The sequence below is a fragment of the Struthio camelus genome, chromosome Z (assembly GCF_040807025.1).
Source record: "Struthio camelus isolate bStrCam1 chromosome Z, bStrCam1.hap1, whole genome shotgun sequence".
In the NCBI taxonomy this organism is placed as follows: Eukaryota; Metazoa; Chordata; class Aves; order Struthioniformes; family Struthionidae; genus Struthio; species Struthio camelus.
The window spans coordinates 16,066,469-16,137,180 of NC_090982.1; positions in this window are offsets into that span (position 1 = coordinate 16,066,469).

Sequence of the window (70,712 nt, forward strand, 5' to 3'; positions counted from 1 at the left end):
GATATTTTGCTTTCAAACCTGAGCTTATAGCCAGCTGTAGCTTTGACAAGTAAGTTAGATTTAGTCCAAAGTACGGGCAAACAGATTTTCTACTATGCACCTAAGGATATGACTGCTACAAGAAGCATGTGAATCATAGCATGGGGTTCTGCAATAGATTTGCTGCCAGCTTGGTTAATGCTGTTAAATGTTGTTAAAGAATTCTTTGTGAACTGGACAAATGTTCAGTAGGAGAATATTTACTCTGAACATGAAGCTACACTTCATGTTCTACCTCTGTGTGGAAATATATATGGTTACGTACCTCATCCAGGTAATCTATAGCTTCAAGCTTTCCAGGCTCCCCTGCCCCAGTTGGGCTCAAACGCATCATCTTGAAAAGATACTGGCAGCATATTTATTGCGGTCTCTAAAGGTTTAGTTGGGATACAATGAGTTTGGAAACATTTTGATACCTGTATGATACAGATCAATTTTGCACGACTGTTTGCACAGCGCTAGCCTGTGCAAATGAGATAGACATTATCAGCAAAATCAGCAAAATCAGGTTTCTCTACAAGAAATTAATCCTTTCAATGAATTTTAAACAGAAATCTGATACTGAGGATGAAAAAATTGAAAAGAAACTAAGGCAATAGTCATGGGCAGATATTGCTCCCTCTGTCAAGGAACTGACACGTTGAGGTAACCTAAGCTCTGTTGGTCCAGACACTCTCCAGAATTTCTCTGTTGTTGTTGGAGTAATTAAAAAACAACTGACTTTTAATGCCTAGGGTATGACTCGGTTCTCCAAGGCTTTCTTTCAAGAAAATATTGTGGTCCAGAAAGCTGTATTTTTACCCATATGTAAATATTTGGATTAGTCCATGGAGATGCAGACCTTTTTCTCCCCACAGCTCCTGTTTCATAGTGACTCTAGACATTTGCAGGTTTCATGATATTGTTATTGAGGCCAGCCTTTGTCTAGGGAGATCTTCCTTCTTTTTCTTCCTCGCCCCCTCCCTAAAGTAGCAATTGCATTGGTAGAACAGATATATCGTTTTTGTTCTTTTAGACTGTAGAAGTAGATTTACTCCCAGGTGCTTCTGGTTATGGTGTCTGGCTGTAACTTCTACACAGATGAATGTTTTTGGCCTTGGCTACTAGGGCCTGGTTCAGTGCCCATTAAATTCATCGTCTGTGTTCCCCCTTACTTTAGAGTGCACCTGATGGGCAATCTTTACTAAACTGCCCTTTCTCACTTTTCCAGTGGTAACTATTGAATTTATTCTGATAAACACCAAGAGATGGATATGTTTCAGAGACTTTTTTTCTCTGTTTGAAAAAAAATAACCTACCATTTGTATACATGAATAACAGATCGTTCGGAGGAAAAGTGATCTGTTACAGACACATTGTTAAAAATATGCCAAGTACTGTAGCTCCACAGTCAAAAGGGAATTATTGCCAAAGTTGTCACATATAGTGATGCCTTTTATTATCAATTTTTATTTTTCTTGTGATTTTACTATAACATTGATTTTCTTTTTAACTTTTGTATAACCTGCTAAACGACGCTTCTTCCCTTGGGAGGAGTTTATTTTTAAATGCTTTCAAGCTTTTTTAAAAAGTTTGGTTTGTGTGTAGTTTATTCTGCTCATTGACCTTTGTTTTCTCCTGCTCCAGAATTCTTACTAACTTTGTGTCATGTCAGAACAAAAAATTATTGCACATATTGGAGGAGAATGAGAATGTATGAGATAAATGATATAGCTTAGCTGTTTGCTCAACTCAAGCGACTGTATTAATTGTTAGTTTTGTTGTTCACAGTGGGAGTGGCATTCTGTAATACCTGGAACAGGTATAACCTGAAAAGAGATTGAAAATATTTTATTTTTATTCCACAAAAAGGTCTATGAGGGAAAGGGCAAGAAGGAGAGGAGGGAAACTCTTCTGATGTATGTAATTTTGAGTTGCTTTCTGTCTTTGCTTGCTCTGCAATAATATTATCATTTGTGATAGCCGGCTCACTAGATAGTTTAAATTGTTCTCAGCTTTTTCTTGATTTCTCTCCCTTCCATTTCCCTAGAGGGAGTTCACTTCACAGTTCTTTCATGAAAACTCAGATTCTCTCCTGATGTTTTGATCATTTCATTCTCAGCTGGCGGTTTTGGAAATTGAGCCTTCCATGGCAGCAGCCTCTGCATTAGAGCTGTCCTTCCAGTGTGAAACCTCTGCATTGTCACCACTGTCCTTTATTAACCCTTGAAGGTAGGGCAACCCGTTTCCAGTCTGTCAAAATGTGTTTGTGAGGAAAAGTTCATTGCCCAAAGGTAGCCCTCCTCGCTTCTCTCCTCACTTCAGCATGGTCCTGTGACATCCCTAACAATCAAACTGCTTAAGCTCCCTTCCGTCTTCTTTGAAATCGGTAAGAAGTTTTATTTTGCCTGTTTCCACCGAGGGAAGCAAAACAATTTTTTGTGCTCAGGATGTCTGAACAACTGAGGGATGGCTTCAGGTTACAGCAGGTCTTCTGCTATTCCAATCCACTCTGCTTTCATGAGGAGACATTTTTTTTCTTTTAGAAAAATTGTAGTTACTTAGTTTTTGTAGCTGTATAAAAGAAGAATGACATCTGGAGACATAAAAAAGGACCTGATCACATTTTCCCGTTTTTGTCTCCGTTTTATACTGAGGTAGTTTTGAAGAGTATCTCTTTGGCCTGATAGTTCACTTGCAACCCCTGGGGCAGATACAGGCTACTAACTCACTAATCAGCTCTTAACCTAGTATGCTCTTTCCCCTTCCTTTACATGAATTAGCATGAGCACGCATTTATTGTGCCCTTGCCAGGTGAATTGCTGTGCAATGTGTAGTTTGAAGTAATACAACACTTACAACCGCACTGAAATGTTTTGCTGTTTCTGTCCTTTCCGTGTCGCTCTGCATGACAGCACAGAACGAATTTGCCCAGTTACACAGCCCATCAAATTATCAGACAATTAACTCGCTTCAAAGTTGCTAGTTTGTTACCTCCTGCCTTCCTGTATTATCTCATCCCCTCTGGTGTGGTAATGACTTAATAACACCCATTCTTAGTGCTGTAGTAATTTGTGAATGGCCCTCATGTAAAGTACAGCATTCCCACAAAGGCTTCTCCCTCGCCTTCGACTGAGACTGTTGAGTTCATAAGTTTATAATCAATTCTTGTCGTCTTCCTCAAAATCAATCACTACCTCTAGACAAATCCCTCTTAAACCATCTCTTCTGCTTTCCCAGGTCTCTGGTGACTTGAGACAGTCTGCGGCACAGTGACGTGTTCATCTCCTCTTCGCTGCAGCCAGCTCTGACACGCTCTTGCATGTCTCTCAGGGCAAAAAAGTGTTTCCGTTCAGTGTTGTGAAGCACTGGAATTTGGCAGGAATCTTGACTTCCAATAGAAGGGGAAAATGACATACGTGGTGGCTAGATTTAACTGTCCACATACAGGTGTGTAATGCCATTTGAGACACTTGGCCTGGGGCCACTGGCCTCCAGCTGCTGCTCCAAAGTGGTGTGTTATCACCTATCTGCCAGCCTCACATGGGAATCCTGGATGGCCTAGGGAGGCTGACATGTCAGTAGATGCCTAGCTTTAGGCAACTGAATCAAAACATTAAAACCTGGCAGCATGACTTGAGTGCAGTCCAGGGGTTCAGACATCAAAGGACAAGACTTGCTCCTCAACATTATCAAATGCTGCGATGTGGTTTTGCTCTTGAATCCTGCCTGACTTGCAGAGAGCTTCTCCAGCCTGGAAATGGTACAGGCATATGGGGGTGGGCATCCTCACACCACAGTCCTGGAAAAAGAAGTAAAAAACCCACAGCTGTCAAGAGAGTCTCTGGGTTTTACCCCCTGATTTCTCCCAGAGAAAAGACGTCTCCTTTTTTTATCTTCCCAGTCAGAAAAGTTTCACTAGGGAAGGACTCTCTGGCATTTTAGCCCATTTTTGCTAGAGGACATAACTGGAATATACAAGAAATGCCATGAAGTAATACCCAGGGACCTTCTTTCAGCCAGAGGGGGCCGTTTGTCTTCTATTATCCCTGCACAGAGGCACTCCAGAGAGAAACACTAGCATTTTTTCCCCTTTTGTGGCTAGGAATCTGGGTGACAGTTATTGACAGCAGTGGTAAGGAAGCCGTTGCTGCCTGTTAGCTTCCTGCTCTGTGTGGACAATGTGGTTCTGTAAGTGGGAGGATATTGATCATTTATTTTTTCACTTCTCAGTGAACGAGCTCTTCTATTTCCCTTTTCCAAGAAGGGAATCGTGCTGCCTTTTTGATCTCGAACTTATTTTCATCTGTTTCCTAATTCATCCAAGGAATCTAAGTAATCTACTTGCTGCCCTGACAGACAAAGAGTAGTTTATTACTGGATCTAACTGTGTAATTGCTCCCGAACTATTGTTTGATTTAGTTTTGTTGATAACATACCTGAGAGAGACCCAATTGAAATAAATAATCTTACTGGTTATTTTGAACACTTGTTTGTGACCTATGAATAGTCTTTCAAGATTAAATACTCTAAACTAAGAGTTTTCTGAGTATACTTAGTTGGAAGCAAACTCATTTGGTCTCATATCTAGTGATCTGAAAACCATAAATTTACTGCAAAACACTCACAGCTAGTGGTTGAAGACTCACTTTTTGTCATTTGTGGTAACAGCAGGTTTTAGGTGAATTTACTGTGCTTTATAGCTCATTCATAACGCTGTTTCCACAAAAAATACAAAAAAAAAGCTTCAGAATATGTAGTAGGTATACGTATAATAAGTTGAATTTCATGGAGGAAGAGAACATCCTTGCAAAAAAAAAAAAAAAGGAAGAAACAAAGTCCTTCTAACAACAAAACCCTTAAACGTTTAAAAGGAAAAAGTAATCTTCAGGTTTCAGGTGTAAGCAAATCTCTGTTACATGGGATTAGGAAAAACCTACAGGAACTCTTTTTTATAACTCCTCACTTCAAAGCTCGGGAACAATTTTTCTCATATTGCTACCTCTGGCTGCTGAAAGGCACCGCTCCTACTTCTGAACTGTATTCCTATATTCCTACGTATCACCACAGATCATATTACCACATATTACCACAGATCATACTACCACATATTACCACAGATTATTTTCAACCCTGTCCAAAGAACAATTTTTCTCTTCCTCTCACTCAAATTCTTCTTTTCAAGTTCAAGAATCCTTTCCGTAAATAGCTCCAAGGAGCCTAAGATAGTTACAGACACTCACAGACTCTGGTGCGTGACCTCACCAAATAAGAAATCTCAGAATGAATGTTGCATTAAAAAGGATGTTTGGACAGGCTTTGTTGCTGATTGATATATGTCATGAAAATAAACTGCATTTCATTCTTCTTACAGGGTTTTACTCTGAAGTTTATCAACTCTTGTTGATCATTGCTTTCTGCTACAAAGAACTATTCTGAGACAAAACTGCTGAAGTTGCACATTGCCTTTGTGGGTATTTCTATTAGCAGCATCTTTTTTATACTGTTCTTTCACATTAATTTATGCAGTCTGAACTTTTGCAGATGTAGTATATGTAGTTCCATACATACTGTTCCATACAGTATATGTAGTTCCAGTATATGCACTAGATTTATATTACCAGATGAACTCATTGGCTTGCCTTAAATTTCCATAGCTGTGGGTACTGCAAAAAGTGACAAAAACTGATGGGTACAGTACAAAAAAGGAACATAAAGGGTTAGCATTCCTTGGCTAAACTGTTGATGAGGACAGATAACTCGAATCTTGGAAGCCGGCTTTCTCACAGATACTCCCACACTTTGTGGGCAGAGCTGTCACAGGCAGATCTGACTGAAGACTTTTTTGAAAACGGTGTAAATTTCATTCCTTCCTTTTTCCGAGATTGTAAGTGTAACTAACATTGCTTGTCACATTCACTGACCTTGGAACTTATTGCCTCACTTCCACCAGAGGAATAGCAACATCAGCCTCAGATCTTTGCTACTTTGGAAGAACTATGATCCTAGGCACTTCCGTGTTTGTGTGGTACAAAAGTTGAAAAAAAAAAAAAAAAATCTGAGAGAACCATTCCTGGGCAACAAGAAAATGAAGGTGAGGGTTTTTAAAATTAAGAAACTTAGAGACCTGATTCATACTAATAGTGTTGGAGATTAGGTGACCAATCTCTTTCGCTTGAATTTTAAAGGCTGCTTATACTTTCATAGCATTTCAATATTAGTTTATCATAAATGTGGATAGATAGTTGGCATTTGTAAGCTTGTATTAATCGTCTAATGTGGTGGGTGGGATGACCACTAGTTGATACTAGGTTGGACAACAAAGAGTTGGTAGGTGAAAATATAACACATACATATCAGTATGTGAAAATATAATACACACACAGCAATGTTGCTGCTGAATGAGATGAGAAGAATATTAAGAAATTGACATGTTCTTTCGCTTTAGGTGGCCAAATCTGTTTCAACAGTTTCTCTTTGGAGATAACGTATGGATACAGGGCAAAGACTAACTAAACTAACAAGAACTGTAACTACGGATTTTTTTCATAAGTTAGGACAAATTGTTTCAAAAGCAGAGTGAAAGCTGGAGTACTTGATAAGCTATCTTCTATATTCTATATTATATCTTTGAAGGGTCTCCAAAACTCTTTGCAAGTATTTACTACCCTATATTATACATGAAACTGGAAAGAATTTTTTTTTCAGGTATGTCTGGGAAAACAGAGGGCTATGAACCATTCAGGATTGCCTAGAATTTATTTTTAAAGCCACAGAACATGCCCATACAAGCTCAGCAAAAGACCTCAGTGTGGTATCTTTTACAAGCAATGAATACAAATAAGAATTTTAATTTTTAAAATGTGTTTTTGCGGCAAGATGTATTTAGTTAAGCTGAGATCATGCTTCTGAAGTTTTCTGAACAATTCCAAATGCAGGATTTTTGTCATGCTTGATACATATTCTAAAAATAACTCCTATTGAACTAAAACAGACTGCAAAAAAGAGAAAAGAGGGACTTAGTTCAATAAAATTTTTGAAATCTATTACTGCAGAGCAACTACATGGAAATAAAAGGGAAGGTACTCTATTCAGTAGCTCACGCATCAGTGGAGTATTTTCTGCACTTTAATACATGCAATAGACCAGTAAAATGTTTCTTAGAATTCTTCAGATTTTGAAAGTGGACAAAGCACATGGGCTCACCTAATCCACCTCCAATTGCTCTTTAGCACAGTTTCCCCTTCCACCTGTGCCTCGTCCACTTCTTTATACAATACTGACCTATAAGCATTTGTCAAAAACAGAGTCTCACCTGTAAAATCACAGTAAATAATATGCAAAATATAGTGTTATGTTAGAAAACTTCTGTAGTTTCACCAAACCTGTTCCTTCAGAAAGAAATTTTCTAATTCAGCTTACTTTAGGCTAACAGTTTTGCTTCCCCTCCTCCTCTTTTAAATTGCCTGGTATTTGTCTTTTAATTTCTATGGACACACTACCCACTGCATCCTTTTTGATGTCCACATTGGCCAGTCTCTTTTAATTCTGTGTTCTTCCTCACCTCAGCAGAAAATCAAGCACGTTCTGTCAGTTGGAGTAAATAAAAGTGTGTTCTAAGAAAGATGCAGAGTAGAAAGACGAGCCCGGTTGGTTACAGTGACATATGTTGTGCCCTCTCCCTTCTCAGCTGTTAATTGCCCACCTCTCTGCTACTCAAGGAGGGGTTTGGTGTGTAGTCCTCAAAGGCACAGAGAAAAGTGAGGTGCTCAGATTCCATTATTTTAAGTTGTTGGGCCCTCTTATTTTTTTAAGTGTTTTTTAAATAGAAAATTTATATTATGTGGGTTTTTTTAATAGCTAACAAGGTATTTCACAGCCTTGTAGGCACCTGCACATTACCATGAATAGCAGTATGGCATCTGTTTACAAGCTGCACTGCGGACAACACAAAATAGATTACATAGAATTCTTATTTGTCTTTCACCAAAATAACCTCAAAATTCCAATTTTCCCTGTGAAAGCAGCAGCTATGGCAGTTGTCATTCTGTTTCTTCATCTTTTACTCCCACTGAAACCAACAGATGTCCTCAAAGTGCTCCTATCAGTAAAAACATTTTTATTAAGAACAAGGATATAACACTGCCACAGAAATGCCAAGCTAATAATAGTGCCTTGCCTGTAATACAGAAGTTTTCATGTGAAATTTAGATGACACCTTTTTTTTTCAAAAAGGAGAGCAATATACTTTGAAATAAAGTTGTTATTTTTATGAGTTACGTAGCGCTTTTCTCCTATACAAGAGGCTCTTGTGGTGTCGTTCCTCTTTTTGTAACATAGCAATTTTCTCTGTATTTTATATTGAAGAGTGATATTGCTCCAAATTAATACCTAGGACTGACCTAGAGATGCTGTGCTGTTTTACACTGTATACGACTTTGAAATAGAGAAGTAGTGGCTCAGAGAAGCAGATGTGCAGGGACGAGTAATATCTATTTTAATGAGGACAGCAGTCTTCCTTGTGTTCCTAATGGTTTTAGCTTTCTAATGATCAAGCACTATTGATTTTCCTTCCCTCCTTCCCTTGTGCTGAAACTGCTTTCTGTGATCCATGGTGGGATAAGTGCTAAGCCACAGCATCAGCAGAAATTGTTCCAGCACAGGCAAAGGGAAGCATTTGGTTTGCTATGGCTTCGCCTCCTTTTTCCTTCTTTTTTTTCCTTTTTTTTTTTAAATGTAAGTGACTTCAACAAAGTGGTTGTCTGCCAGCTGCAGCAAAGCAAAGCAAACTGTACATGCTAAGCGTTCATGCCCTCCCTAGGCTCAAAAAGAGCGCTGGGACTGTTGCAGCATTGCCCTGCATTATTCAATGTCAGACATGCTTAGATTCATACATATTAGTAATTCCTTTGGTCGGCCTCTCTTTGTGGTTTCTATGGCAACGGTTTCCACTGCCATTAGGATCTCTAGGGCCCAGCCTTGTTCACATGTGTCTCAGCTGCTCCTCTTCTAACACAACAATTAATAGCTGCAGCATAACTATATTTAGATGTCTTGTGACCTCTGTATTATTCATCTCTGAGACCAACGTCTTTGTGTTGCCCTCTTCTTTTGCTGTGTGCGTTAGCGCCGGATGCGTAACTGCCTTCTGTGGGTTCCTTTCCGGGAAACCACTGAGGATGGCCCATTTCAATCTCTCACGTTGCTGTGGACTGAGATACCTCTGGATTCTATTTATGGGCCTTTGCATTTGCACTGATTGCTTACAGCTCCATTTTTGCGTTTTCTTGCATGGATTTCCTTGGGTCTGTGCAGTCCTTCAGTGAGAGTGCATTCCCTTTGAAACTAGCGAGATCTAAGGATGTGTGGTGGGGAGGAAAGAAATGTAACTGCCAGAAGAGGGGACAAAGATAAGAATATCAGATAACTTGTCTGACTCCACAGAAACTGCCAGCGATAAGACGAAGGCCAGAAATTTAGTCTCCCAGTCCCAAGTTCACTGTCATAGACAATGCATGGTTTCATTTCTTCATATCCCCATCACGTGAAATATCCTTCAGGGTTATGATCATGAATACGTGAATATGAATTTTTTAAACCGTGAATACAAGAATCTCCTAATAACACCTCCTACCACACTTTCTTGTAAAGTGAAATTTTGAAAAGGAGTGCCAATGCAAAGAGAAATATAATATTTTGATATTCCAAATTTTACCTTCTTTTTGGGCAGAGTAGATAAATGTGTTAATGTATGAAAAATAAAGCTATTGCAAGATACCATGACATGTTTACTATTACTTACAAAGAATCACAAATTCTGAATTTGTCTCTGCCATTTGATCTTCAGTATAATATTCTGTTGGCATTCAACTGCAATGTTAAAGTAAAATGTAGTGCTGTCTTTTGTAAAGGAGAATCCAGTCCAAAGTGGTTTGGAAAGGTTTCTTTCTATCTTTTTTTTTCTCTCCTTTTTTTTTGAGGGGAGAGAGGGTAGTACTGACTAGATTTATTAGATCAATTCCAAATTTCAAGTTTGGCTTGAATTCATTCAGAATGTCCGCTGGACTGCAAAGTATATAGAGGAACGTTATGTTAGAAATAAATTAAAATGCATGCTTTTCATCATCTCATTCACTTTTTCAATCCTATGCTAAACAGTTAAGGAGTTGGATCACAGATCAACATTATTTGCATCTCTTAATATTTGGAAAAAAATATGTTTTTTGTTGCTTTTTTTCCCCCTCTTACTATTGTTACAGAACATCAATGCTATATCTCAAGAATGTAGCTTAAGTAGAAACGGATATGTCCCTCTAACTCCGTTTCAGAAACCTGCATGTACTTCTATTTCTTGTGAAAGCCTTCTCATACATTGTTGAAAAGGAAGATAAATAAATAAATAAATACATTCTGAAAAGGAAGAGAATAAATTCTGAAAAGCAAGAGAATTATCCTAATAACCCCACTCCCCCTTTATTTTTACCAGCTCTATAACAGCGCTCATAGAAGGTGGTGTTAATTTATGATTCTTAGTAAGGAAGACAGCAAAATGATAATGTGCCTTGGAGAAATGGATGGAAGGTGCCTTGGGCTCCCACAGACCACCAAATGCTATTGCAGCAGCTCAGCTCCACCAACATCCTTTGTATCAGTTCTCAGTCAAAAGTCAATGCGGTCTTTGGTCTCCTGGAGTGCTGATTGCTAAATGCTGCTGGGCCTGGTCAAACAGTTGTTTCAAAGAGGAAGAGGCAGTATCTTAAAATCAAACAACCAGGAGCCTTAAATTAACACCCAGGTGTAGAAACAAAACTGCTCCGCATAAGTGCATTTATTCTGCAGGGTAAGGTACATTTGAACGAACAGGATTGGACTGCAGAGGCAATCTAGCCACAGGAAATGAAAGGCAGGAAGAAAACGTCAGCTCAGGACTCCGTATAGCGCAGCCTGGCTTCCAGCGGTCCTCATGATAAAGCTATTTCTGGATGCTGTACTGAGGCCCCTGGTTACTTCTCAAGGAATTGCTATTGCATGACACTGTCATTTAGGCTGCACCTGACCAGCAAACTGAAAGCTGCTGGTCTGAGGCTATCTGCTTGCAATGGTTTCTTTCTGGGCCAGAAAACAATCTTCCTCTCCAAAACAAGCAGGTAGTACAGCGTTTGCCTAAGGGAAGGGGTTCTGGGCCACTCTCAGCCCGTACTGCTGGGCAGTGCTGCTTCTTGTAACAGGGCAGGTTTGCTCCAGGAAAGGTCCTGAACTTTCATCAGCTCTGTACGACTCCCCAGCATGTATCAGTGCACCAGCATAAAGAAAATCTCAAAGGGCACAGCAAGCTACCAAAATATATGTGATGCAGGAGGCATGACAGATTAGGGCTAGTCCCTGAACAAGAAAGGTGATAACCCCTCTCTCTCCTGACCCTGCGAGTTGCCTGACATTATCTATCAGAACAAGCAATACGGGGTCTGCTGCAATACAAATAATTAGCTCCTGCCTTAGCGTTTGAAATATATACTCATAACTCCTGGAAAGTGGTTTCTCTCAACATAAACTCCACTGATTTTCTGAAGTGATACTTTATTCCTACTTCTTCTGAAGTGATACTTTATTCCTACTTCTTCTGCTCTTCTTCCCACTAAAACTATTTATTAAGGACTGAGAAGTATTAGGAAAGTTTGTTTTTTATGGGATTTTTTTTTTTTTCCCTTAAGAAAAGAAAGCATCTAGAGGAAACTGTGGGCCTCAGCTTAGAGACTTAAAATTTGGGGGGGGGGGGGGGGGGGGAGGGGGAAGGGGGCAGAGATGTTGTTTAATTCTCTTACCAGACCTGAAACATAACATATATCTATTGTTCTGTTGTGTTACACATGGGCTTACATGGCAGAGTTTAAATCAGATTTAAACCTTCCCTATCTTATAGTGTGATTAGATCCAGTGGCTCAGTTCATTGCTTGTCTGCCTTGTAAATACAGATTAAATTATAATAAATGCCTAGTGGTGAAATGACTGACAGTTAACTGGTCAGATTCAATTAAGGTTGACTGAAGCAAAGAGAAATGGAAAAATTAGCTAGGCATTTTTTTCACCAATACTGCTTGCACAGCCTGGACAAAAGAAATGCAATTCTTTCCAGATTAACATGTTGTTAATTTAACAGCCTTATACCTTGCTCTTCATGCTGTCATAGCCTACTTTCTGTTACAGAAACGTACTATGTAACTAACACGAACGCTGTGCAAAGCTGATGCTTTTAAAGCAACTGAAGTTTTAGGTCACCTCAGCTTCTCTACAGGAGCAATAGGAGAAAACTGAGGCTGCAGTCAGTGGAGCTATGTCAACATGTACCTGCTATGTAGCTACTTTGGAAGGTAGTTATGCAGAACTATGACTGCTGACTGGATCCGTGTTTCCGTCCGTATTTGACTAGCATGCAGTAGTAGGGATTGCGAAAGAAAAAATCATCATATGAACTTGCTATTTTCCTTGAACATTTTTTTAAATATATGTACTAAACTATGTTTAAAAAAAAAAAAAGAGGAAAAAAAGAGCAAACAAACAAACAAAAAGCCCAAACCTTCTGTAAAACAGTTATAAGAATGTGTTGCAGAGTTCAGGTCTGTGTCTCATTCCTCCTAGTCTGGACTTGGGAGGTTGATTTGACCCCAGAAAGAGGTGTGATTCATCACTTTCTTTGGAAGACAAATACATGGATGAGAACGGTACAGACACAGAATGACCATGAAGTGAGCTGTTTAAATGCCTTTTTATCCCTCCAAATCCCCATTGTATCTGGCCATGATACAACTGCAAAATGTTTCCAGAATGAAAGAAAGACTAAAGTGAGGTTTAATGAAAAACAAACAAACAAACAAACCAACAAAAAACCTAGAATTCTGAGCCTTCTTCAGTTCCAAACAGCGAGCCTAGAAACAAGAGAATAAGTAGATACGGTACATTAGAAATCTTTGCGATTATGGATGAGAATACACTTTGTAAATCTTTCTTTTGTAAGGTTGAACTTCTTGCAGTTGCTTAGAAGTCAAGAATTTGGAATTCAGATCTCATAATTTCTGGAAAGATCATCCAAAAAAGCTCATCCACAAAATCAGACAATGTACTTTTTAAAGGAACCTCGCCAAAATAGGTCCAGTGGCACATGCATTGAGATCACACATTTCCAAATGAGCTGTGCTCCAAATGTATGCAGAAAAAAAGGTTTGTATGTGTTAGGAGCATCTCCAGTGACCAGGGACTAAGGTTAGATCCTCAGGCAAGTTAAATCCAGTGGGTAGCAAGTCTTGCTTGATCACACATCATGCATAATTTAGTTTCTAATTTAGTCTGAATTTACTACCACTTTCACATGCTGTTTTGTTTCACCTTTTTAATACCAAATCTCTTGTTTTAACATAGAACATTTTATTTCCTGTTATACAATGTTGTTTTGTTTTCTTGAACCCCTGTGTTCTATGTCTTACCTTCTCTTTTAGATCATTGCAGTCATAAACCACAATAAATTTACAGTAGGAGGAATGTAATTAAAAATAATAGCCATAGCAGCTGTATTGAAAAATGAGTCACTCCCTATACCAGTTAATGAAAGATCTTACATTAATCTGCATGTAAAACATACTCCTTTAAAGGCTTTTTCCAATATAAAAGAGAACGGAAGCCCATTTATAACTATTTTCTACTGCAAGGTTTTGAGAAATGAAGGAAGACTTCCCCCTCGTATCCTGGAAAATGCATCCCTGATCTCTCAGGATCTGCAAAATGCAGATGATTTATACTGCTGACAGTCTTTAGACTCCTGAGAAACAGCAATGGAAAGCTTCACAAGAAGGTCTCTAGGGATCCAGACACAAGTCATGTAGTGTGGAAGAACTGGACAGAGGATATTTACTGCACAGTATTTCTCAGACCTTGACAAATAGGAGGTTCAGGACTGAAAGGAAAGAAAGAACCAGTAAAAAAGGGGGAAAGATTGTCATTAAGATGAAATATCCTTATTATCCTTAAAATCCAGAATTGAGGATGACTGGGCAGCAGAAACAGTATTAGACAAAATACATTGAAAGCTATGAGGTTAAGAATAAGAAGTTCTGAAATGTTTCAGTGAATTAAAAAGTAGATCTCAATATTTCCAATTGAATGTTTTCCCTTTAGAAAATTCTTTCTTCTTCTACTTTTAGAAACTGAAGCTTCCTATAAGAATATGTGAATGTCAGTTAATGGGAACCAGCAAGAAATGCCTTCATGAAATGGAATATTTTGACATATTTATTCATAAAGAACTCCAAAGTTTATCGTTATGTGCAAAATCAAATTTGGAATGAAAATAATGATTATTTAAATTAACTAGAAACACTTCTTTTGAAAATTTGCTTTCCAGATGGAAAGAAAACATAGATGTTTCTGTGGTACTCCAGTTTTCCCTGTAGCTAATTGGAAAAAAAGAAAGAAATAGAAACAAATAATTGAGATAAAGCACACCATTAGTATTAACCCATTCCCCTAGGGTACTATTATGTTCATTTTGAATACTGCTTGGATCTGGAGTGTACTGATTCATGCCATCAGCAGTATCTTGGGTTCATCAGTAAGGATTTATGACAGGCTACTAAGGGCATTTTGGGGGGCCATTTTACTCAGTCATCTTTTAAGGGAAGATGGAGCTATACACACAATAGATTTGGCAGGCACTCATTCTAGGTGTAAAAAGCTAGCATATTACAATGTTAGACTGCTGTATTTGCTTTTCACCAGGCTAAAGGACAGTGTGCAATGAAATAAACCCCATGCTCCTTTTGTACATGTGCAGCCTGCCATGGAGCCTTTTTTAGTTGCTTCATAGATAATGTTCAGTTGAGATTATTTAAATAAAGGGAGAAGTCTTATACTGGACTATTCAGCTTAGTTTTTTAACCTGGTAAAATAAATATTTAAAGAAAAAATATTTTTCTAGACAATTTAGGGAGAGATAATTCCAGAATATTTCCTTTGGAGAACATAAACAAAACAAACAAACAAACAAACAAACAAAAAACTTCCTATCTGTAGGTGCTACAAATTGAGGGGCTCTCGAAAAAACAGGCTCACACTCATTCTTTCTATGTTCCTTCCATAAATTAACTCTTACATACCATCCATTCCTAAGCCTTTTTCTCAGCAACGTGGGATAGCATTAAAGTTATGCCAATAAACACCAAGTCCCACCTGCCACCTTCTGTGAAGAAAGCCCTTAGATGGCAGTTTGGGTAGCTGGATTTAGGGGAGGTAGGAAGGTGGGGTAGGGAAGCAGGGCCATGGTATCCTCAGGGAGGGCTGCATGGGTGAGAGAGACAAACTGGGGATGATAAGGGAGTGGTAGTGGAGGATGGTCCCTTGTGGCCCACATTGATCACCATAATTACTAGCATTTCAGCAGAGAACCAGCCTGCGCACTGGCACTGCCACCGCGCTCGCTGGCACGTCCACCTGCACTGCCTAGCACCGACTCCCCAGGAAGGTGTCTTTTGCTCCTTGAGACCTGCTCCTCAACAGCGTCTCTACACAGCCTCTACTGCCAGCACTTGAAGTCTTCCAGTGCCACTCATGCCTGCCTCCCCTCCCACCCTCCCATGTTGCCTTAGGTGGTTGCAGAGAGTCCCCATAGCATGCAAGGTCAGCCAAGCAGAGGGATGGCACAAGACAGACCAGTGATTTGATAGCGGTGGATATGAGGAGCAAGGGAGCTTTGAGCTGAAAATAGCAGGAAGTGGAGGAAAGTTTCAAATCACAGACGGAAACACTAGATTTTTTCTGTCCCATTTCTTTTCTCCTAGGAAATGCCTTATTCTCCCAAAAGCAGCAAACAAAGCCAGAAGGAGACTACAAAGAAAAGTCTAAACAATGATTTCCCTTCTGTTACGACATGGATGTCCTACTATTTCTATGGCCTGAGAGATGAAGCACAAATGATGTTTTTTCCACAAAGCATTTTATGGATCTACGCAGCGTGAAGGAGATGCTCTCTGTGCATTAGGCTAGCAGTCCCTTCCTAGTTCTGTGTCATCCAGTTTATCAGTCCTGCAGGAATCTCTCTCCTGCTGTGGCATTTAGTGCTTTATCTGTTCCTGTCCTAAAGAAGGTCGGAAATGAATCTCCCAGCTCTTTCCTCAACAAAATATATTAGTGAAATCTTGCCTAATTCTTTCAGCTGTAATATACCAGGCTCAGTTTTCTCCTATTGGTCATATTTTACCCCTTTTGCAGATCCTTTTTTTTTTACATCAAACTCCCCAAAGACTCTGGAGCAGACAAAACTTTTTAACTCCCTGTATAGGTTGCAGGGTGATCCCACGTATATTGACATGCTGCAGAATGGTAAATTCTTTCACTGATTTTTTTTAACCATGCCATTTATCACCCTTTTCAGCATGTTTTGAGCGTCTTTTAGTAGTTTGCTCCTATCACAGCCTCTCTCCCCAGGTACACCAGACACAGCTGGATGAGTGTGGAGAACTGGTTAACTTGACCATGTGAAAATTGTTGTGCCTTAATTATATTGCTTTAATAATATCAGTACCATCTGTCCAGCTCTAACAGAGTTATAATACTATATATTTATTTATATCTGTATAGTTTACTGACTGGGAAAGGGACCATATCAAACCGTATATCAAGACTTCATCCTAGTTGTTATATTGCTAATTACTTTTCTTTACAAAAAGATCTTTTCTCACACCAAAATAATTAACCTGGTACATCTCTGTGGCTAAGTCCCATTAAAAGCTTCTTAAGCCCCATTAAAAGCTTCTTAAGCAAATTAATGACTGAGATGATTGATTTAAGGAGAATACTTCAATCTAAAAAGGTTCTGCAGATCCATTTCCCGAATTTCCTTACTTTGACCTAAAAGACAAATAGAAATAGAAGACATTGGCAAGGCTGTTTCGTACTGCTGGAAATGGCTGAAAGCTCACCAGGCATTCCTGGCAACAGTGCAAAATGTGCACAGCCAAAGATGATGTTTCTTGCTGAAGTAAACAGTGATTAAAAAGCCCAGGCCATTAGCACTTCCAGCACCCTGTTGGTCTTTCATAGCAATGCCTGTTCCTGGTGATTCCTTGTGAACTGTATCTTAAATGGCCAAATGTGAGATCTTAAAACGTTGAGGAGATGGTAGATGGTCCTACAGGTGTCATTGTAGAGATGTGAGAAGTTTGAGGCCTGCAGTAATGCTGCAGATTGTGTAACTATGAGGTAGCAAAGCCACGTAGCAGGGACAGTCTGTCACTCACCAAATTCTCCAAGAAGGCTAAATTCCGTTCTGCTTTACCTCTTCAGTAGTTTTTTACCCCAGTGGAAAGTGGATGTGAAAAACTGCTCCTCTAACTCGGTAGTATTTTAGGTCTGATTTACTGTAGAACAGAAGAGAGTGAGAAATTATGTCCAAGTATCTCCCATAAGAATCAACAATATTAAAGGTGTAATATTTGAATGCTCGGAGGCCACAGTGATATATTTAGTTTACAAACCTGGATTAAGATTCAATAGCAGCCTCTGAACTCTATTTGGACAAAAAATGCAATCTTCAACTAACTTTATTAGCAACCAGATCTGCGGGTGACAGATATTATATCGGTGCATTGTTTTTGTCTTTTGCGGTTTTCCATGCACAAACCAAAGAAGAATACTCTTTGTTATTTATCTCCATTTTAACAGCAAAAAGCAGCTCTCACTATTCTGCCAGTTGTTTACAGCTTATACGCACACAGCTCTGTCAGTCACATGCCTTTTTAGGGTGGAGGGGAAAGCAGGAGGTAGAAAGAGGAGAAATATAATCAGACCTTTTCCAAAAAAACGTGAGTAGTCAAATACCTGTTCAACTGCCTGACTTTTTAAATGCAGCTGCTCTACCTCTCTCAAGTAAATGTCCATGCACATATGAACATAGCTTGACTTTCTAGAAACAGAATAAAAACAGAATAATTTATTTCCAATTCTCACAGAAATATCCTAAACAGCATTGCTTTTTTTTTTTTTTTTTTTTTTTTTTTGCAGTTGGCATCTCCAAGTGATCAGGGAAAATTCATTCAATAGAACTGCAGTTTGATTATTGTTAACCTTAGCTGTGTTGCTTATGCTATTAAAAGTCAGCTACCTGCTTATGCTGGACTAAATCTGGAACTTACATTAACAAAAAATGTTCTTTGGAAAGTTACAGGAGAACTTTTTTTCCCCAGTGTGACAACTATCACATAGGCCCATTCCTATTAAGAGAATTCCTATTAAAATTAATCATTTAAACATATTTTGTTTATGTGGGAACACTGAAATAAAATAAACCTGATTTGCCATGGATTTGTATCTTGTATTTAGTTGGTTTAGGTATCTAGGAAGGCTCAAGCTCCACATGAAGTTTTTCTTGTGTCTTAAGCTTTTAAAAGATGGATTGTCTCCCACGTGGTTGTCTTCACGGTTAACAACAGTCGGGCAACATCCCTTCTTCAAGTGCATTTTTCCTCTACCTGGATTCCTTTTTCACAGATCTGTATGAGTTTAATAGCACTGAGATTTTTCTCTCTCCACCAAATCTAATAACAGGGGAGGTACGAGGAATAGTGAGAAACATAGGCAGCATGATCCTGTACTTATGTTTCTGTAGCAAGCCTTGCTAAAAATGAAACTAAATCTGGCATCTGACAGCCTCCATATACCAACCTAATAAAACACTATTACATAAAAACGGACAGACACTAACTTTTGTGTCACATTCTCAAATTATGAACAGCAGAAGTAACTTGCACTCATGATTTCTTCTGGTAATTGTGACAAATACATGCTGTCTTACCCAAAACATACATTTTTGCACCCTGGGTACAGAGATGCTCAGGCTTGAGTTGGTGTTTCCTTTTGCTGCTACTTGGAATTAGGACATTCCTGAAGACTTTGATCAGAACCCACATGAAGGAATACAGCATCCTCTGCTTCATGCACCTTCCATTACACTTGAAGTTTAGGTTTTAATTTAAACTAGCATCAGAAATGGGGTGCTCTTCCTTATCTTGCTTCAGAAATTGTCCTTCACCGATTTTGAAAAGCAAGGAGAAGGTGATTAAGCAGGCAGGGTGAAAAATGAGGGAAATGGGTTTATATATACATACAAGTATATATACATATACTTGTAACTTCATTATTGACACATTGTGGGATCTTGGTGAAGTCATTTCATCAGCACATGTCTGCAATGGATTCCCGAATTTGCTGTGTTGTTTGTCCCTAGATCATAAGCATCAACACTCTCCTTGCATACCGGTATGTTGCTAGTGACAATCCAAGTGTCAAGTCTAGAAATATTGCTGTCTGAAGTCTAGAAGTCTATTCCTTGCTGTTGAGATGACTACTTGACCATAGACCTGTCACTGCATCTCTTAGTGGTTCAGTTCATATAGCTATAAAAGCTGGGAGTCGTAACTATTAGTCAGAAACAGGCCCTATCTCTGGATATAGGTCATATAATTCCAAGCAATGAGGCCTTCCTCTGTTGGAGCATCCTTCATCCTGTAAATAGTACAAACAATGAGTAGCAATTCTGATAACAAAAGGGAGTCACCTTCCATGAAAAGTGAAGTTGCAGTTAGTCCATCCACTTACAGCCATGGGTGTATCGAAAGGAAGCAGTCGCACTGACAGCAGTCAGCCACAGCTGATGCTTCGTTCAGCTCTGTCCATGCAGTAAATGCAGCTCAGTGAATGCTACAGTACAAGATACAAATTCTTGCACCTGTGATGCAGGGCGCACAGATTTTGCCTGAAATCTTGGAGGGGAGAATGCCTAGAGAGCCCCAGGGGTAACTTCAGTGCTCCCTCTCCATGTTGTGTCCTTGAAAACAAGAAATGATTATGAGTTCCTAATACAATCTTAAAAACTTACTTAAAAATTATTTTGCCTCTCCTGCTCTGTATGCAGTGCTAAATAAAGGTAGGCCAGTGAGCAAGCTGAAGCACCAGAGAGCTGGTTGTCCATGCTGTTTAGCTGTTAGTATACTCTCTTGCACAGTACTGGCCATTCCCAAATGGCCCTCTCTAAGACAATTCAGCCACAGTTCAGGGCAAAGGAAGTGTCTTGATCATTCCCAAACAGATAATGTGATCAGGAACGTACCAGGTTTGGCACTCTCCACCTTGTGCAGTCCTCCAACGCTGCCCCAGCAGGCTTTGTACCCTCAAACCCTCCGACATGCACTCATGCAATATATATAATGAAATATCATGCTTCAACAAAGCCCTCATATTTCAGATACTTGGTACTGAAAAAATAGAAATAAAAAAAAAAAGCTCCTAAAGAACAATATTTTTGCCATAGGTTTTCAGGCTATCCACAGAAGACTTGGAGCTGAATGTCTATGGCATGGGCACAGCCATTCATTGCCAATCTAGGTCAGGGATGAGCCAAACCATGTTCCTCTTTTATTTGGCAGTATAAACATAGCCTGTCAGAACAAATGTTTTTTACAACTCTTACACTAGTGAATCGGTCTATGAAATGTTAGCAATATCCCAAAGAAGTGCAGAGGAGTTCTTGGATAAATCTGAAAACTGCCAGCCTGGTAAAAATAATTCCCCTGTCTTCTGGTTCTAGCATTGCACAGCAGATGCTAGAGAATCCATTCCACTCTCAGGAAAATACATCAGTTTCAAGGAGTTATGTTCTTGTCACGGAACTAGCTTCTGTACATCCTGCAAAAGGAGTTTCTATCTGGTACTCAGAGGCTAGCAAGTGAAAATCAATCCAGTATTGTTCAATGGCAGACAAAGCCTTCCTCTCAGAAGCTGCAACGTTAAGCTGAATCCTATGCACAGATAATTTTCTTCCATTGCAGTGTGGTATCTGCTGTCAAATCACCTGAGCATGGCAGAATTCAAACTTCATTCAAAGATTACTGAAGCCGATAGCTGGATTTCCATTGGCCTTGCTCTGTTTTAGACAAAAGGCCTTACAAAGGGAACATAAGAGGCTTATAAGCTGAAGTTGCTTAGTGATGCAGTAGAGAAGGCACCAGATGGATGCGAGCATTCGTGATTCCTGTGATTCAGTGTAATTCACAGCAATCATATTCCCTTGTGTTTACTTTATTGATGTTTAAAACTAAGCTAATTGTAGGTAACAACAAACATTTGTTTTTGCAATGGCAGAAGCTGATAAAATGTGATGGCATTTTATTAAGATTTAAGCTGGCAATTTAGTTTTTGTTTGTCTTGTGAAATACATAAGAACATTAACTGAAAGGAAAGCTACTGTGTCTCACAGGTTCAGGAAGACTGTCACGATGTTCACATTTTTAGTGGATTTTTTTTTGATTATATTAATAAAAGTTACCGTGCAGATACCAGGAAAGGGAAGAGTTTACTTCTGTTGATATTGCTGCACAATATGCACTGGTAGAATGAACTCTCAGCGACTGCACTGCCATTTGTCTGTGAATGGTGAGTGTCTCAGTCATTTCACTTCAAAGTATCAATGTGATGACAATTATTTTGGAAGAATGTATGCAATCTCATCTATGTGTTACTGCAGCTGGGTGTCTGCAAGGGAACTGACTTGATTAACAGCCCTTCTAGGAACTCCCTTACCTGCGCCATACCTGTTCCATCTGTGAAGATGGGCCTGTGGCATTTATAAAGTTTTGGACTTTATTTAAGGGTATCGTGTGCCATGCAGTGCACTTTTCATTCCACCATCTTTATGAAAAGGGAGAGAATAACATTGAAATAAGGCCTGGAATGCATTTTGCTTTCTGAAATGAAAAATTCACGCTTCTGCATGCTCTTAAACAAAAGATATCTGCATGCCAGCACTTACTATATAAGCTTTGTGTATGGCAGAGTCATGAACTGAGTGTATAATAAGATTGTTGTAATTCTGTGCAATGACCTAAAAGTCAATTTTTAGTCCACTCCTGTTACAGGATTATCGGTTATGCAGACATAGGGGAACTAAGAGGGAGGAAAATCTCAAGTTAAGTCAGTGTGATGTCTCTCAAGGGCTACTTTACCATAGTGTCTGAGTGCCTGTATAGATTGTGCTTACACTGATTACAAGGCTCTGAGAACACAGGCAAACATTATGAAGTTCCTACAGCTGTTTTCTGAATCGTATTAAGTGACCACATTTTTTAATGAGGGACCTAGCAACTCACCTCAGCTACAAAATAAACAGATAGTAACTAGTTAAGCTGAAGTAACTTGATAGCCTTGATGTGTCTGTGTCCCAAAACTCAAACATCTTGACTTGCAAAATGTACAGAAACTCCCTGTGTGGAAATGTGAGTTTTATGAATATGGAGAAGAAAAGTTTAAAGAAACTATTCTAAAAACAGAAGCTATCTTATGAGGCTTTCTTATGTTAGGTACTACATGCAATTTATATACCCACTTACAGGCAGATGCCTTACAAAATTACTCCGCTAGTCAAGGTGAGCATAGGCTTTGTGTGCAAAAAAATTCACCATTTAAGCATTTTCCATTTAAACATCCCTTCCAGTGCAGAAATCCAAGGTATGCCTTTCTAGCAAAAAAGGGTATTCTTTACTCCACTTAAGTGCATGGGGATAAAAGAGCTCTGAAGATAATCTGGGCTAGCAGCTTGTGTTAGAGTTAAAAGGGAAGCCTCCAGATGACCTTAACCTGTTAACATGGCTCAAAACCTAAGGCGTCTTGTTGTCTCATTATTTCAGCAAAACTAACTTTTAAGTTTGGACATCGTAAAACTGGTTGACCTGCAGCAATTGCAGCAAATCTTCTTTCTATGAACATAGACCTGTAGCTGAATTTTGTTTCAAATGATCTGGAAAGAACTAGCACAGAAGTAACTGCATGCATGTCCCTTATTGGTTTCTACACTCGGACTTTAGCATTCAGAGAGAACTACTACAAGCTTACATGTTTGTAGGTACCTTTAACTGATCTGAATTTTATACAATTATGTGTAAGCATTGGTACTTGCACACAAAACTACCAAATATACACATGCATATGCACAAACGAACACTTTAGGCACTTAGCACTCATTTTGTCTCTGTGGTTACCTCTTAGTCTAGAAGAGATCTTAGGATTTCCTGTTCCAAACATAGAGTTGTCTCAGACACTAAGATGTAGTAAATGTAATGACTGGCGACTGGAAAAATTATATTTTATATAGAGTATGCAAATAGCTTCCTTGCTGGAATTGACAAAATATCTCTTTCCCTAGGGTCTCATTTCCAGATGGCACTTAAATAACGCAAAGCCACGTTTGGATTAGTGCAGTGACAACTTGGAGGTAACTCAGACAGAAAAATTGGTATTTCATGTCAAGTTAAACTTGGACAACGTATATTGGTGAGGTGTTGACATAGCATTAGTAACTGCTTTTTCACATTTATTGATGGTCTTTAAATGTTTCTAAGTCTTACAAAATACTTCTATTATTAAAAATGACTTGCCTCTGAAACACTGAAGTCATCTTCTTAGCTATTGTAAACTACTCTAGGTCTACAGATACTAGTTAAAACCCTTTGTCCTTCACCAGTATCCACGTAGGGAGAGGACACAGGTTGTGGGAGAACAAAAGGCATGCAATCAGGAAGAAGCTGCTGACAATCAAGTCAATATAATGCAGTCTGTTATTTTTTTCTCTCTGTGCAGCAATAACTTACTATGACAGTTTGTCACATTAGCTTTTCATTTACGTAAAAGGAACCAGCTGTTGTTTTATTTCTCTGAAGGAGCCCATAACGGAATTGCTGAAATATTTAAGGCATAATTACACAAAATGATATTTCTGTCCTTAATAATGATGTATATCTGTCATTGAAAATTCCAAGATGTTTCCCAAACAGAGAGTGAAGACTTATTAGGCCTGGGAAAGTAATTTTTGAAATATTCCCATTTTTCTTTGGATTTTTGTTGCAGGATAGTTATAACCTCTAGGGCTCCTAATATCTAATAGTAATTTTAGCTCTTGTCCATTTATTTCTAGCTATAAAATCCTCTGCATCTCAAATGCATTTTCCATGACTGCTCTAAATTATGTGTCTCAGCCTTAGCATATAATCACTTAAATGCCATGCTGTTTTTCCCCATGCATTTTATTAAAATATGAGTAAAGTGAGCTAGAAATAAACAAGCTAGTCTCTTGTTTTTAGAGGGGAAAAAACTGTGCAGCAAATAAGAGTGTTAAATCAGTGAGAAACCTCATTTCTCAAAATGCAATATGTGGAACTCATGCCTGAGATGTAGCCATTTATTGTTTTCATTGAGAGAAAATCACATTATTTGGCAATCTTTGTGCTATCGCAATATATTGCTAGAAGCAATGGCATGCATATCACTATGTGTTTTGTAAAATCAGTGTTTTGGGTGACTGCTCTACCCCCTTCCGATGAAAAAGAACCTTGTTAAAATATACCAGCATGCCAGACTGAATTGTGTTCTGCATGTGACCCCCAAAGGAAAGAAGGTCATGGGGCCGTTCAAGCCTCATTTCTGCACCTTTTAATGAGATTCTGAAAGGGTACAGGAGAGGGGAAAGACCATTTGTCACTTTGGAAACAAAAGAAGAGGCAGCAGAAACAGATTCTGAATGCAAATGAGACATTTTCCACCTGGGACAAGTTGATTTCCATATTAACTATTTTTTCTATATTTGTCTAAATGCATTTCCTTTGTTATTTTATATTTAGAAGCCAAATGCTGATAAGGAGTCAAACTGGCACATTTCCTAAAGGAATGCTGAGGAAGAGCCTAAGGAGATTAGTTATGTTGCACTGCATTTTAACAGTTATATCTTTAAACAATGCAGAAAACCATCAGACCCCTTGATCTGTGCTCAGTGTGTGCTTTGTCTCTTATTTTGTCATTATACAGTGAAGAAATAGAGAAAAGGTAGCGAGGAAATACAAATGTATTTATATAAATCCTTTTTTTAACACTGAAATTTTGCACATCAGTTTTCCAGAGTATAGATAATATACATTATTCACAAAAAGAACTTAAAGAATATGGAATTCTAAATACAACATTACAATTTCAGTTTCCTTTTAAAAGTAAAGTGCAAATGCAACTCTGAACTGCTCTGAGGAGTTTCCTGAGCATTGCTGATGGTCTCCAGTCTCTTCTTGATTGATTCCAAGTGAAAATGTTTAGCTTCCCATTGTCTCTCAAAGGCAAACTTTTAATAGCTGTATTAGCCCTTTAATTAATCAAGGATTGTTCTGAGGTGCAAAGTTTGGAGGCACATTTTGATTGGCATTGGACTTCCCCCAGAGTGTGACATTTTTTCAACCGTGGGGCTTAGGTAAGCCTACATCTATTGTTCACGGTATTGGACAGAAGAGGAAAGTAAGCAAAATAGTGTAGTTTTCTGTTCATTGTGGAACAGAGACATTAAAAATTTCAGGCTTCTAGGCCCTTCACACATCAATAAAGTATCTCCCCCTTCATTTAGTTTTACCAACAGCTCCACTATTCCCCATTTTAAATAAAGAACTATCAGACTTTCTAAGAGATGATGATTAACCAACAATAGAAATCACCATTCTGCTATCATTTTCCACTGTTTAGCTCTGTTGATATCTTAACCCATGTATACTAGGAATCATCTCAGGATGGGAAAGGGCAGAATCTGGCAGACGAGCACTGTGGGGAGCAGGTCATAATCATCTTCATTAATGACTTGGTTGATGGGACAGAGTGCAGCCCCAGCAAGTTGCTATGGAGGCTAGAGAGCGGGGAGGGCTGGCTGATGCAGCCGAGGGTGGTGCTGCCATTCCGAGGGCCCTGGCCAGGCTGGCCACATGGGCAGGCAGGCACCTCCCGGAGGGCAGCCACGGCAAGGGCCAAGTGCTGCACGTGGCCAGCCAGGAGCCCATGGCCCAGGACGTGCTGGGCACCAACGTGCGGGAGAAGAGTGCTGAGGACAAGGCCGCAGGGCTGCTGCTGCACCACAAATTGAACATGTGCCAGCAATGCGCTCTCGCAGCAAGGAACACCAGCAGCTTCCTGGGCTGCATGAGGAAAAGCCTTGCCAGTAAGCTGAGGGAAGTGATCCTTCCCTTCCAGTCAGCACTGGTGAGGCCACATCTGCAGTGCTTAGTCTGGTGGTGGGATCTGCAGGACAAGACAGATAGGGAATTACTGGCATGAGTCCAGCAAAAGGATACAAAGATGATCATGGGGTTAGAGCATCTTTCCTATGGGGAGATGTTGAGAGAGATGAGACTGTTCAGCCTGGAGAAAAGAAGACTCAGGAGGAATTTATTCATGTAAATAAATAGCTTATGAGAAGAGAGGTGGAGTAAAGCACATGGAGACAGACTCTTCTCTGTTGTGCCCAAGGAAGGGACCAGAAATAATGGGTTCAAATGCAAATGCAGGAAATTCCAGTTAAGCAGAGGAAAAAACTTTTTAGTATGAGTGATCAAACGCTGGAACAGGCTGGCAGAGATGCTGTGGAATTTTCATCTTGGAGATATTCAGAACTTGACTGGACACAATCCTGACCAACCTGCTACAGGTAACCCAGCTTTGAGCAGGGCATTTGACTAGATGATCTCTGAAAGTGTCTTCCAAACTCAGCAATTCTGTGTAATTCTGTGATCATCTCAAAGTACCCTTCAGGAGCCCTACCTTTAGAGCAGTTTTCATATAGGAAGCTTTCTGCCTGTTAATCGTATGGTTTTATCATGTTTTTCCTAGTCATCCTTGGGACTGTGCTCACCAAGTCACCAGGAAGACCCAGTCATTCCAGAGTGGATGTTGTTGTGTTATCCAAGCAAGACCCATGGCTGGCTGATGAGCTTGGAGAGTATCATCTGTAACTAAACAGTGCATGTAAATGCAGATTCATGCATCCCTTGTTAAATATTAGCTTCTTATAATCAAATGTTCTGTGTGGTCCTTGCTTTTCAGGCAGGGGAAGAGGGGATTAGACTTCGTCAAACCCTTCATGGCATTCAGTCCTGTGACCCAACCCTCTCCCCCTTCAAAGATCAGAGGTGTAGCTAGAATCATTAAGATTAACTTTTGGCACCAGGTTTCCGCCTTCTGTGCTGCTAGTTCTTGTGATTCTTCATAGTATCAGAGATTGCGCACTCATTAATCTGCCTTCCCTCTCCCGGTATCTACTTCTCTTACTGTTGTCATCTTTTTTCTATTGTAAAAGATAATAATGAGAATTTAGAATTTGAATAAATAAATTTCCTTCTCAGTCATGCAAATATTATTGTTTTCTTTCTCCTTCAGTTCCTAGATCTGTGAATTTGTCCCTGTCCTTAGCCAATAAAACATCTTTGCAGAGGCAAACAAAAGAAAAATAATACAGTAATAAAATGCTTGCATCTGCCTGATGTTAACCTGACAGCAGACGATGACAGACACTTCAAATAATAAAAGATTTTCATTAAAATATAGACTTTGAGAGGAGGAGGGAACTCAAAGGAAGAAAACCAGTCTCTTTCCTCCTTGAGCCTTGACAATAATCATAGCAAAATTAATTACATGCCATTCATAGGAGCTAAGCAATTATACTACTTAGATCTTCTGAGTTCTGTACGTTTATTTATTGCTAAATTAATTAAATACAGATAATTTAAGACTTTGTTATCTTTGTGCAGCCATACCAGAAAAAACCCAACTGACAGAAATGGAGTACATGAAAATCTTGGACAGATAAGAGCGTTCTGGTGTTCATCACTAACCATCACTATCTAAGCTATGTGGATTATACACTTTAGGCTAACAACGGGGAAAAAATACTTCTGCCTTTCTTTTACCTGGTGCCATAACTGCTTCCATAAGATTAGTGTTATAGAGCAATGTGAGATAACTCCAGCACAATCATGACTTCCAACATTAAACACTCCTGTATTACTCATCGATTGTATGAGAAATATTGCAGGAACTACAAGAGTATGACACTTTCTAAAGAAAAGATTATTGTGATGGATATTTCCTTATCCCACAGCTCCTACTGTAAGATCAGGACCCCCAAAGCAGTGTTGGGTGAGTGGATTCTGGTATGAATAAAATCTGAACTGAAACTGCCACGTTGTATGGGTGCTTTTGATAGTGTTACAAGAAATGGGTTAGAAAAGAATTGTACACACACGGCAGATAGTGGAAGGTATCAAAAAGCCAGATGTAAACTGCACCTTCCTTTGTTTCTCACAAAAAAAGTGATATCTACAGATATTAGAAAGGAAAACAATACTGAAAACATGAACTGGTTATGAAATTCATTAATTCACAGCTTTTTCATCATGCAAAATTAACTTATTGATCTCTCTGACTAAAACATTGTTAAATTATTTTTAAAAAAGCCATGGATCTAGATCAGCTCCTGTCTGGCAGTTCCTGTGGTTCCATTTTTCAATTGCAGAAAGATATAGTACTCTTATGCCTTCCCTGCCTCATTCAATTTTTTTTTTTGGTTGACTTTGTAGGAAATTACTATCCTTGGACATTTCTAGAGGGATCTCCTCCTCTTGTTCTAGAAGGGTTGCTGCAGAAGCAATTGATCAGGTGGGGCTTTGTGCTGGGGCAGCAGCTATATTTCATAGAACTGGAGCAAATCATACTGGCTATCTTAACGGAGAGTCTGCTCAGCCAGGTTTTAATTACCTCTGATAGGCTCTCTAGCAAACTGAAAGACAGTTTTATCTGTAGCCAAGGGATTCATAAGAGGATATTCTTTGTAGCAAGCATTTGTGTACAGTTAGGGGAGTAAAGTGCTTTTCTATTATCAGTGCAGACTACTGTCATAATTACATAGGCTCAGGGTCTGCAATCACCATGCACGGTATTCTCGAGAAAGTAAGAAATAAGTCTGCCCTTCTTCCTTCCTCTCTCTTAGCTTAGGGAGCCACCCACAGATGATACTTGGTAAAGAGTTAACAGCACTTCATTCCTGCTGTCCATATAGATTGATACTCACAAATCTATCTATCTGATTGTCATCAGTGATTTTATAAGCGCACTAACACATAAGATATCAATGTGTAAGTGTTTTTCATGCAGCAATACTAAAACAAAATTGTTATTGACATTGAACTATTATGCCTTTGCAAGTTTAGGAAATGGCAGAACTGAAGTTGTCTATTTACAACAGCAGGTTAGCTTTGATAACAGTGGCTAATGCACAAATCTCTTAAGAATACTTTGACCCTGACACCTCTTCTCTCCTGTGTGGCAGGAAAGATGGGGTCTTCAGAAACACAAAGCCTTCCTGAGCTCCCCTGGGATCTTGTCAACCTCTGGACAGCAGTTTGTCTAAGGGCAATAGTGTTATATCCAATTTGGGCTTTCTGGCAGTCATCATATGTAGTCTATTCTCTTCTCTTCTGTCAATCAGGCCTGTCAGTGTCCACGGCTTCTCTTTTCATTTCCAAGGCCTTGATGGTTTCTGTGACAGCAGAGACTGTCACAGTATCCTTGTATGTCTTCAACATTTACTGTCACCTTTGCACTCCAGAGGTAATCCTTCAGTTACTGATTTCTTTGCCTCTGGTATTGGATACTATTCTTTTGTCATCCCTAGTAAATCCTCCATTCCTTTGTGCTTTTTGCTGTCCATCTTTATTCTGTCTCCTGCTTGGATTTCTAGATTTTCCAGTTAACAGGTTTATATTCACACCCAAAGGTATACCGTCTTCGGATCTCTGAAGACAGAAATGCCCATATGTCTCATGCATCAGTACTCACATACACACAGACTTTCAGATGCTGAATCCTTTAAAGTCTAAAGTTTTCTACTGACAATAAAACACATCTTTGATTCCTGTTTCATTTTTCTAGGATCCAGACTTGCTGAATTCTAGCAGCAACTAATATGGCTATGGTCTCCAGTTGTCAACTTTATCTCATATTAGTCTCATATTAGGTCTCACATTTACTTGCAGAATTTTTCCCAGATTTCCATTATTTTTCCTACAAACTAATCAAACAAAATCAGTTCAGAAATTAAGACTGTTTATAAAATGATTTAGTTTGGGCTGTCTCTTGCAACTTGGGCACTCATCTAAGAAAGGGGAAAAGTTTATGAAAAAGAAATCCCTTTTGTGCTTTTTAGTATGTTAGCATCCCAATTTGCTATACAGCCCCGATTAAAATCATTCTGCTCAACTAAGTCCTCAACAGTACTGCAAACAGGCATCATCTTCTCTCCAAGGGGAACACAAGGTGAAGGTTGCTAGAGAGGATTTTGTTAAGCAGTGCGTCAGCATTTGTCCCTGCTAATTACTTCTATTCCTTCAGTTTTCTTCTGGTATGTCCTTGCAGAAATTTCCCTGGAAGCTGTCACTAGAATGTATTGTGAATTTACAATTAGGAACACAGACTCCAGTTGCCAGAGCAGCTAAGATAACTGGAGATTAGTTTTGTAATAAAGAGCAATAATTAGCATTCTCTTACATTTCTGCACTCAGTATACTGTGAATTTGCCATGACAAGGCACAACAAAAATTAATACTGCTTCAGGTTTTTTAAATATCCCAAGAGGAACTTGATGCTTTCCTTAAAAAAATAAATCACAGATGATCCTCTTTGATGAAACTATTTACTGTTTTCATCTACAGCCCAAATCTACTGCAAGTTCTTTTCAGGACATTTCTCATCCTTTTGTTCCATTTATTTGCCTTTTCCATCAATTGATACAGGAGATGTTATTATGCCTAGAGAAGACCTTGAGCAAATTCAATTAATCTTTATAGTGCCTTTCCTGAGTGTATTTACTTGCTTTCTGCCAATAGCTGTAGACACATTATAGTCACTTGAAAAGAATTAGTATACATTTTGTGTAAATAAACTGTAGTTTCTTTTTGTTGTCTCAACCTCAGAACATATAAAGCATCACCTTTACCTGCCTGTACAATGTTCTGAAAGGTGAGTGAAATTGCATATAAATCAAAAGAGCTATGTATAGACACACGCTGAAAAGATCTAAAAAGAGAAGTTGATTTTTCAGTGTACACATCTAGCAATAGAAAAACAGATTATGCCCTTAGGGCTGTATGTATAGAGGGTAACTTCTATTTCTCCTACAGGTCCATTAAACAGCCTGGAATCAGAAACTACTGGGGTAATTGTAACCTTTCCATTTACTGAGAATATATGTTGTTTTATTTTGTGCTTACATGCTGTCTTACATTAAGGTTTATTTTTCAAAACTAGGGCATGTATCAAATTAATGCTAATAATACATCAAAAACACTCAATCCAAGGCCTTAATACTGGATAAAAGATAATCTGAAAGTGTATCTCCCCAGCTGACTAGAACCACCCTAAGAATGTTTTATTTTTTCCTCAATTTTTATTTTGCAAAACATCAAAAATACCTATAACAAAGACCAATCACAAAACCATATTCCAAAGAAACCAGTTGATGTACGTAACATAACCAAACTGTTTCATCTTGGTGATACTTTACTATAAGGACATTCAACCACTGAAGGAAAGAGGCAGCTTAAATTACACTTAGAAAGCTGTGGCATTGTTTTTTTATTCAGGCTCTACAAGCCACACTGAAAAGATTGCAGATTTCCCTGGACAGTGAAAATCAGATTCCAAATGTTTCCTAAGTTAAGAAGAAATCTGTTTCCAGGACTGCAAAAGAGCTGCTTTCCAGATGAAAGAAATAACTTGGATGTTGGAAAATGCTTTCCCTCCTGAACAGATTCATTCCATATTAGAGACCAACTCCTGATCCTCAAATATATACTGGCACCAAACTCCCACTGGAATCAAAGTCTTCTGTCTAATATCCATCCTGGCCAAAGATACACTTTCCAGTCTCAGAAATCGGGGGGCAGGAAGCAGTGGGGAGTGTGACTTCAAGCTCTGGTGCCATGTGAATATAATTCATTAGCTGGCTTAGGAACTGTGCTGTCTACCAGATGGCTCTCCCCTTGACAGCTTCTGGATGACACTGGGCAAGCCACTTTACCCATCTGTTACTCCTTTTCCCCTCCCAGACTTTGTGTATGCTTCAAGCCATGGGCTGTCTCTTGATGTGAGTAGCTTAACAGGATACAGTCCTGAACTCAGCTGGTAATGACAGCACAAATAACATGAGAGAAGTCCAACTCCATACGATGAGTATTTCTCCCAAAGGAAGACTTACTGCTATATGTTAATTTTAGAAAGTGACTAAAATTTCTGCTACAACTTGGATGCCATACAACAAAACAAACCCAAGATAACAGCATGATATAATTGATTCTCACTGTAACAGTCTATTTACTTGAGAAGGACAACTCCTATGTCCACACTTAATGTGGTGTGATGTAGAACTGGCCAATAATTTTATATCTAAAAATAAAAACAGAGCTCCTAGTAGAACTGCTGACAGAACTTTACTGCAGACACTAATTAGCTTGACAACTAGATGAAGCAGATTAATTTTAACTGGTCCTGGTCACGTTGTAAATTGTTATACCTGCTTATGAGTTTTCTGCTGTCTGAATTAATCTAATACTGTGTCCTTCATAAAATCTCCTTTTCTTGTTATCTGTTCTATTTTAAAAGAATGTAATGTCAAAGTCTTTTCTCAGTAATGCCAGGGAAAAGCCGATCAAATTCCACTGACTTTACCATGGACACACATCTAATAAGGAATAGAACTAGGCCTGTTATCTCCAGCTGTAACAACAATTGCTCTGGTTATACATATGGTCAGTCTAATCACTTGCCAAATTCAGTATCAAGAGTATGCCAGGTTGCATTCCCAAGAAGGGTAAGTCATTGTATTTTCAAAGCATCTGTATTTTCCTTAATCTGTACAGTGATAAGGCAACAATTTTCAAAAGTCAAAAGAAGCTATTCTTATCTTATCTATTCTTATCTTATCTATTCTTATCTGAAGAACGACCCTGAAGATAAGGTTTCATCTTCTTTCATGTAAGAAGAAGAGGAGGAGAGAGAGAAGGCATAAATGTCACTGCATGAAGTACTGACCAAAACAATGCTATTGAATTCAGAAATACTTCTGCTACCTTAAGTTCTTTGCCATTTGAGACATTTTGAAGGATTCATAAGCATTATACTGCATAGGATAATTTACAAATGCCTTTTTAAGAAGCCACCTGCTAGTAGTGAGGACTAAGTTTGGAAATTAAAAATAGAGAAGAAATAAAAGAGAGGGAAGGAGAGTTAGAAAGGAAAGAAAGAACAAAAGAAGGAAGGAAGGTAGGAGAGAAGAACAGAAGCAGGAGAGGGAAGGAAGGAAGGCAGGCAGAGGGAGGAAGACAGGTAGGAGAGAGAGGAGAGGAGGGAGGGAGGAGAGAACAGGGATGGGAGAAGTGAGGAAGTGGAGAGGGAGAAGGGAGGGAGAGAAAAAGATAAAGAAAGAGAGAGAAAGAAGGAGAGAGACAGGGATGGAGAGAGACAGAGAAATGCAGAAACCAAACCCAGCTCACATGAGAACTCACTGCCTTGTTTTACTGAAGTTTTCTTTGTAAGAACTTTTGGAAATAGCTCTATCCCTAATTTTTTTTTTTTAAAAATGTGTGTTTCAATAGCTGCTCTCATGTAATTACAGAAGTTGAGTCATCCCGCAAAAACTTTTCCAGAACTTCAGTAATCCTCTATAGGCCATTGAAAATGCGAAACATTCCTACCATATGAATAACATTAAATTTCTACAGGCAGTTCAGTGCTGCATAGGCAAAGTGATGGAACAACCAGAAGTCACAGAGACAGCAATGAGACTGTCAACACTGTCTCAGACAATAATCTTGTATCCAAGTTAGGACATTATAGTCTGGAGGAGTGAACATCCATATCGGTAGAAAACTGATTGGATGATCAAGGTCAGGCTCGTGGCTAATAGGTCATACTAAACCTGGAGGCCAATAACAAGTCAGATACCACAGGGGTCTGCCTTGGGACCTCTCCCATTTAAGACCTTTACTGGTGACCTGGAGGAGGTGATGAATCATACTCTCATCAAGTCTGCAGATAATAGCAAGTTGTGAGGAAATTACCTTTGACCACAGGTCTAGTTCTGAGATTTGCTTGAAAATAGATATGGAATGTTAGTGTATCTCAAGTTGAAATATACATTTTGCAATAGGAAAATTGACCCTTTTAGGAAGGGAATTGGGGTTGGAGGCCATGTAGTTCATCGAAAAGCATTGCAGAGTTTCATGTTAGCACCTAAAGAATACATTGCATTCTAGACATCCTGAGTATATTGGTCAAAAATGATGTCCTCTCTGATTGCTCATCCTTTGCACTCAGCTTTCTTGATAGTCAGATCTTCCTTTTATCAACAGTGTATTGTAACTGGTAGCATTAGCTACCAGTCATTGGACTAAGTCTCTAAGAAGCAAAATGTGGAATAAAATCTAGGTTTGTTTTGCTGCTATTACAACTATTGGCAAGCATGAATCTGATGAGTGCACACATAGAGCAGAGCTCTTAAATGAACGGATGCACTTTTTCTCCTCTTCTTTGGTCATATTCCCCATAAAGAAGCATGTCTGGCTGTTTGGCAATATGAGCATCTGTAATGGATTAGTGGATAAGGGTCAAGGCGCAGAGGATTACACCTTGTCCATCCTTTGACTTCATTCATTTAAGGTCTGTTTATTTTCTGAAATTTGACTGGCTAGTAATTGCCAACTAATCTGCCCTAAAACTGATGGAAGTCATGAGGTCTGGCATCACATTCCACCATGAATCCAACCTGAGTTGCAAATTGCACAGTACTCATGCTGACAATTACACTAGTTGACTCTAGCTTTAAAAATCCAGCAAAATTAAACATCCTCCATTTATTACACTCGGAGCATCATTAGAGGGGAGAAGGAAGGTTTATGAGTGTGTTTTTATGTATCTTAGTGAGCTTCACATTACTGGGAAAGGACTCCTCTTCATCTAGTATTCTTGCCAAATTCTCTTTGGACCTTCACTTTTCCTTTCAACCCTCCCAAGGGTCAGTAAGAGCTTGGAAGAACTAAGGAATGCAGCAACAGCCACACAACCCAAGATTCCCAAGGATATCCCAGAGTCTTACTGCTATGAGTAATTTCTTTTGCTATTATTATTGAAATTCTCCTCTCAGACCATTTACAACATCATTTTTTTTGGTACTCAGCAGATATTGTTCTTTCAGATGGTAGCAGCATGCACGCTACACTCCACTGCAGATATATAGGTGCCAAGAGTGAGAAATAAGTGGAAGCTTCTTGATCATTAGGACTAAGCCTGTCACAGAGAATGGGACATACATGTGAAAAAGCTGTACAAGAATATCCTTTGTCGTTCCCAACCTTGACAACAGATTTGTAACTCACGAATTCAAGCTTTGTCAGTGATGTCATGTCAATATAAGGAGTACAAAAGTAGACTGTATCAAAAAAATACCTAACTTGAAAGCACTTGGTTATATATACAGCCAAGATTATTGGTAAATCTTGGGAAAATGACATGAATTCAGGTTAAGATGAAGAGGAAAAGGTACAAATCTTACACTTCACTGCCCTGAGCTGTAAAAAAAGAGACCTCCTGAATGGTATCCAAAAAAAGGGCCAAGACTAGCTGCATGAAGCCAGAAGCCCATGACCCAAGACATGCTGTGGACAAATGCAGGGAGAACAGGTCTGGGCTCTCTGGACCTCCCTCCTGCTCCCAGAAGGAGAAGCAGCCCCCGACCCCCGCCCACACTCAGCCCTGCATTAGCAGCCCTCTGGCATGCGCTGCCGGGCCTGCCCGCCTTCTGCCCGTGACTGCTACGTGCAGGGCTTTTTGAGCGGACGAGCAGGAGCCACGGGCACACTGCCAGGGAGTGCAAAATGAAGCGGAGCTGGGGAAATCAGTTCCAGCGGTGCCTACGCCTTTGGGATCTCCAGGGTCGAGGGTGGCAAGCGCGCAGCCTGAGCTCCAAACGCCCAAGGCAACTCACGCACCGAGCATGAGAGTGCTCACCGCCAGAGTCCACAAGGAAACACCACAAGGAAACATGGGAATGGATGAGCTGACTTATTTTGCTAGAAGCTTCCTTGGAAATGGTTGCTGGGGACGCCCTATTTCTCCTAGGCAGAAAGAATGCTCTCTTTGGTCCGTCCTTTGTGAGGTGAGCAACTCCCAGTGCACTGCAGGAGGGGCTTGATCCCCAGGAAATCTGAGAAAGGCGCCTCCCACCAGCTGCAAGATGATCCCATTCCACTGCCAATCCCCACAGAGAACGCGGGCTGCCAAAGAGGCAACTGCCCTCTTTTGGCCTTTCCTTCCTTCAGCTGCTCACACAGCACACAGGAGCTGTGCGCACACCTGCGACTACGGCGTCGCCGTAGAGGACGCAAAGCAGACTTTTTGCCAGGCGTACCACTTTGGGTCACCGAGACACGCAGTTGCCACAAGGAAACGGCTGCCCTGTACTTGGTGCCTAAGCTGTTTGCCAGACGTGGCACACGGGCGACGTGCAGCAGCTGCAATGCAGTGGGGCCGCAGCCTGCGACTGTGCTTCCTGCCACCCTCCGCAATGGCCCCGAGGCCTTCCCTGGTGCCAGCTGGGAGTGCGAGCCGTGGGCTCGGAGCTGTTGGAGGGAGACAAGCGGGAAGAGATGATGGCACAGGGAAGACAAGCGCACAGGAGGTGTGCTGCTGCTGCAGAGCTGTGTGGCCAAGTGAGGAGTTACGGGAGGAAGTCAGCAGGCCGCGCGGCATCCGAGCGGGCGACACAGAGCTAGACGGCACCTTGTCGGAAGGCCTCGAGCTGCAGAGCGCCAACTTGCCAGTGCAGGGCAGGCGCAGGGGGACTGTGTGCCTCGTTGGGAGGCGAGGGACGGCCCGCTGCCGTGCAGTGAGTGGGGTGGGGCCCCGAGGAAGGCAGGTGCGTGGGTGCTGGCCACCGTGCCTTTGGACAGCAGCATCTGCCCTAACAGCCAGCTAGGCAAGCGCAAGAAGCACGGCCTACCTGAGTGCGCGCTCAGGTGGCCTGGCAACCGGCTGCACTGCCAGGCTCACAGGGCTGGGCTCAGCAGCCCAGCGTGCAGGGGGAGGCCACTGGCTGCTGCTGTGCCCCAGGGCTGCGTGCCGGGGCCAAGGCTGTTTTGCGGCTTCCTGAGCGAGCAGGCTGATAGGGCCCAGGGCAGCCCCAGCAAGTTGCTATGGAGGCTAGAGAGCGGGGAGGGCTGGCTGATGCAGCCGAGGGTGGTGCTGCCATTCCGAGGGCCCTGGCCAGGCTGGCCACATGGGCAGGCAGGCACCTCCCGGAGGGCAGCCACGGCAAGGGCCAAGTGCTGCACGTGGCCAGCCAGGAGCCCATGGCCCAGGACGTGCTGGGCACCAACGTGCGGGAGAAGAGCGCTGAGGACAAGGCCGCAGGGCTGCTGCTGCACCTCCCGTTGGCCATGAGCCAGCAAGGTGGCCTCATGCCAAAGGAAGCATCGGGGCTGCATGACCAAGAGCCTTGCCAGACGGTGAGGGCAGGTGCTGCCGCCCCTCTGCTCAGCCCTGCTGAGGCCACAGCACCGCAGTGCTGTGGCGAGCGCTGCGCTCTGCAGCACAGGAGAGAGAGGCAGCTGCTGGCACGAGAGCAGCCAAGGGCCGCAAGGCTGAGGAGGCCACTGGAGCCTCTTTCGTCCCAGGCAAGGCTGAGAGTGCTGGGAGTGCATTGGCTGGAGAAGAGACGACTGAGGGGCCATTTTAGTAATGCGCAGCAATATCGGAGGGGAGGCTGGAAAGAGGGCGAGTGAGACTCTTGGCACTGGTGCCCTGGGACAGGACAAGAGGCAAGTGGCCCATGCGGAAAGCCAGGAAGCGGCCTCTCCAGCTCCGAGACGAGCTTTTTCCTCTGAGGGCGACTGACCCGAGAGGTGGTGGAGTCTTCCACCTTGGGGCTGTCCAGAGTGCTTCCCGGAAGAGGCCTTGGCAAGGGGCTCTGGGGCAGCGTGCTTCAGCTGGGAGGTTGCACTGAATGGTCTGCAGAGGCCCCTTGGAACCTCAAGCCTTCCGTGCCCGGGGGACCTCCATCGTGAGCTCCAGAGGGCAGTGGCCAGGGCCCGCAGCAAACGGCCGCCTTGGCCCTGCTCTGCGTGGGTCAGGGGCTGGGGAGGCCTGCGGTGACCTCCAGGGTCCCGCCGGGCTGCACTGGGCCAGGGCCGGGGACTGTGGCCCGCCACCAGCCCCGACCCGTGCTGGCCCCGCAGGCTCTCCCAGCGGCCCTCCTGCGGGGGGGCCCCGACAGGCTGCGCGCTCAGCACCCGCCTCATCGGCGTGCCCCAGCAGCCCCCCGCCCTCGCCACCTCACAATGCTTGGGGCTGCTCATCCCGCAGGCGGGCCCGGCCCTGCCAGTCGCCATTGTCTGGCCAGCCGCCCGTCCACGCAGGATGGCGCACGCCAGCAGGCCAGGCACGCTGGTGGCCAGCACGGCCGGCACTTTCCCCGCCGCGCTGCAAGGCCACGCGAGGCACGTGCCGCGGCCGCCCCCCAGGCACCCGGCCCCGGCCCGGCCCCGCTGCTACCAAGGGCTGGAGCGGGGCCTGCAGCACAAGAGGAAGGCGCCCCCCGAGCACTTGTAGGTGCTGCTGCGGCTCGTGCCGCTCGGGCAGGGGCCGGGGCGCGTGGCAGGTCCGGAGGGCCCCTGGCGCTGGGCCAAACCGTGCGCCAGAGCCCCGGAGGCAAGGCCGCCGCCGCCGCCCTGGGCTCCCGCGGCACGGCCTGGGCCATCTGGCCGCACTCTCGTGTCTTGCAGCCCCAACACCTTTGTGCGGCTCTTCAACCGGGAGCCCGCTCCCAGCAGCTTCCCCGCGCCACAAGAGCGCCAGCCAGAGCCGCCCGCCAGAAAGCTGGAGGTGCTCAACAGCCCGCACCCTCGCCACATCCGGCGCCTCGAGGGCAGCGTGCGCGGCGGCTTTGTGCAGCCCATTTTCCTCGTGGAGACCGAGGAGAGCAAGGCGCAGCAGGTAGGCAGCGCCAGGGCCCCTGGCCTGGCGCCGGCAGGCAGCGCCCTGCCGCTGGCGCAGGGCAGCAAGAGCAGGGCGGGCAGGCGGCCTGCGGCAGCCCGGCAGCCCCCTGGCCTGCCGAGGCGCCGCCGCTTGCCAGCCCCAGCAGCCAGCGCGGGGCAAGCGACAGGCTCCTGGGCAAAGGCCCGGTGGCCTCCGCCAGCACCTGCTGGCCCTTCAGCTGCTCTTCCCTTTGGTTGCCAGGCTCGCTGGTGGGAGTGGCAGGGAGCCAGTCAGCCCGCAGAGCACGGCAGGAGGCCAGCGCGTAAGTGGTGGTGGCTGCCCAAAGCCCGTCGTGGAGGGGGACAGCGTGCCGGGGAAGCAGCGCGAGGCGGGCGCGAGCCCCTCTCTGCCCGGCCCCAGGGCCAGGGCTGCGCCGCCTGCGCTGCTGCCCGGGGCACCTGGCCAGCGCCGCCAGAGCTCCAGCAGCCCAGGGCTGAGGGCTCCCCGGCACACCTGGCCGCCGGCCAAGGCTCGCCCCAGGCTGCCCTGCCTCTGCCTCCTCCTGCCCCGCCTCTGCCTCCTCCTGCCCCAGCCTGCCAGCTCCTTCCCTGCCTTGCCTTTGTCCTCGCTCAGGGCTTTGGCCTTGCCTTCTTTGCCCGCAGGCCTACAGGAACCGTGCTCCCAGGCTGTCCGCTTGGCCCGGCCCTGCCACCACAGCATCTCCGTCAGCGACGTGCCCTGGGCAGAGCAGTGGAGAGCGGGCAGCAAAGGCTGCCGCTAGCGACGGAAGCGCCCCCACGCTCGACCGCCCCCAAGGCCCTGCCGACTTGCGCCTGCCCCAGGCCAACTTCTCTCCAGGCGCGCTCTCTGCTGCCAGCGGCCGCTCAGGCCCTGCTCGCTCTCGCTCTCTTGCTCCTGCCCAGCGCTCTCTGCCCCGCTGCCTGGCGCCTGGGGCACACAAGGCCCGCGGACAGGCCGACGGAGCGGGCTGGCTGCAGCCCGAAGACGCAGTGGCTGGTGCCTGCCGTGACGGGCCTCAAGGAGCAGTGGAGAGGCAGGGGAGGCAGGCCGTGGGCGGCGGCAGGCGCTCCCAGCGGGGCACGAATGGCTGCAAGCGGCGGCAGGGCCGAGGCCGGCCTTCAACTGCTGGTGCCGTTTGTGCCGCAGGAGCGTGGGGCAGCCGGGGAGCAGGGCGCCGAGAAGAGCCGTCTGGGCGGAGAGTGCCAAGCGGAGGGCACAGGGCCCGGCGGGACGGGCCCCTTTGGGCCCTGCGCTCAGCAGGGGTGGCAGAAGGGGACCTGCCGGGTGCCTTGCAGCATGCCTTTGCCCGCCGCTCCACTGAAGGTGCGCAGAGCTGCATGGGATGGGGCAAGGAGGAGGCGCGCGCTTGGTGTCCCTCCCGGCAGGGCAGAAGAGCACAATAAACAGAGTGAACAAGCGCCCAGAAACACTGCTTTCTTGCTTGCCCAGAGGATGAGCTGCGTCGGCTGCGTCGGCCTCAGTCGCTGGGTTATTTCTTGTAGGCCAGCGGTGCCAGGTTGCGCCCAGGCCATCCTCCGCTGACCTGTGGCCATGCTGGCTGAAGCACAAGGTCAGGCGCGAAGCTGCAAGGCTTAGGCCGCCAGGGCTGCGCAGCCATGCCGAAGGCGTGGCCATGTTGGGCAGGAGCTGTTGCCAATGGAGAGGAGGAAATGGGCTTGATCTGGCACTGCCTCTCAAGTGCTTCTGAAGCACTGGCACGTTCTCCTGGGCCAGCTCCGCGACTGCCAAACCTGCGGTCGGCCCCGCATGGCAAGGCATCGTGGTGCAACTCTGCCTCCCGCCATGGGAAGGCAGCCTCCTGCCTTCGCTCCCCCGTAGCTGCAAGGAACTACGAAGAGCTGCTCTTTGCGCTGCTGCTGCTGGTGCTTGGGGTGCAACCGGCAAGCTCCGGGCTCTCTGGACCTCCCTCCTGCTCCCAGAAGGAGAAGCAGCCCCCGACCCCCGCCCACACTCAGCCCTGCATTAGCAGCCCTCTGGCATGCGCTGCCGGGCCTGCCCGCCTTCTGCCCGTGACTGCTACGTGCAGGGCTTTTTGAGCGGACGAGCAGGAGCCACGGGCACACTGCCAGGGAGTGCAAAATGAAGCGGAGCTGGGGAAATCAGTTCCAGCGGTGCCTACGCCTTTGGGATCTCCAGGGTCGAGGGTGGCAAGCGCGCAGCCTGAGCTCCAAACGCCCAAGGCAACTCACGCACCGAGCATGAGAGTGCTCACCGCCAGAGTCCACAAGGAAACACCACAAGGAAACATGGGAATGGATGAGCTGACTTATTTTGCTAGAAGCTTCCTTGGAAATGGTTGCTGGGGACGCCCTATTTCTCCTAGGCAGAAAGAATGCTCTCTTTGGTCCATCCTTTGTGAGGTGAGCAACTCCCAGTGCACTGCAGGAGGGGCTTGATCCCCAGGAAATCTGAGAAAGGCGCCTCCCACCAGCTGCAAGATGATCCCATTCCACTGCCAATCCCCACAGAGAACGCGGGCTGCCAAAGAGGCAACTGCCCTCTTTTGGCCTTTCCTTCCTTCAGCTGCTCACACAGCACACAGGAGCTGTGCGCACACCTGCGACTACGGCGTCGCCGTAGAGGACGCAAAGCAGACTTTTTGCCAGGCGTACCACTTTGGGTCAGCGAGACACGCAGTTGCCACAAGGAAACGGCTGCCCCGTACTTGGTGCCTAAGCTGTTTGCCAGACGTGGCACACGGGCGACGTGCAGCAGCTGCAATGCAGTGGGGCCGCAGCCTGCAACTGTGCTTCCTGCCACCCTCCGCAATGGCCCCGAGGCCTTCCCTGGTGCCAGCTGGGAGTGCGAGCCGTGGGCTGTTGGAGGGAGACAAGCGGGAAGAGATGATGGCACAGGGAAGACAAGCGCACAGGAGGTGTGCTGCTGCTGCAGAGCTGTGTGGCCAAGTGAGGAGTTACGGGAGGAAGTCAGCAGGCCGCGCGGCATCCGAGCGGGCGACACAGAGCTAGACGGCACCTTGTCGGAAGGCCTCGAGCTGCAGAGCGCCAACTTGCCAGTGCAGGGCAGGCGCAGGGGGACTGTGTGCCTCGTTGGGAGGCGAGGGACGGCCCGCTGCCGTGCAGTGAGTGGGGTGGGGCCCCGAGGAAGGCAGGTGCGTGGGTGCTGGCCACCGTGCCTTTGGACAGCAGCATCTGCCCTAACAGCCAGCTAGGCAAGCGCAAGAAGCACGGCCTACCTGAGTGCGCGCTCAGGTGGCCTGGCAACCGGCTGCACTGCCAGGCTCACAGGGCTGGGCTCAGCAGCCCAGCGTGCAGGGGGAGGCCACTGGCTGCTGCTGTGCCCCAGGGCTGCGTGCCGGGGCCAAGGCTGTTTTGCGGCTTCCTGAGCGAGCAGGCTGATAGGGCCCAGGGCAGCCCCAGCAAGTTGCTATGGAGGCTAGAGAGCGGGGAGGGCTGGCTGATGCAGCCGAGGGTGGTGCTGCCATTCCGAGGGCCCTGGCCAGGCTGGCCACATGGGCAGGCAGGCACCTCCCGGAGGGCAGCCACGGCAAGGGCCAAGTGCTGCACGTGGCCAGCCAGGAGCCCATGGCCCAGGACGTGCTGGGCACCAACGTGCGGGAGAAGAGCGCTGAGGACAAGGCCGCAGGGCTGCGGCTGCACCTCCCGTTGGCCATGAGCCAGCAAGGTGGCCTCATGCCAAAGGAAGCATCGGGGCTGCATGACCAAGAGCCTTGCCAGACGGTGAGGGCAGGTGCTGCCGCCCCTCTGCTCAGCCCTGCTGAGGCCACAGCACCGCAGTGCTGTGGCGAGCGCTGCGCTCTGCAGCACAGGAGAGAGAGAGGCAGCTGCTGGCGCGAGAGCAGCCAAGGGCCGCAAGGCTGAGGAGGCCACTGGAGCCTCTTTCGTCCCAGGCAAGGCTGAGAGTGCTGGGAGTGCATTGGCTGGAGAAGAGACGACTGAGGGGCCATTTTAGTAATGCGCAGCAATATCGGAGGGGAGGCTGGAAAGAGGGCGAGTGAGACTCTTGGCACTGGTGCCCTGGGACAGGACAAGAGGCAAGTGGCCCATGCGGAAAGCCAGGAAGCGGCCTCTCCAGCTCCGAGACGAGCTTTTTCCTCTGAGGGCGACTGACCCGAGAGGTGGTGAAGTCTTCCACCTTGGGGCTGTCCAGAGTGCTTCCCGGAAGAGGCCTTGGCAAGGGGCTCTGGGGCAGCGTGCTTCAGCTGGGAGGTTGCACTGAATGGTCTGCAGAGGCCCCTTGGAACCTCAAGCCTTCCGTGCCCGGGGGACCTCCATCGTGAGCTCCAGAGGGCAGTGGCCAGGGCCCGCAGCAAACAGCCGCCTTGGCCCTGCTCTGCGTGGGTCAGGGGCTGGGGAGGCCTGCGGTGACCTCCAGGGTCCCGCCGGGCTGCACTGGGCCAGGGCCGGGGACTGTGGCCCGCCACCAGCCCGAACCCGTGCTGGCCCCGCAGGCTCTCCCAGCAGCCCTCCTGCGGGGGGGCCCCAACAGGCTGCGCGCTCAGCACCCGCCTCATCGGCGTGCCCCAGCAGCCTCCCGCCCTCGCCACCTCACAATGCTTGGGGCTGCTCATCCCGCAGGCGGGCCCGGCCCTGCCAGTCGCCATTGTCTGGCCAGCCGCCCGTCCACGCAGGATGGCGCACGGCAGCAGGCCAGGCACGCTGGTGGCCAGCACGGCCGGCACTTTCCCCGCCGCGCTGCAAGGCCACGCGAGGCACGTGCCGCGGCCGCCCCCCAGGCACCCGGCCCCGGCCCGGCCCCGCTGCTACCAAGGGCTGGAGCGGGGCCTGCAGCACAAGAGGAAGGCGCCCCCCGAGCACTTGTAGGTGCTGCTGCGGCTCGTGCCGCTCGGGCAGGGGCCGGGGCGCGTGGCAGGTCCGGAGGGCCCCTGGCGCTGGGCCAAACCGTGCGCCAGAGCCCCGGAGGCAAGGCCGCCGCCGCCGCCCTGGGCTCCCGCGGCACGGCCTGGGCCATCTGGCCACACTCTCGTGTCTTGCAGCCCCAACACCTTTGTGCGGCTCTTCAACCGGGAGCCCGCTCCCAGCAGCTTCCCCGCGCCACAAGAGCGCCAGCCAGAGCCGCCCGCCAGAAAGCTGGAGGTGCTCAACAGCCCGCACCCTCGCCACATCCGGCGCCTCGAGGGCAGCGTGCGCGGCGGCTTTGTGCAGCCCATTTTCCTCGTGGAGACCGAGGAGAGCAAGGCGCAGCAGGTAGGCAGCGCCAGGGCCCCTGGCCTGGCGCCGGCAGGCAGCGCCCTGCCGCTGGCGCAGGGCAGCAAGAGCAGGGCGAGCAGGCGGCCTGCGGCAGCCCGGCAGCCCCCTGGCCTGCCGAGGCGCCGCCGCTTGCCAGCCCCAGCAGCCAGCGCGGGGCAAGCGACAGGCTCCTGGGCAAAGGCCCGGCGGCCTCCGCCAGCACCTGCTGGCCCTTCAGCTGCTCTTCCCTTTGGTTGCCAGGCTCGCTGGTGGGAGTGGCAGGGAGCCAGTCAGCCCGCAGAGCACGGCAGGAGGCCAGCGCGTAAGTGGTGGTGGCTGCCCAAAGCCCGTCGTGGAGGGGGACAGCGTGCCGGGGAAGCAGCGCGAGGCGGGCGCGAGCCCCTCTCTGCCCGGCCCCAGGGCCAGGGCTGCGCCGCCTGCGCTGCTACCCGGGGCGCCTGGCCAGCGCCGCCAGAGCTCCAGCAGCCCAGGGCTGAGGGCTCCCCGGCACACCTGGCCGCCGGCCAAGGCTCGCCCCAGGCTGCCCTGCCTCTGCCTCCTCCTGCCCCAGCCTGCCAGCTCCTTCCCTGCCTTGCCTTTGTCCTCGCTCAGGGCTTTGGCCTTGCCTTCTTTGCCCGCAGGCCTACAGGAACCGTGCTCCCAGGCTGTCCGCTTGGCCCGGCCCTGCCACCACAGCATCTCCGTCAGCGACGTGCCCTGGGCAGAGCAGTGGAGAGCGGGCAGCAAAGGCTGCCGCTAGCGACGGAAGCGCCCCCACGCTCGACCGCCCCCAAGGCCCTGCCGACTTGCGCCTGCCCCAGGCCAACTTCTCTCCAGGCGCGCTCTCTGCTGCCAGCGGCCGCTCAGGCCCTGCTCGCTCTCGCTCTCTTGCTCCTGCCCAGCGCTCTCTGCCCCGCTGCCTGGCGCCTGGGGCACACAAGGCCCGCGGACAGGCCGACGGAGCGGGCTGGCTGCAGCCCGAAGACGCAGCGGCTGGTGCCTGCCGTGACGGGCCTCAAGGAGCAGAGGAGAGACAGGGGAGGCAGGCCGTGGGCGGCGGCAGGCGCTCCCAGCGGGGCACGAATGGCTGCAAGCGGCGGCAGGGCCGAGGCCGGCCTTCAACTGCTGGTGCCGTTTGTGCCGCAGGAGCGTGGGGCAGCCGGGGAGCAGGGCGCCGAGAAGAGCCGTCTGGGCGGAGAGTGCCAAGCGGAGGGCACAGGGCCCGGCGGGACGGGCCCCTTTGGGCCCTGCGCTCAGCAGGGGTGGCAGAAGGGGACCTGCCGGGTGCCTTGCGGCATGCCTTTGCCCGCCGCTCCACTGAAGGTGCGCAGAGCTGCATGGGATGGGGCAAGGAGGAGGCGCGCGCTTGGTGTCCCTCCCGGCAGGGCAGAAGAGCACAATAAACAGAGTGAACAAGCGCCCAGAAACACTGCTTTCTTGCTTGCCGAGAGGATGAGCTGCGTCGGCTGCGTCGGCCTCAGTCGCTGGGTTATTTCTTGTAGGCCAGCGGTGCCAGGTTGCGCCCAGGCCATCCTCCGCTGACCTGTGGCCATGCTGGCTGAAGCACAAGGTCAGGCGCGAAGCTGCAAGGCTTAGGCCGCCAGGGCTGCGCAGCCATGCCGAAGGCGTGGCCATGTTGGGCAGGAGCTGTTGCCAATGGAGAGGAGGAAATGGGCTTGATCTGGCACTGCCTCTCGAGTGCTTCTGAAGCACTGGCACGTTCTCCTGGGCCAGCTCCGCGACTGCCAAACCTGCGGTCGGCCCCGCATGGCAAGGCATCGTGGTGCAACTCTGCCTCCCGCCATGGGAAGGCAGCCTCCTGCCCTCGCTCCCCCGTAGCTGCAAGGAACTACGAAGAGCTGCTCTTTGCGCTGCTGCTGCTGGTGCTTGGGGTGCAACCGGCAAGTTCCGGGCTCTCTGGACCTCCCTCCTGCTCCCAGAAGGAGAAGCAGCCCCCGACCCCCGCCCACACTCAGCCCTGCATTAGCAGCCCTCTGGCATGCGCTGCCGGGCCTGCCCGCCTTCTGCCCGTGACTGCTACGTGCAGGGCTTTTTGAGCGGACGAGCAGGAGCCATGGGCACACTGCCAGGGAGTGCAAAATGAAGCGGAGCTGGGGAAATCAGTTCCAGCGGTGCCTACGCCTTTGGGATCTCCAGGGTCGAGGGTGGCAAGCGCGCAGCCTGAGCTCCAAACGCCCAAGGCAACTCACGCACCGAGCATGAGAGTGCTCACCGCCAGAGTCCACAAGGAAACACCACAAGGAAACATGGGAATGGATGAGCTGACTTATTTTGCTAGAAGCTTCCTTGGAAATGGTTGCTGGGGACGCCCTATTTCTCCTAGGCAGAAAGAATGCTCTCTTTGGTCCATCCTTTGTGAGGTGAGCAACTCCCAGTGCACTGCAGGAGGGGCTTGATCCCCAGGAAATCTGAGAAAGGCGCCTCCCACCAGCTGCAAGATGATCCCATTCCACTGCCAATCCCCACAGAGAACGCGGGCTGCCAAAGAGGCAACTGCCCTCTTTTGGCCTTTCCTTCCTTCAGCTGCTCACACAGCACACAGGAGCTGTGCGCACACCTGCGACTACGGCGTCGCCGTAGAGGACGCAAAGCAGACTTTTTGCCAGGCGTACCACTTTGGGTCAGCGAGACACGCAGTTGCCACAAGGAAACGGCTGCCCCGTACTTGGTGCCTAAGCTGTTTGCCAGACGTGGCACACGGGCGACGTGCAGCAGCTGCAATGCAGTGGGGCCGCAGCCTGCAACTGTGCTTCCTGCCACCCTCCGCAATGGCCCCGAGGCCTTCCCTGGTGCCAGCTGGGAGTGCGAGCCGTGGGCTCGGAGCTGTTGGAGGGAGACAAGCGGGAAGAGATGATGGCACAGGGAAGACAAGCGCACAGGAGGTGTGCTGCTGCTGCAGAGCTGTGTGGCCAAGTGAGGAGTTACGGGAGGAAGTCAGCAGGCCGCGCGGCATCCGAGCGGGCGACACAGAGCTAGACGGCACCTTGTCGGAAGGCCTCGAGCTGCAGAGCGCCAACTTGCCAGTGCAGGGCAGGCGCAGGGGGACTGTGTGCCTCGTTGGGAGGCGAGGGACGGCCCGCTGCCGTGCAGTGAGTGGGGTGGGGCCCCGAGGAAGGCAGGTGCGTGGGTGCTGGCCACCGTGCCTTTGGACAGCAGCATCTGCCCTAACAGCCAGCTAGGCAAGCGCAAGAAGCACGGCCTACCTGAGTGCGCGCTCAGGTGGCCTGGCAACCGGCTGCACTGCCAGGCTCACAGGGCTGGGCTCAGCAGCCCAGCGTGCAGGGGGAGGCCACTGGCTGCTGCTGTGCCCCAGGGCTGCGTGCCGGGGCCAAGGCTGTTTTGCGGCTTCCTGAGCGAGCAGGCTGATAGGGCCCAGGGCAGCCCCAGCAAGTTGCTATGGAGGCTAGAGAGCGGGGAGGGCTGGCTGATGCAGCCGAGGGTGGTGCTGCCATTCCGAGGGCCCTGGCCAGGCTGGCCACATGGGCAGGCAGGCACCTCCCGGAGGGCAGCCACGGCAAGGGCCAAGTGCTGCACGTGGCCAGCCAGGAGCCCATGGCCCAGGACGTGCTGGGCACCAACGTGCGGGAGAAGAGCGCTGAGGACAAGGCCGCAGGGCTGCTGCTGCACCTCCCGTTGGCCATGAGCCAGCAAGGTGGCCTCATGCCAAAGGAAGCATCGGGGCTGCATGACCAAGAGCCTTGCCAGACGGTGAGGGCAGGTGCTGCCGCCCCTCTGCTCAGCCCTGCTGAGGCCACAGCACCGCAGTGCTGTGGCGAGCGCTGCGCTCTGCAGCACAGGAGAGAGAGAGGCAGCTGCTGGCGCGAGAGCAGCCAAGGGCCGCAAGGCTGAGGAGGCCACTGGAGCCTCTTTCGTCCCAGGCAAGGCTGAGAGTGCTGGGAGTGCATTGGCTGGAGAAGAGACGACTGAGGGGCCATTTTAGTAATGCGCAGCAATATCGGAGGGGAGGCTGGAAAGAGGGCGAGTGAGACTCTTGGCACTGGTGCCCTGGGACAGGACAAGAGGCAAGTGGCCCATGCGGAAAGCCAGGAAGCGGCCTCTCCAGCTCCGAGACGAGCTTTTTCCTCTGAGGGCGACTGACCCGAGAGGTGGTGAAGTCTTCCACCTTGGGGCTGTCCAGAGTGCTTCCCGGAAGAGGCCTTGGCAAGGGGCTCTGGGGCAGCGTGCTTCAGCTGGGAGGTTGCACTGAATGGTCTGCAGAGGCCCCTTGGAACCTCAAGCCTTCCGTGCCCGGGGGACCTCCATCGTGAGCTCCAGAGGGCAGTGGCCAGGGCCCGCAGCAAACGGCCGCCTTGGCCCTGCTCTGCGTGGGTCAGGGGCTGGGGAGGCCTGCGGTGACCTCCAGGGTCCCGCCGGGCTGCACTGGGCCAGGGCCGGGGACTGTGGCCCGCCACCAGCCCCGACCCGTGCTGGCCCCGCAGGCTCTCCCAGCAGCCCTCCTGCGGGGGGGCCCCGACAGGCTGCGCGCTCAGCACCCGCCTCATCGGCGTGCCCCAGCAGCCTCCCGCCCTCGCCACCTCACAATGCTTGGGGCTGCTCATCCCGCAGGCGGGCCCGGCCCTGCCAGTCGCCATTGTCTGGCCAGCCGCCCGTCCACGCAGGATGGCGCACGCCAGCAGGCCAGGCACGCTGGTGGCCAGCACGGCCGGCACTTTCCCCGCCGCGCTGCAAGGCCACGCGAGGCACGTGCCGCGGCCGCCCCCCAGGCACCCGGCCCCGGCCCGGCCCCGCTGCTACCAAGGGCTGGAGCGGGGCCTGCAGCACAAGAGGAAGGCGCCCCCCGAGCACTTGTAGGTGCTGCTGCGGCTCGTGCCGCTCGGGCAGGGGCCGGGGCGCGTGGCAGGTCCGGAGGGCCCCTGGCGCTGGGCCAAACCGTGCGCCAGAGCCCCGGAGGCAAGGCCGCCACCGCCGCCCTGGGCTCCCGCGGCACGGCCTGGGCCATCTGGCCGCACTCTTGTGTCTTGCAGCCCCAACACCTTTGTGCGGCTCTTCAACCGGGAGCCCGCTCCCAGCAGCTTCCCCGCGCCACAAGAGCGCCAGCCAGAGCCGCCCGCCAGAAAGCTGGAGGTGCTCAACAGCCCGCACCCTCGCCACATCCGGCGCCTCGAGGGCAGCGTGCGCGGCGGCTTTGTGCAGCCCATTTTCCTCGTGGAGACCGAGGAGAGCAAGGCGCAGCAGGTAGGCAGCGCCAGGGCCCCTGGCCTGGCGCCGGCAGGCAGCGCCCTGCCGCTGGCACAGGGCAGCAAGAGCAGGGCGAGCAGGCGGCCTGCCGCAGCCCGGCAGCCCCCTGGCCTGCCGAGGCGCCGCCGCTTGCCAGCCCCAGCAGCCAGCGCGGGGCAAGCGACAGGCTCCTGGGCAAAGGCCCGGCGGCCTCCGCCAGCACCTGCTGGCCCTTCAGCTGCTCTTCCCTTTGGTTGCCAGGCTCGCTGGTGGGAGTGGCAGGGAGCCAGCCAGCCCGCAGAGCACGGCAGGAGGCCAGCGCGTAAGTGGTGGTGGCTGCCCAAAGCCCGTCGTGGAGGGGGACAGCGTGCCGGGGAAGCAGCGCGAGGCGGGCGCGAGCCCCTCTCTGCCCGGCCCCAGGGCCAGGGCTGCGCCGCCTGCGCTGCTGCCCGGGGCGCCTGGCCAGCGCCGCCAGAGCTCCAGCAGCCCAGGGCTGAGGGCTCCCCGGCACACCTGGCCGCCGGCCAAGGCTCGCCCCAGGCTGCCCTGCCTCTGCCTCCTCCTGCCCCGCCTCTGCCTCCTCCTGCCCCAGCCTGCCAGCTCCTTCCCTGCCTTGCCTTTGTCCTCGCTCAGGGCTTTGGCCTTGCCTTCTTTGCCCGCAGGCCTACAGGAACCGTGCTCCCAGGCTGTCCGCTTGGCCCGGCCCTGCCACCACAGCATCTCCGTCAGCGACGTGCCCTGGGCAGAGCAGTGGAGAGCGGGCAGCAAAGGCTGCCGCTAGCGACGGAAGCGCCCCCACGCTCGACCGCCCCCAAGGCCCTGCCGACTTGCGCCTGCCCCAGGCCAACTTCTCTCCAGGCGCGCTCTCTGCTGCCAGCGGCCGCTCAGGCCCTGCTCGCTCTCGCCCTCTTGCTCCTGCCCAGCGCTCTCTGCCCCGCTGCCTGGCGCCTGGGGCACACAAGGCCTGCGGACAGGCCGACGGAGCGGGCTGGCTGCAGCCCGAAGACGCAGCGGCTGGTGCCTGCCGTGACGGGCCTCAAGGAGCAGAGGAGAGACAGGGGAGGCAGGCCGTGGGCGGCGGCAGGCGCTCCCAGCGGGGCACGAATGGCTGCAAGCGGCGGCAGGGCCGAGGCCGGCCTTCAACTGCTGGTGCCGTTTGTGCCGCAGGAGTGTGGGGCAGCCGGGGAGCAGGGCACCGAGAAGAGCCGTCTGGGCGGAGAGTGCCAAGCGGAGGGCACAGGGCCCGGCGGGACGGGCCCCTTTGGGCCCTGCGCTCAGCAGGGGTGGCAGAAGGGGACCTGCCGGGTGCCTTGCGGCATGCCTTTGCCCGCCGCTCCACTGAAGGTGCGCAGAGCTGCATGGGATGGGGCAAGGAGGAGGCGCGCGCTTGGTGTCCCTCCCGGCAGGGCAGAAGAGCACAATAAACAGAGTGAACAAGCGCCCAGAAACACTGCTTTCTTGCTTGCCCAGAGGATGAGCTGCGTCGGCTGCGTCGGCCTCAGTCGCTGGGTTATTTCTTGTAGGCCAGCGGTGCCAGGTTGCGCCCAGGCCATCCTCCGCTGACCTGTGGCCATGCTGGCTGAAGCACAAGGTCAGGCGCGAAGCTGCAAGGCTTAGGCCGCCAGGGCTGCGCAGCCATGCCGAAGGCGTGGCCATGTTGGGCAGGAGCTGTTGCCAATGGAGAGGAGGAAATGGGCTTGATCTGGCACTGCCTCTCAAGTGCTTCTGAAGCACTGGCACGTTCTCCTGGGCCAGCTCCGCGACTGCCAAACCTGCGGTCGGCCCCGCATGGCAAGGCATCGTGGTGCAACTCTGCCTCCCGCCAAGGGAAGGCAGCCTCCTGCCCTCGCTCCCCCGTAGCTGCAAGGAACTACGAAGAGCTGCTCTTTGCGCTGCTGCTGCTGGTGCTTGGGGTGCAACCGGCAAGCTCCGGGCTCTCTGGACCTCCCTCCTGCTCCCAGAAGGAGAAGCAGCCCCCGACCCCCGCCCACACTCAGCCCTGCATTAGCAGCCCTCTGGCATGCGCTGCCGGGCCTGCCCGCCTTCTGCCCGTGACTGCTACGTGCAGGGCTTTTTGAGCGGACGAGCAGGAGCCACGGGCACACTGCCAGGGAGTGCAAAATGAAGCGGAGCTGGGGAAATCAGTTCCAGCGGTGCCTACGCCTTTGGGATCTCCAGGGTCGAGGGTGGCAAGCGCGCAGCCTGAGCTCCAAACGCCCAAGGCAACTCACGCACCGAGCATGAGAGTGCTCACCGCCAGAGTCCACAAGGAAACACCACAAGGAAACATGGGAATGGATGAGCTGACTTATTTTGCTAGAAGCTTCCTTGGAAATGGTTGCTGGGGACGCCCTATTTCTCCTAGGCAGAAAGAATGCTCTCTTTGGTCCATCCTTTGTGAGGTGAGCAACTCCCAGTGCACTGCAGGAGGGGCTTGATCCCCAGGAAATCTGAGAAAGGCGCCTCCCACCAGCTGCAAGATGATCCCATTCCACTGCCAATCCCCACAGAGAACGCGGGCTGCCAAAGAGGCAACTGCCCTCTTTTGGCCTTTCCTTCCTTCAGCTGCTCACACAGCACACAGGAGCTGTGCGCACACCTGCGACTACGGCGTCGCCGTAGAGGACGCAAAGCAGACTTTTTGCCAGGCGTACCACTTTGGGTCACCGAGACACGCAGTTGCCACAAGGAAACGGCTGCCCTGTACTTGGTGCCTAAGCTGTTTGCCAGACGTGGCACACGGGCGACGTGCAGCAGCTGCAATGCAGTGGGGCCGCAGCCTGCGACTGTGCTTCCTGCCACCCTCCGCAATGGCCCCGAGGCCTTCCCTGGTGCCAGCTGGGAGTGCGAGCCGTGGGCTCGGAGCTGTTGGAGGGAGACAAGCGGGAAGAGATGATGGCACAGGGAAGACAAGCGCACAGGAGGTGTGCTGCTGCTGCAGAGCTGTGTGGCCAAGTGAGGAGTTACGGGAGGAAGTCAGCAGGCCGCGCGGCATCCGAGCGGGCGACACAGAGCTAGACGGCACCTTGTCGGAAGGCCTCGAGCTGCAGAGCGCCAACTTGCCAGTGCAGGGCAGGCGCAGGGGGACTGTGTGCCTCGTTGGGAGGCGAGGGACGGCCCGCTGCCGTGCAGTGAGTGGGGTGGGGCCCCGAGGAAGGCAGGTGCGTGGGTGCTGGCCACCGTGCCTTTGGACAGCAGCATCTGCCCTAACAGCCAGCTAGGCAAGCGCAAGAAGCACGGCCTACCTGAGTGCGCGCTCAGGTGGCCTGGCAACCGGCTGCACTGCCAGGCTCACAGGGCTGGGCTCAGCAGCCCAGCGTGCAGGGGGAGGCCACTGGCTGCTGCTGTGCCCCAGGGCTGCGTGCCGGGGCCAAGGCTGTTTTGCGGCTTCCTGAGCGAGCAGGCTGATAGGGCCCAGGGCAGCCCCAGCAAGTTGCTATGGAGGCTAGAGAGCGGGGAGGGCTGGCTGATGCAGCCGAGGGTGGTGCTGCCATTCCGAGGGCCCTGGCCAGGCTGGCCACATGGGCAGGCAGGCACCTCCCGGAGGGCAGCCACGGCAAGGGCCAAGTGCTGCACGTGGCCAGCCAGGAGCCCATGGCCCAGGACGTGCTGGGCACCAACGTGCGGGAGAAGAGCGCTGAGGACAAGGCCGCAGGGCTGCTGCTGCACCTCCCGTTGGCCATGAGCCAGCAAGGTGGCCTCATGCCAAAGGAAGCATCGGGGCTGCATGACCAAGAGCCTTGCCAGACGGTGAGGGCAGGTGCTGCCGCCCCTCTGCTCAGCCCTGCTGAGGCCACAGCACCGCAGTGCTGTGGCGAGCGCTGCGCTCTGCAGCACAGGAGAGAGAGAGGCAGCTGCTGGCGCGAGAGCAGCCAAGGGCCGCAAGGCTGAGGAGGCCACTGGAGCCTCTTTCGTCCCAGGCAAGGCTGAGAGTGCTGGGAGTGCATTGGCTGGAGAAGAGACGACTGAGGGGCCATTTTAGTAATGCGCAGCAATATCGGAGGGGAGGCTGGAAAGAGGGCGAGTGAGACTCTTGGCACTGGTGCCCTGGGACAGGACAAGAGGCAAGTGGCCCATGCGGAAAGCCAGGAAGCGGCCTCTCCAGCTCCGAGACGAGCTTTTTCCTCTGAGGGCGACTGACCCGAGAGGTGGTGGAGTCTTCCACCTTGGGGCTGTCCAGAGTGCTTCCCGGAAGAGGCCTTGGCAAGGGGCTCTGGGGCAGCGTGCTTCAGCTGGGAGGTTGCACTGAATGGTCTGCAGAGGCCCCTTGGAACCTCAAGCCTTCCGTGCCCGGGGGACCTCCATCGTGAGCTCCAGAGGGCAGTGGCCAGGGCCCGCAGCAAACGGCCGCCTTGGCCCTGCTCTGCGTGGGTCAGGGGCTGGGGAGGCCTGCGGTGACCTCCAGGGTCCCGCCGGGCTGCACTGGGCCAGGGCCGGGGACTGTGGCCCGCCACCAGCCCCGACCCGTGCTGGCCCCGCAGGCTCTCCCAGCAGCCCTCCTGCGGGGGGGCCCCGACAGGCTGCGCGCTCAGCACCCGCCTCATCGGCGTGCCCCAGCAGCCCCCCGCCCTCGCCACCTCACAATGCTTGGGGCTGCTCATCCCGCAGGCGGGCCCGGCCCTGCCAGTCGCCATTGTCTGGCCAGCCGCCCGTCCACGCAGGATGGCGCACGGCAGCAGGCCAGGCACGCTGGTGGCCAGCACGGCCGGCACTTTCCCCGCCGCGCTGCAAGGCCACGCGAGGCACGTGCCGCGGCCGCCCCCCAGGCACCCGGCCCCGGCCCGGCCCCGCTGCTACCAAGGGCTGGAGCGGGGCCTGCAGCACAAGAGGAAGGCGCCCCCCGAGCACTTGTAGGTGCTGCTGCGGCTCGTGCCGCTCGGGCAGGGGCCGGGGCGCGTGGCAGGTCCGGAGGGCCCCTGGCGCTGGGCCAAACCGTGCGCCAGAGCCCCGGAGGCAAGGCCGCCACCGCCGCCCTGGGCTCCCGCGGCACGGCCTGGGCCATCTGGCCACACTCTCGTGTCTTGCAGCCCCAACACCTTTGTGCGGCTCTTCAACCGGGAGCCCGCTCCCAGCAGCTTCCCCGCGCCACAAGAGCGCCAGCCAGAGCCGCCCGCCAGAAAGCTGGAGGTGCTCAACAGCCCGCACCCTCGCCACATCCGGCGCCTCGAGGGCAGCGTGCGCGGCGGCTTTGTGCAGCCCATTTTCCTCGTGGAGACCGAGGAGAGCAAGGCGCAGCAGGTAGGCAGCGCCAGGGCCCCTGGCCTGGCGCCGGCAGGCAGCGCCCTGCCGCTGGCGCAGGGCAGCAAGAGCAGGGCGGGCAGGCGGCCTGCGGCAGCCCGGCAGCCCCCTGGCCTGCCGAGGCGCCGCCGCTTGCCAGCCCCAGCAGCCAGCGCGGGGCAAGCGACAGGCTCCTGGGCAAAGGCCCGGTGGCCTCCGCCAGCACCTGCTGGCCCTTCAGCTGCTCTTCCCTTTGGTTGCCAGGCTCGCTGGTGGGAGTGGCAGGGAGCCAGTCAGCCCGCAGAGCACAGCAGGAGGCCAGCGCGTAAGTGGTGGTGGCTGCCCAAAGCCCGTCGTGGAGGGGGACAGCGTGCCGGGGAAGCAGCGCGAGGCGGGCGCGAGCCCCTCTCTGCCCGGCCCCAGGGCCAGGGCTGCGCCGCCTGCGCTGCTGCCCGGGGCACCTGGCCAGCGCCGCCAGAGCTCCAGCAGCCCAGGGCTGAGGGCTCCCCGGCACACCTGGCCGCCGGCCAAGGCTCGCCCCAGGCTGCCCTGCCTCTGCCTCCTCCTGCCCCGCCTCTGCCTCCTCCTGCCCCAGCCTGCCAGCTCCTTCCCTGCCTTGCCTTTGTCCTCGCTCAGGGCTTTGGCCTTGCCTTCTTTGCCCACAGGCCTACAGGAACCGTGCTCCCAGGCTGTCCGCTTGGCCCGGCCCTGCCACCACAGCATCTCCGTCAGCGACGTGCCCTGGGCAGAGCAGTGGAGAGCGGGCAGCAAAGGCTGCCGCTAGCGACGGAAGCGCCCCCACGCTCGACCGCCCCCAAGGCCCTGCCGACTTGCGCCTGCCCCAGGCCAACTTCTCTCCAGGCGCGCTCTCTGCTGCCAGCGGCCGCTCAGGCCCTGCTCGCTCTCGCTCTCTTGCTCCTGCCCAGCGCTCTCTGCCCCGCTGCCTGGCGCCTGGGGCACACAAGGCCCGCGGACAGGCCGACGGAGCGGGCTGGCTGCAGCCCGAAGACGCAGCGGCTGGTGCCTGCCGTGACGGGCCTCAAGGAGCAGAGGAGAGACAGGGGAGGCAGGCCGTGGGCGGCAGCAGGCGCTCCCAGCGGGGTACGAATGGCTGCAAGCGGCGGCAGGGCCGAGGCCGGCCTTCAACTGCTGGTGCCGTTTGTGCCGCAGGAGCGTGGGGCAGCCGGGGAGCAGGGCGCCGAGAAGAGCCGTCTGGGCGGAGAGTGCCAAGCGGAGGGCACAGGGCCCGGCGGGACGGGCCCCTTTGGGCCCTGCGCTCAGCAGGGGTGGCAGAAGGGGACCTGCCGGGTGCCTTGCGGCATGCCTTTGCCCGCCGCTCCACTGAAGGTGCGCAGAGCTGCATGGGATGGGGCAAGGAGGAGGCGCGCGCTTGGTGTCCCTCCCGGCAGGGCAGAAGAGCACAATAAACAGAGTGAACAAGCGCCCAGAAACACTGCTTTCTTGCTTGCCCAGAGGATGAGCTGCGTCGGCTGCGTCGGCCTCAGTCGCTGGGTTATTTCTTGTAGGCCAGCGGTGCCAGGTTGCGCCCAGGCCATCCTCCGCTGACCTGTGGCCATGCTGGCTGAAGCACAAGGTCAGGCGCGAAGCTGCAAGGCTTAGGCCGCCAGGGCTGCGCAGCCATGCCGAAGGCGTGGCCATGTTGGGCAGGAGCTGTTGCCAATGGAGAGGAGGAAATGGGCTTGATCTGGCACTGCCTCTCGAGTGCTTCTGAAGCACTGGCACGTTCTCCTGGGCCAGCTCCGCGACTGCCAAACCTGCGGTCGGCCCCGCATGGCAAGGCATCGTGGTGCAACTCTGCCTCCCGCCAAGGGAAGGCAGCCTCCTGCCCTCGCTCCCCTGTAGCTGCAAGGAACTACGAAGAGCTGCTCTTTGCGCTGCTGCTGCTGGTGCTTGGGGTGCAACCGGCAAGCTCCGGGCTCTCTGGACCTCCCTCCTGCTCCCAGAAGGAGAAGCAGCCCCCGACCCCCGCCCACACTCAGCCCTGCATTAGCAGCCCTCTGGCATGCGCTGCCGGGCCTGCCCGCCTTCTGCCCGTGACTGCTACGTGCAGGGCTTTTTGAGCGGACGAGCAGGAGCCACGGGCACACTGCCAGGGAGTGCAAAATGAAGCGGAGCTGGGGAAATCAGTTCCAGCGGTGCCTACGCCTTTGGGATCTCCAGGGTCGAGGGTGGCAAGCGCGCAGCCTGAGCTCCAAACGCCCAAGGCAACTCACGCACCGAGCATGAGAGTGCTCACCGCCAGAGTCCACAAGGAAACACCACAAGGAAACATGGGAATAGATGAGCTGACTTATTTTGCTAGAAGCTTCCTTGGAAATGGTTGCTGGGGACGCCCTATTTCTCCTAGGCAGAAAGAATGCTCTCTTTGGTCCATCCTTTGTGAGGTGAGCAACTCCCAGTGCACTGCAGGAGGGGCTTGATCCCCAGGAAATCTGAGAAAGGCGCCTCCCACCAGCTGCAAGATGATCCCATTCCACTGCCAATCCCCACAGAGAACGCGGGCTGCCAAAGAGGCAACTGCCCTCTTTTGGCCTTTCCTTCCTTCAGCTGCTCACACAGCACACAGGAGCTGTGCGCACACCTGCGACTACGGCGTCGCCGTAGAGGACGCAAAGCAGACTTTTTGCCAGGCGTACCACTTTGGGTCACCGAGACACGCAGTTGCCACAAGGAAACGGCTGCCCTGTACTTGGTGCCTAAGCTGTTTGCCAGACGTGGCACACGGGCGACGTGCAGCAGCTGCAATGCAGTGGGGCCGCAGCCTGCGACTGTGCTTCCTGCCACCCTCCGCAATGGCCCCGAGGCCTTCCCTGGTGCCAGCTGGGAGTGCGAGCCGTGGGCTCGGAGCTGTTGGAGGGAGACAAGCGGGAAGAGATGATGGCACAGGGAAGACAAGCGCACAGGAGGTGTGCTGCTGCTGCAGAGCTGTGTGGCCAAGTGAGGAGTTACGGGAGGAAGTCAGCAGGCCGCGCGGCATCCGAGCGGGCGACACAGAGCTAGACGGCACCTTGTCGGAAGGCCTCGAGCTGCAGAGCGCCAACTTGCCAGTGCAGGGCAGGCGCAGGGGGACTGTGTGCCTCGTTGGGAGGCGAGGGACGGCCCGCTGCCGTGCAGTGAGTGGGGTGGGGCCCCGAGGAAGGCAGGTGCGTGGGTGCTGGCCACCGTGCCTTTGGACAGCAGCATCTGCCCTAACAGCCAGCTAGGCAAGCGCAAGAAGCACGGCCTACCTGAGTGCGCGCTCAGGTGGCCTGGCAACCGGCTGCACTGCCAGGCTCACAGGGCTGGGCTCAGCAGCCCAGCGTGCAGGGGGAGGCCACTGGCTGCTGCTGTGCCCCAGGGCTGCGTGCCGGGGCCAAGGCTGTTTTGCGGCTTCCTGAGCGAGCAGGCTGATAGGGCCCAGGGCAGCCCCAGCAAGTTGCTATGGAGGCTAGAGAGCGGGGAGGGCTGGCTGATGCAGCCGAGGGTGGTGCTGCCATTCCGAGGGCCCTGGCCAGGCTGGCCACATGGGCAGGCAGGCACCTCCCGGAGGGCAGCCACGGCAAGGGCCAAGTGCTGCACGTGGCCAGCCAGGAGCCCATGGCCCAGGACGTGCTGGGCACCAACGTGCGGGAGAAGAGCGCTGAGGACAAGGCCGCAGGGCTGCTGCTGCACCTCCCGTTGGCCATGAGCCAGCAAGGTGGCCTCATGCCAAAGGAAGCATCGGGGCTGCATGACCAAGAGCCTTGCCAGACGGTGAGGGCAGGTGCTGCCGCCCCTCTGCTCAGCCCTGCTGAGGCCACAGCACCGCAGTGCTGTGGCGAGCGCTGCGCTCTGCAGCACAGGAGAGAGAGAGGCAGCTGCTGGCGCGAGAGCAGCCAAGGGCCGCAAGGCTGAGGAGGCCACTGGAGCCTCTTTCGTCCCAGGCAAGGCTGAGAGTGCTGGGAGTGCATTGGCTGGAGAAGAGACGACTGAGGGGCCATTTTAGTAATGCGCAGCAATATCGGAGGGGAGGCTGGAAAGAGGGCGAGTGAGACTCTTGGCACTGGTGCCCTGGGACAGGACAAGAGGCAAGTGGCCCATGCGGAAAGCCAGGAAGCGGCCTCTCCAGCTCCGAGACGAGCTTTTTCCTCTGAGGGCGACTGACCCGAGAGGTGGTGGAGTCTTCCACCTTGGGGCTGTCCAGAGTGCTTCCCGGAAGAGGCCTTGGCAAGGGGCTCTGGGGCAGCGTGCTTCAGCTGGGAGGTTGCACTGAATGGTCTGCAGAGGCCCCTTGGAACCTCAAGCCTTCCGTGCCCGGGGGACCTCCATCGTGAGCTCCAGAGGGCAGTGGCCAGGGCCCGCAGCAAACGGCCGCCTTGGCCCTGCTCTGCGTGGGTCAGGGGCTGGGGAGGCCTGCGGTGACCTCCAGGGTCCCGCCGGGCTGCACTGGGCCAGGGCCGGGGACTGTGGCCCGCCACCAGCCCCGACCCGTGCTGGCCCCGCAGGCTCTCCCAGCAGCCCTCCTGCGGGGGGGCCCCGACAGGCTGCGCGCTCAGCACCCGCCTCATCGGCGTGCCCCAGCAGCCCCCCGCCCTCGCCACCTCACAATGCTTGGGGCTGCTCATCCCGCAGGCGGGCCCGGCCCTGCCAGTCGCCATTGTCTGGCCAGCCGCCCGTCCACGCAGGATGGCGCACGGCAGCAGGCCAGGCACGCTGGTGGCCAGCACGGCCGGCACTTTCCCCGCCGCGCTGCAAGGCCACGCGAGGCACGTGCCGCGGCCGCCCCCCAGGCACCCGGCCCCGGCCCGGCCCCGCTGCTACCAAGGGCTGGAGCGGGGCCTGCAGCACAAGAGGAAGGCGCCCCCCGAGCACTTGTAGGTGCTGCTGCGGCTCGTGCCGCTCGGGCAGGGGCCGGGGCGCGTGGCAGGTCCGGAGGGCCCCTGGCGCTGGGCCAAACCGTGCGCCAGAGCCCCGGAGGCAAGGCCGCCACCGCCGCCCTGGGCTCCCGCGGCACGGCCTGGGCCATCTGGCCACACTCTCGTGTCTTGCAGCCCCAACACCTTTGTGCGGCTCTTCAACCGGGAGCCCGCTCCCAGCAGCTTCCCCGCGCCACAAGAGCGCCAGCCAGAGCCGCCCGCCAGAAAGCTGGAGGTGCTCAACAGCCCGCACCCTCGCCACATCCGGCGCCTCGAGGGCAGCGTGCGCGGCGGCTTTGTGCAGCCCATTTTCCTCGTGGAGACCGAGGAGAGCAAGGCGCAGCAGGTAGGCAGCGCCAGGGCCCCTGGCCTGGCGCCGGCAGGCAGCGCCCTGCCGCTGGCGCAGGGCAGCAAGAGCAGGGCGGGCAGGCGGCCTGCGGCAGCCCGGCAGCCCCCTGGCCTGCCGAGGCGCCGCCGCTTGCCAGCCCCAGCAGCCAGCGCGGGGCAAGCGACAGGCTCCTGGGCAAAGGCCCGGTGGCCTCCGCCAGCACCTGCTGGCCCTTCAGCTGCTCTTCCCTTTGGTTGCCAGGCTCGCTGGTGGGAGTGGCAGGGAGCCAGTCAGCCCGCAGAGCACGGCAGGAGGCCAGCGCGTAAGTGGTGGTGGCTGCCCAAAGCCCGTCGTGGAGGGGGACAGCGTGCCGGGGAAGCAGCGCGAGGCGGGCGCGAGCCCCTCTCTGCCCGGCCCCAGGGCCAGGGCTGCGCCGCCTGCGCTGCTGCCCGGGGCACCTGGCCAGCGCCGCCAGAGCTCCAGCAGCCCAGGGCTGAGGGCTCCCCGGCACACCTGGCCGCCGGCCAAGGCTCGCCCCAGGCTGCCCTGCCTCTGCCTCCTCCTGCCCCGCCTCTGCCTCCTCCTGCCCCAGCCTGCCAGCTCCTTCCCTGCCTTGCCTTTGTCCTCGCTCAGGGCTTTGGCCTTGCCTTCTTTGCCCACAGGCCTACAGGAACCGTGCTCCCAGGCTGTCCGCTTGGCCCGGCCCTGCCACCACAGCATCTCCGTCAGCGACGTGCCCTGGGCAGAGCAGTGGAGAGCGGGCAGCAAAGGCTGCCGCTAGCGACGGAAGCGCCCCCACGCTCGACCGCCCCCAAGGCCCTGCCGACTTGCGCCTGCCCCAGGCCAACTTCTCTCCAGGCGCGCTCTCTGCTGCCAGCGGCCGCTCAGGCCCTGCTCGCTCTCGCTCTCTTGCTCCTGCCCAGCGCTCTCTGCCCCGCTGCCTGGCGCCTGGGGCACACAAGGCCCGCGGACAGGCCGACGGAGCGGGCTGGCTGCAGCCCGAAGACGCAGCGGCTGGTGCCTGCCGTGACGGGCCTCAAGGAGCAGAGGAGAGACAGGGGAGGCAGGCCGTGGGCGGCAGCAGGCGCTCCCAGCGGGGCACGAATGGCTGCAAGCGGCGGCAGGGCCGAGGCCGGCCTTCAACTGCTGGTGCCGTTTGTGCCGCAGGAGCGTGGGGCAGCCGGGGAGCAGGGCGCCGAGAAGAGCCGTCTGGGCGGAGAGTGCCAAGCGGAGGGCACAGGGCCCGGCGGGACGGGCCCCTTTGGGCCCTGCGCTCAGCAGGGGTGGCAGAAGGGGACCTGCCGGGTGCCTTGCGGCATGCCTTTGCCCGCCGCTCCACTGAAGGTGCGCAGAGCTGCATGGGATGGGGCAAGGAGGAGGCGCGCGCTTGGTGTCCCTCCCGGCAGGGCAGAAGAGCACAATAAACAGAGTGAACAAGCGCCCAGAAACACTGCTTTCTTGCTTGCCCAGAGGATGAGCTGCGTCGGCTGCGTCGGCCTCAGTCGCTGGGTTATTTCTTGTAGGCCAGCGGTGCCAGGTTGCGCCCAGGCCATCCTCCGCTGACCTGTGGCCATGCTGGCTGAAGCACAAGGTCAGGCGCGAAGCTGCAAGGCTTAGGCCGCCAGGGCTGCGCAGCCATGCCGAAGGCGTGGCCATGTTGGGCAGGAGCTGTTGCCAATGGAGAGGAGGAAATGGGCTTGATCTGGCACTGCCTCTCGAGTGCTTCTGAAGCACTGGCACGTTCTCCTGGGCCAGCTCCGCGACTGCCAAACCTGCGGTCGGCCCCGCATGGCAAGGCATCGTGGTGCAACTCTGCCTCCCGCCAAGGGAAGGCAGCCTCCTGCCCTCGCTCCCCTGTAGCTGCAAGGAACTACGAAGAGCTGCTCTTTGCGCTGCTGCTGCTGGTGCTTGGGGTGCAACCGGCAAGCTCCGGGCTCTCTGGACCTCCCTCCTGCTCCCAGAAGGAGAAGCAGCCCCCGACCCCCGCCCACACTCAGCCCTGCATTAGCAGCCCTCTGGCATGCGCTGCCGGGCCTGCCCGCCTTCTGCCCGTGACTGCTACGTGCAGGGCTTTTTGAGCGGACGAGCAGGAGCCACGGGCACACTGCCAGGGAGTGCAAAATGAAGCGGAGCTGGGGAAATCAGTTCCAGCGGTGCCTACGCCTTTGGGATCTCCAGGGTCGAGGGTGGCAAGCGCGCAGCCTGAGCTCCAAACGCCCAAGGCAACTCACGCACCGAGCATGAGAGTGCTCACCGCCAGAGTCCACAAGGAAACACCACAAGGAAACATGGGAATGGATGAGCTGACTTATTTTGCTAGAAGCTTCCTTGGAAATGGTTGCTGGGGACGCCCTATTTCTCCTAGGCAGAAAGAATGCTCTCTTTGGTCCATCCTTTGTGAGGTGAGCAACTCCCAGTGCACTGCAGGAGGGGCTTGATCCCCAGGAAATCTGAGAAAGGCGCCTCCCACCAGCTGCAAGATGATCCCATTCCACTGCCAATCCCCACAGAGAACGCGGGCTGCCAAAGAGGCAACTGCCCTCTTTTGGCCTTTCCTTCCTTCAGCTGCTCACACAGCACACAGGAGCTGTGCGCACACCTGCGACTACGGCGTCGCCGTAGAGGACGCAAAGCAGACTTTTTGCCAGGCGTACCACTTTGGGTCAGCGAGACACGCAGTTGCCACAAGGAAACGGCTGCCCTGTACTTGGTGCCTAAGCTGTTTGCCAGACGTGGCACACGGGCGACGTGCAGCAGCTGCAATGCAGTGGGGCCGCAGCCTGCGACTGTGCTTCCTGCCACCCTCCGCAATGGCCCCGAGGCCTTCCCTGGTGCCAGCTGGGAGTGCGAGCCGTGGGCTCGGAGCTGTTGGAGGGAGACAAGCGGGAAGAGATGATGGCACAGGGAAGACAAGCGCACAGGAGGTGTGCTGCTGCTGCAGAGCTGTGTGGCCAAGTGAGGAGTTACGGGAGGAAGTCAGCAGGCCGCGCGGCATCCGAGCGGGCGACACAGAGCTAGACGGCACCTTGTCGGAAGGCCTCGAGCTGCAGAGCGCCAACTTGCCAGTGCAGGGCAGGCGCAGGGGGACTGTGTGCCTCGTTGGGAGGCGAGGGACGGCCCGCTGCCGTGCAGTGAGTGGGGTGGGGCCCCGAGGAAGGCAGGTGCGTGGGTGCTGGCCACCGTGCCTTTGGACAGCAGCATCTGCCCTAACAGCCAGCTAGGCAAGCGCAAGAAGCACGGCCTACCTGAGTGCGCGCTCAGGTGGCCTGGCAACCGGCTGCACTGCCAGGCTCACAGGGCTGGGCTCAGCAGCCCAGCGTGCAGGGGGAGGCCACTGGCTGCTGCTGTGCCCCAGGGCTGCGTGCCGGGGCCAAGGCTGTTTTGCGGCTTCCTGAGCGAGCAGGCTGATAGGGCCCAGGGCAGCCCCAGCAAGTTGCTATGGAGGCTAGAGAGCGGGGAGGGCTGGCTGATGCAGCCGAGGGTGGTGCTGCCATTCCGAGGGCCCTGGCCAGGCTGGCCACATGGGCAGGCAGGCACCTCCCGGAGGGCAGCCACGGCAAGGGCCAAGTGCTGCACGTGGCCAGCCAGGAGCCCATGGCCCAGGACGTGCTGGGCACCAACGTGCGGGAGAAGAGCGCTGAGGACAAGGCCGCAGGGCTGCTGCTGCACCTCCCGTTGGCCATGAGCCAGCAAGGTGGCCTCATGCCAAAGGAAGCATCGGGGCTGCATGACCAAGAGCCTTGCCAGACGGTGAGGGCAGGTGCTGCCGCCCCTCTGCTCAGCCCTGCTGAGGCCACAGCACCGCAGTGCTGTGGCGAGCGCTGCGCTCTGCAGCACAGGAGAGAGAGAGGCAGCTGCTGGCGCGAGAGCAGCCAAGGGCCGCAAGGCTGAGGAGGCCACTGGAGCCTCTTTCGTCCCAGGCAAGGCTGAGAGTGCTGGGAGTGCATTGGCTGGAGAAGAGACGACTGAGGGGCCATTTTAGTAATGCGCAGCAATATCGGAGGGGAGGCTGGAAAGAGGGCGAGGGAGACTCTTGGCACTGGTGCCCTGGGACAGGACAAGAGGCAAGTGGCCCATGCGGAAAGCCAGGAAGCGGCCTCTCCAGCTCCGAGACGAGCTTTTTCCTCTGAGGGCGACTGACCCGAGAGGTGGTGGAGTCTTCCACCTTGGGGCTGTCCAGAGTGCTTCCCGGAAGAGGCCTTGGCAAGGGGCTCTGGGGCAGCGTGCTTCAGCTGGGAGGTTGCACTGAATGGTCTGCAGAGGCCCCTTGGAACCTCAAGCCTTCCGTGCCCGGGGGACCTCCATCGTGAGCTCCAGAGGGCAGTGGCCAGGGCCCGCAGCAAACGGCCGCCTTGGCCCTGCTCTGCGTGGGTCAGGGGCTGGGGAGGCCTGCGGTGACCTCCAGGGTCCCGCCGGGCTGCACTGGGCCAGGGCCGGGGACTGTGGCCCGCCACCAGCCCCGACCCGTGCTGGCCCCGCAGGCTCTCCCAGCAGCCCTCCTGCGGGGGGGCCCCGACAGGCTGCGCGCTCAGCACCCGCCTCATCGGCGTGCCCCAGCAGCCCCCCGCCCTCGCCACCTCACAATGCTTGGGGCTGCTCATCCCGCAGGCGGGCCCGGCCCTGCCAGTCGCCATTGTCTGGCCAGCCGCCCGTCCACGCAGGATGGCGCACGCCAGCAGGCCAGGCACGCTGGTGGCCAGCACGGCCGGCACTTTCCCCGCCGCGCTGCAAGGCCACGCGAGGCACGTGCCGCGGCCGCCCCCCAGGCACCCGGCCCCGGCCCGGCCCCGCTGCTACCAAGGGCTGGAGCGGGGCCTGCAGCACAAGAGGAAGGCGCCCCCCGAGCACTTGTAGGTGCTGCTGCGGCTCGTGCCGCTCGGGCAGGGGCCGGGGCGCGTGGCAGGTCCGGAGGGCCCCTGGCGCTGGGCCAAACCGTGCGCCAGAGCCCCGGAGGCAAGGCCGCCACCGCCGCCCTGGGCTCCCGCGGCACGGCCTGGGCCATCTGGCCACACTCTCGTGTCTTGCAGCCCCAACACCTTTGTGCGGCTCTTCAACCGGGAGCCCGCTCCCAGCAGCTTCCCCGCGCCACAAGAGCGCCAGCCAGAGCCGCCCGCCAGAAAGCTGGAGGTGCTCAACAGCCCGCACCCTCGCCACATCCGGCGCCTCGAGGGCAGCGTGCGCGGCGGCTTTGTGCAGCCCATTTTCCTCGTGGAGACCGAGGAGAGCAAGGCGCAGCAGGTAGGCAGCGCCAGGGCCCCTGGCCTGGCGCCGGCAGGCAGCGCCCTGCCGCTGGCGCAGGGCAGCAAGAGCAGGGCGGGCAGGCGGCCTGCGGCAGCCCGGCAGCCCCCTGGCCTGCCGAGGCGCCGCCGCTTGCCAGCCCCAGCAGCCAGCGCGGGGCAAGCGACAGGCTCCTGGGCAAAGGCCCGGTGGCCTCCGCCAGCACCTGCTGGCCCTTCAGCTGCTCTTCCCTTTGGTTGCCAGGCTCGCTGGTGGGAGTGGCAGGGAGCCAGTCAGCCCGCAGAGCACAGCAGGAGGCCAGCGCGTAAGTGGTGGTGGCTGCCCAAAGCCCGTCGTGGAGGGGGACAGCGTGCCGGGGAAGCAGCGCGAGGCGGGCGCGAGCCCCTCTCTGCCCGGCCCCAGGGCCAGGGCTGCGCCGCCTGCGCTGCTGCCCGGGGCACCTGGCCAGCGCCGCCAGAGCTCCAGCAGCCCAGGGCTGAGGGCTCCCCGGCACACCTGGCCGCCGGCCAAGGCTCGCCCCAGGCTGCCCTGCCTCTGCCTCCTCCTGCCCCAGCCTGCCAGCTCCTTCCCTGCCTTGCCTTTGTCCTCGCTCAGGGCTTTGGCCTTGCCTTCTTTGCCCGCAGGCCTACAGGAACCGTGCTCCCAGGCTGTCCGCTTGGCCCGGCCCTGCCACCACAGCATCTCCGTCAGCGACGTGCCCTGGGCAGAGCAGTGGAGAGCGGGCAGCAAAGGCTGCCGCTAGCGACGGAAGCGCCCCCACGCTCGACCGCCCCCAAGGCCCTGCCGACTTGCGCCTGCCCCAGGCCAACTTCTCTCCAGGCGCGCTCTCTGCTGCCAGCGGCCGCTCAGGCCCTGCTCGCTCTCGCTCTCTTGCTCCTGCCCAGCGCTCTCTGCCCCGCTGCCTGGCGCCTGGGGCACACAAGGCCCGCGGACAGGCCGACGGAGCGGGCTGGCTGCAGCCTGAAGACGCAGCGGCTGGTGCCTGCCGTGACGGGCCTCAAGGAGCAGTGGAGAGGCAGGGGAGGCAGGCCGTGGGCGGCGGCAGGCGCTCCCAGCGGGGCACGAATGGCTGCAAGCGGCGGCAGGGCCGAGGCCGGCCTTCAACTGCTGGTGCCGTTTGTGCCGCAGGAGCGTGGGGCAGCCGGGGAGCAGGGCGCCGAGAAGAGCCGTCTGGGCGGAGAGTGCCAAGCGGAGGGCACAGGGCCCGGCGGGACGGGCCCCTTTGGGCCCTGCGCTCAGCAGGGGTGGCAGAAGGGGACCTGCCGGGTGCCTTGCGGCATGCCTTTGCCCGCCGCTCCACTGAAGGTGCGCAGAGCTGCATGGGATGGGGCAAGGAGGAGGCGCGCGCTTGGTGTCCCTCCCGGCAGGGCAGAAGAGCACAATAAACAGAGTGAACAAGCGCCCAGAAACACTGCTTTCTTGCTTGCCCAGAGGATGAGCTGCGTCGGCTGCGTCGGCCTCAGTCGCTGGGTTATTTCTTGTAGGCCAGCGGTGCCAGGTTGCGCCCAGGCCATCCTCCGCTGACCTGTGGCCATGCTGGCTGAAGCACAAGGTCAGGCGCGAAGCTGCAAGGCTTAGGCCGCCAGGGCTGCGCAGCCATGCCGAAGGCGTGGCCATGTTGGGCAGGAGCTGTTGCCAATGGAGAGGAGGAAATGGGCTTGATCTGGCACTGCCTCTCGAGTGCTTCTGAAGCACTGGCACGTTCTCCTGGGCCAGCTCCGCGACTGCCAAACCTGCGGTCGGCCCCGCATGGCAAGGCATCGTGGTGCAACTCTGCCTCCCGCCAAGGGAAGGCAGCCTCCTGCCCTCGCTCCCCTGTAGCTGCAAGGAACTACGAAGAGCTGCTCTTTGCGCTGCTGCTGCTGGTGCTTGGGGTGCAACCGGCAAGCTCCGGGCTCTCTGGACCTCCCTCCTGCTCCCAGAAGGAGAAGCAGCCCCCGACCCCCGCCCACACTCAGCCCTGCATTAGCAGCCCTCTGGCATGCGCTGCCGGGCCTGCCCGCCTTCTGCCCGTGACTGCTACGTGCAGGGCTTTTTGAGCGGACGAGCAGGAGCCACGGGCACACTGCCAGGGAGTGCAAAATGAAGCGGAGCTGGGGAAATCAGTTCCAGCGGTGCCTACGCCTTTGGGATCTCCAGGGTCGAGGGTGGCAAGCGCGCAGCCTGAGCTCCAAACGCCCAAGGCAACTCACGCACCGAGCATGAGAGTGCTCACCGCCAGAGTCCACAAGGAAACACCACAAGGAAACATGGGAATGGATGAGCTGACTTATTTTGCTAGAAGCTTCCTTGGAAATGGTTGCTGGGGACGCCCTATTTCTCCTAGGCAGAAAGAATGCTCTCTTTGGTCCGTCCTTTGTGAGGTGAGCAACTCCCAGTGCACTGCAGGAGGGGCTTGATCCCCAGGAAATCTGAGAAAGGCGCCTCCCACCAGCTGCAAGATGATCCCATTCCACTGCCAATCCCCACAGAGAACGCGGGCTGCCAAAGAGGCAACTGCCCTCTTTTGGCCTTTCCTTCCTTCAGCTGCTCACACAGCACACAGGAGCTGTGCGCACACCTGCGACTACGGCGTCGCCGTAGAGGACGCAAAGCAGACTTTTTGCCAGGCATACCACTTTGGGTCACCGAGACACGCAGTTGCCACAAGGAAACGGCTGCCCTGTACTTGGTGCCTAAGCTGTTTGCCAGACGTGGCACACGGGCGACGTGCAGCAGCTGCAATGCAGTGGGGCCGCAGCCTGCGACTGTGCTTCCTGCCACCCTCCGCAATGGCCCCGAGGCCTTCCCTGGTGCCAGCTGGGAGTGCGAGCCGTGGGCTCGGAGCTGTTGGAGGGAGACAAGCGGGAAGAGATGATGGCACAGGGAAGACAAGCGCACAGGAGGTGTGCTGCTGCTGCAGAGCTGTGTGGCCAAGTGAGGAGTTACGGGAGGAAGTCAGCAGGCCGCGCGGCATCCGAGCGGGCGACACAGAGCTAGACGGCACCTTGTCGGAAGGCCTCGAGCTGCAGAGCGCCAACTTGCCAGTGCAGGGCAGGCGCAGGGGGACTGTGTGCCTCGTTGGGAGGCGAGGGACGGCCCGCTGCCGTGCAGTGAGTGGGGTGGGGCCCCGAGGAAGGCAGGTGCGTGGGTGCTGGCCACCGTGCCTTTGGACAGCAGCATCTGCCCTAACAGCCAGCTAGGCAAGCGCAAGAAGCACGGCCTACCTGAGTGCGCGCTCAGGTGGCCTGGCAACCGGCTGCACTGCCAGGCTCACAGGGCTGGGCTCAGCAGCCCAGCGTGCAGGGGGAGGCCACTGGCTGCTGCTGTGCCCCAGGGCTGCGTGCCGGGGCCAAGGCTGTTTTGCGGCTTCCTGAGCGAGCAGGCTGATAGGGCCCAGGGCAGCCCCAGCAAGTTGCTATGGAGGCTAGAGAGCGGGGAGGGCTGGCTGATGCAGCCGAGGGTGGTGCTGCCATTCCGAGGGCCCTGGCCAGGCTGGCCACATGGGCAGGCAGGCACCTCCCGGAGGGCAGCCACGGCAAGGGCCAAGTGCTGCACGTGGCCAGCCAGGAGCCCATGGCCCAGGACGTGCTGGGCACCAACGTGCGGGAGAAGAGCGCTGAGGACAAGGCCGCAGGGCTGCTGCTGCACCTCCCGTTGGCCATGAGCCAGCAAGGTGGCCTCATGCCAAAGGAAGCATCGGGGCTGCATGACCAAGAGCCTTGCCAGACGGTGAGGGCAGGTGCTGCCGCCCCTCTGCTCAGCCCTGCTGAGGCCACAGCACCGCAGTGCTGTGGCGAGCGCTGCGCTCTGCAGCACAGGAGAGAGAGAGGCAGCTGCTGGCGCGAGAGCAGCCAAGGGCCGCAAGGCTGAGGAGGCCACTGGAGCCTCTTTCGTCCCAGGCAAGGCTGAGAGTGCTGGGAGTGCATTGGCTGGAGAAGAGACGACTGAGGGGCCATTTTAGTAATGCGCAGCAATATCGGAGGGGAGGCTGGAAAGAGGGCGAGGGAGACTCTTGGCACTGGTGCCCTGGGACAGGACAAGAGGCAAGTGGCCCATGCGGAAAGCCAGGAAGCGGCCTCTCCAGCTCCGAGACGAGCTTTTTCCTCTGAGGGCGACTGACCCGAGAGGTGGTGGAGTCTTCCACCTTGGGGCTGTCCAGAGTGCTTCCCGGAAGAGGCCTTGGCAAGGGGCTCTGGGGCAGCGTGCTTCAGCTGGGAGGTTGCACTGAATGGTCTGCAGAGGCCCCTTGGAACCTCAAGCCTTCCGTGCCCGGGGGACCTCCATCGTGAGCTCCAGAGGGCAGTGGCCAGGGCCCGCAGCAAACGGCCGCCTTGGCCCTGCTCTGCGTGGGTCAGGGGCTGGGGAGGCCTGCGGTGACCTCCAGGGTCCCGCCGGGCTGCACTGGGCCAGGGCCGGGGACTGTGGCCCGCCACCAGCCCCGACCCGTGCTGGCCCCGCAGGCTCTCCCAGCAGCCCTCCTGCGGGGGGGCCCCGACAGGCTGCGCGCTCAGCACCCGCCTCATCGGCGTGCCCCAGCAGCCCCCCGCCCTCGCCACCTCACAATGCTTGGGGCTGCTCATCCCGCAGGCGGGCCCGGCCCTGCCAGTCGCCATTGTCTGGCCAGCCGCCCGTCCACGCAGGATGGCGCACGCCAGCAGGCCAGGCACGCTGGTGGCCAGCACGGCCGGCACTTTCCCCGCCGCGCTGCAAGGCCACGCGAGGCACGTGCCGCGGCCGCCCCCCAGGCACCCGGCCCCGGCCCGGCCCCGCTGCTACCAAGGGCTGGAGCGGGGCCTGCAGCACAAGAGGAAGGCGCCCCCCGAGCACTTGTAGGTGCTGCTGCGGCTCGTGCCGCTCGGGCAGGGGCCGGGGCGCGTGGCAGGTCCGGAGGGCCCCTGGCGCTGGGCCAAACCGTGCGCCAGAGCCCCGGAGGCAAGGCCGCCACCGCCGCCCTGGGCTCCCGCGGCACGGCCTGGGCCATCTGGCCACACTCTCGTGTCTTGCAGCCCCAACACCTTTGTGCGGCTCTTCAACCGGGAGCCCGCTCCCAGCAGCTTCCCCGCGCCACAAGAGCGCCAGCCAGAGCCGCCCGCCAGAAAGCTGGAGGTGCTCAACAGCCCGCACCCTCGCCACATCCGGCGCCTCGAGGGCAGCGTGCGCGGCGGCTTTGTGCAGCCCATTTTCCTCGTGGAGACCGAGGAGAGCAAGGCGCAGCAGGTAGGCAGCGCCAGGGCCCCTGGCCTGGCGCCGGCAGGCAGCGCCCTGCCGCTGGCGCAGGGCAGCAAGAGCAGGGCGGGCAGGCGGCCTGCGGCAGCCCGGCAGCCCCCTGGCCTGCCGAGGCGCCGCCGCTTGCCAGCCCCAGCAGCCAGCGCGGGGCAAGCGACAGGCTCCTGGGCAAAGGCCCGGTGGCCTCCGCCAGCACCTGCTGGCCCTTCAGCTGCTCTTCCCTTTGGTTGCCAGGCTCGCTGGTGGGAGTGGCAGGGAGCCAGTCAGCCCGCAGAGCACAGCAGGAGGCCAGCGCGTAAGTGGTGGTGGCTGCCCAAAGCCCGTCGTGGAGGGGGACAGCGTGCCGGGGAAGCAGCGCGAGGCGGGCGCGAGCCCCTCTCTGCCCGGCCCCAGGGCCAGGGCTGCGCCGCCTGCGCTGCTGCCCGGGGCACCTGGCCAGCGCCGCCAGAGCTCCAGCAGCCCAGGGCTGAGGGCTCCCCGGCACAC